The 72,089-nt window shown below is 36.9% G+C and overlaps 2 protein-coding genes and 2 long non-coding RNA genes across 6 annotated transcripts in view; 3 read left to right on the forward strand and 1 right to left on the reverse strand.

The window, feature by feature from the left end:
* Positions 1 to 2,323: 2,323 nt before the first annotated feature.
* LOC131641228 (TMV resistance protein N-like) lies at positions 2,324 to 14,805 on the reverse strand. Its single transcript, XM_058911531.1, has 6 exons — positions 14,747 to 14,805; positions 12,898 to 13,702; positions 11,716 to 12,814; positions 4,282 to 4,563; positions 3,184 to 4,077; positions 2,324 to 3,083 (listed from the first exon to the last, which is right to left on the reverse strand). The coding sequence occupies exons 1-6, from the start codon at positions 14,775 to 14,777 to the stop codon at positions 2,415 to 2,417; spliced, it is 3,780 nt and encodes a 1,259-aa protein (XP_058767514.1). The 5' UTR covers positions 14,778 to 14,805; the 3' UTR covers positions 2,324 to 2,414.
* A 38,241-nt stretch (positions 14,806 to 53,046) lies between these two features.
* Positions 53,047 to 53,683, forward strand: LOC131641230 (uncharacterized). Of its 2 annotated transcripts, none has more exons than XR_009295461.1 (3): positions 53,047 to 53,122; positions 53,195 to 53,276; positions 53,380 to 53,683. It is a non-coding gene; the product is annotated as an uncharacterized LOC131641230 (long non-coding RNA). The 2 variants fall into 2 exon arrangements; XR_009295460.1 differs by having other exon boundaries at positions 53,047 to 53,117.
* Positions 53,684 to 63,398: 9,715 nt separating this feature from the next.
* Positions 63,399 to 64,035, forward strand: LOC131641229 (uncharacterized). 2 transcript variants are annotated; one of them, XR_009295459.1, is made up of 3 exons: positions 63,399 to 63,474; positions 63,547 to 63,628; positions 63,732 to 64,035. It is a non-coding gene; the product is annotated as an uncharacterized LOC131641229 (long non-coding RNA). The 2 variants fall into 2 exon arrangements; XR_009295458.1 differs by having other exon boundaries at positions 63,399 to 63,469.
* Positions 64,036 to 71,675: 7,640 nt separating this feature from the next.
* The window catches only part of LOC131641232 (AMP deaminase-like), a 10,899-nt gene continuing 10,485 nt past the window's right edge, over positions 71,676 to 72,089 (forward strand). The window contains exons 1-2 of the mRNA XM_058911532.1: positions 71,676 to 71,776; positions 71,889 to 72,089. The exon at positions 71,889 to 72,089 is cut by the window's right edge and continues 154 nt beyond it. Of these exons, the coding sequence (XP_058767515.1) occupies positions 71,895 to 72,089 (195 nt within the window). The 5' untranslated portion in view covers positions 71,676 to 71,776; positions 71,889 to 71,894. The remainder of the gene's footprint in view (positions 71,777 to 71,888) is intronic.

The raw sequence follows: 72,089 nt of genomic DNA on the forward strand, positions 1-72,089 counted from the left end.
GTCCTGTCCAGACGCCTTTCAATATGCATCGAACCGGATCTCCCATTTTTCCAAGTGGAGAGAGCTCCAGAAGTGGAAGATGCACAAGGGAGTTATGGTTGGTCCAATTGTTGATGTCTTCAATTGGAGGTCTGGCCGGTGTCCTAGAACCATAGTGTTCATGGGCTCCCATAATACAGTTAAAGTCCCCTATGAAGGCCCAAGGAAGATTGAACTGATTATGAAGCTGGGAAAGATTGTTCCAGAGAGATCTACGGGACACAATATTTGTAGAAGCATAAATAACTGATACCCCACTAGTTTCATCATTGTTTTAAGAAGAAAAGAGACTTGCTGGGCATCAGAAGCTATAACCTGAGGATCAAGATTAATACTACAGCAGCACCAAAGATTAGGATCTAAGCCATCCCTTTCATTAACAGCAAACAGCTTAAGACCTAATCTATGAAGCCACCTAAAAGGAAATTTTTTTCACATCCATCCACGGTTCAGAAATGAAAACAAATTCAGGTTTATTTACATTGATGAGGCGTTTTAGAGCTAGTTTTGTAGGAGAGTTAGCAATACCTCTCACATTCCAAAAGAGGCACTTCATGGTAAAGAGAGGATAGGCCCTGCTTGAGACCTCGTGTCACGCGTAGCTTTGTTCCTTGCAGCCTTTTTCTTTTTAAGGATTGAGACTACATTTGTAAACGCCCCATCCTTATCCACCTGTTCTTCTTCCAGATCAGCTAGTTCCGCCCAGGAATTATTGAGAAAATTATTCATTGGAGTCTCCTTGACTTGAGTAGCTTCCACAAAATCTGTAGGTTGGGTTTAAGAGTCATCCGGAGGCTGAGAGATGAAGTTTAGAGGATTAGGAATAATAGGATCTTCAGGTACCAGATTCTCAATAGTCGTTTGAATCTCTTTTTCCAAAGACACGCTTGTTTATGTCACAGGTTCAACTTGCTTATTGTTTTGTTTCTGTATATAAACTGATTTGGTTCTAGGAGCTGAAGGAGCTGACTGTTTCTGAAGCAATTTACACTTTTGTCTAACATGCTCCAACTTCTTGCAATGATCACAGAATTGAGGTAAGTTTTCATATTCTATGTCAGCAAAAAACGCAAATCCTGTTCTCTCTACAAGCACATTGTGATTCAGGGGTTTGGTTAAATCCATATCTACCAGAACCCTTACATATTGCCCAAAGGTGCGATCTATTCTTGACTTGGAGGACGCAGCATCAATGCAAATAGGTGTACCTACACAACAGGCTATAGCAAACACTATTCGAGGTCTCCAATATTCCTGCGATAACCCGAACAATCGAACCCAAACCTGTGCAGATGTATTACTTTGGAGAGCAGGATTAAAATCTTTGGTCCACGCGAAAAGCTTCAATGAACCCGGGTTAAGACTTATGGCACCTCTTGCTCTAACCCTACGCATATCTTCTGTGTTGGCAAAAGTGAACTCATAGTATCCCTTTCCCAAAGATAGCATTCCCCAGTTCTTGACCTCAGACCAAGATATAGATAGTTTTTTCTTAAGAGTAGCTACCGTTAGCGGAGAAGAACCCTTTGACCACAGAACTCTGCCATGGAGGTTATTTTTACATTCAGCAATTCCTACTTCATATTCTTCTTCTAGAATTGTGATTGAGGGTCTGTCCCTTGATGACTGGATTCGGTAGTTGAGAGAGGGGAATATCACAAACCCATTTTAACGCCTGGGCAAATGATTTTCCGTTTTGATGGTTTGATTCTGTTCTAGGTGGGAGAGTAAGAATGGTTTGCTTTGGATTGTTTGGGATTTCTGTAGCTTCATTGCTTGTTTCTGGAAATAGAAAGTGAACTTCCATGACAGCGGCAGCGTAAGAATGGAGATGGAAAATTAGGTCTTGCGGCGTAGCTTATCCATTTTCCAATTTAGGAATTACTTGAATAATTTTACTTCCTCTGATTCCGGAATGATTACTTGCTTTAGTTTTTGAATGTCATATAACATTTGAAACTCATACCAGTAAACAAATTTTAATCTGTACTACAAATACAGAAAAATAAGATGACAATGGATCTATGAGAAGATGAAATAATGATTCTATTGTACTCTCTCAAGTTCTTTTTATGTTATAGACAATTCACTTTTCTAGATTTATTGAATAATTAATTAGATATATTTATTAGTTAATAAATTTAAAAATGTGAAATATCTTTTATAAAAAAGACTGGACGTAGTATCCTTTTTCCAATTTCAATTCACATAAATAAACTTATAAATGAACTTGTTGAAAAATGAGATCAAGCAAAATTTAATTAATAATCATTAGAATCACTCTTACAATATTAACACTCACCAAATTACATGCTAAAAACTATAAGTATAGTAGCCAAAACACACAAAAATGCAGAAGATGCAAACTAGAAAATCTAAAGGTAAAGGCCAAGATTAAAGAGATCAGTTTCCTTCCCCTTTGCTTGAACCGTCTCAGCTTCATCTTCGTCTGAAACTAGCCAATTGTAAGGAAGTTGAATTTTAGGCTCAAACTCATTACCACTGCTGCTTTCTTTTATTTCCAGAACCTGTAAATCAAGATCAGTTCTTGGTCTCCATTCCGAGCCCTCTACATCTTCCTTGGTTATGACACATAACCCCCATTCCTTAATAACCAAACCTTTGCATGCTTTAAATGTGATTTGTGCTCCAGTTTCTACAAAATGGCAGTGTTCTCTAGAGATAAAGATCATCCAAATATAATTCCTGCCTTGAACCTGATTATGTTCCAAATTTATTCGCATATCAAATCGTTCTTCAGTGTGCTCACTCTCAAAAGAAAGATAAAAAGGACATGGCAATGACGATGAAGAAGAAGATAACGATTGATGATTATGGTTATTTGACTCAAATGTTACATAAAAGAGAAAACCAGCCCAATCAACCGCCATAGTTGAACAATCCATTCGTACTACTGTATTCCCGTTAAACTGATGATGGAAGTGGAACAACAAATCTGAGAAAACACTATCTTTATACAAACCATTGGTTTCCACATGCCAAGGAAAAATGATGTCAAAGCCACACCGATAATGAAGAGGTTCCTTGTAACAAGAACATATAATAAAAAGACATGTTAGTCTAATATATTTTTATTTACTAATATACTCTTATTTATGGTATTTTAGAAGATAGAGTACGCACCTTAACGAGTCTTATTATCCATGTAGTGAAGAGCCAATATATATGTTGGTTTGCGATCAAGGACTCGCCTATGTAACAATTGGGAGAGTCAAAAATATATAGACCCGATCTATGATTACGAGATTCAGATGTTGTTTTAAAATATTTTCCCGCCAAATCTGATCGACCACTCTCTATCGGTAGCTCAGGTAAACTTTGAAGCCTATGGCAATGAGATAGGTTTAAATATGATAGATTGTGAAGACAACTCAATGTGGAATGAAGTGTAGTAAACTTATTTCCTTGAAGATTTAGTCTTTCTAAACACCTTAATTCTCCAATAACATCAGGCATTATAGTAATATTGCAAAAACTTAAGTCTAGATAAACCAAAGATTGGAGAGGAGAAGTAGTAATTTCTCCTAGGGGAAGTCTAGTAAATTTAGAACACCCATAAAGATCTAGGGTTGTAAGAGATCTCATTATATAAAAGTTGTCCGGTAATCTAAATAGATTTTTGCACTCTCTCAAACTTAAGAATTTAAGGTTTTCAAGAGCTCCGATAGATTTATGAATGGTGAATAAACTTGCACATCGATCCATATCAAGATACTGAAGGAGTAACATTTCACTGAAATCTGGAGTGTGTTTAAGTTTTGTACAATCGGAGAGACGAAGAACTCTCAGAGAAGTCAATCTTGGTGCATTGCTGAAATCAAGACTCTCTAGATTGATACACTGTTGCAAACTTAAGAATACAAGTTTTGTAAGAACTCCTATCGAGGGATGCACCATCAATAGATTTATGCATCCGGTAAGATCAAGCCGCTCAAGATTTTTCATACCTTCAAAGCATGGAGTTGTCATGAGATTTTTGGATTTGCTCAAATCCATCCTTTTCAAATACGGAAGATTCTGCACAACAACAATTATTCAATATATCTAAAAAATGAAATTTTCTTATAATAAAAATAACGAAATTACTTTTTACATCTTACAATATAGATTATCTTTCTACAATTTTATACAAATTAAAAGAATATTCTTAACTTTATTTAAGAAAAAAATTAATTAAAATTAAAATTAAAAAGTTGAAAATTGTAATGATTAGAGAAATACCAAAGTTTGTGTCCATAGTTGTTGAATGCTGCTATCAGGCATATTGAATTCTACAAGCTTATATGGATTAAAATTTGGCAAAGAATTGAAAGCGTAACCATTCCACAAAATATAGCGTAGGGAATTAGAAAGAGATATGGGTCTTTCTGAAAAAGTCGAGTGATATAATATTAACACTTTCAAACTTCCCATTTTTGATAAATATGCACCGCGCAACTCATTGAATTTGGAGACTTCTTCCTCCTTTTGATTTATAATTATGGCTTCAGCTTTAATTGCTACCTGAAAATTTTAGAATAAGTGTGATAATATTATACATTTATATGAATTAATAACTATTCTAAGTAAAATTAACTCTAATATCTTTTAGATTAATTTTTCTCATGTGAAGGCTTTTTAGTAGGGGTGGCAAACAAGCATGTCCGCTCCGTTTAGGTATGTCTCACAAAAGCCCGTTAAGAAATAGGGCGGGACGGGCATACTTGAGGATGCAAGACTAAAAATCTATCCTGCCTCGCACCAAAAGTGAGGGCGGGGAGGGTCTGCGGGCACTGCACCTTTTAAACAAAATAGAAAAATTCATGTAAATGCACATGCCCGTAAAAAAAATTATGCAGGGTAGGCACATCAGAGAGTGCGGGCTAAAATCTTTGGTCCGTCCACTCTAAAATGTGGGCAAAACGGGTTTGTCCAATGAGTTGGGCCCGTTTTTCCACCTCTACTTTTTAGTCATACATAATATTTTGATGTCATGTCAATGTTTAATTCAATATGGAACCTTCAGAGCTACAAAAGTAAAATGCATGCAGACCATCGGATCTGACGATCACAAGATGTCGATGATGTTAGATTGATGATTTCACCTTTTTATAATAGTTATCCACATAAAGGATCAGACATTATGAAACTTTAAATTGACCTTCCTTGGAAGGACGCTTGGTAAGATCAATCAGTGAGAGCAATATCATCAGATAACACACTTACAAGATCTTCTAGTATATGCTCATTTTGATATTTTTCCAAAACAAAGTGTTATACGTTCCTAAAACCCTAGAACATTGGTATAATGCCTAATGAAGGCCTCATAACTCAAAAATCAAGTACAATTATTCTAACCCTAAATATCTCTCACTTTCGATCATCACTAGCTAAAGTGTCAAAGTGTTTGCAGATATTCCCTCCATCAAATTGTAACATTGAGGCATAAACAATAGAGGTGGAAAACGGGGAAGACCGTCCCGTTTAAGCCCACTCTAAAAAATACCGCAAAAGATGTGGCGAAGCGGTGCATGCATAGTTTGGGTGTGGGCCTAAAACTTTAGTCTTCCTTGCAAAAAAATAGGGCAAGGCGATCATAGTTGAGGATGTGGGCCTAAAACCTTGGCCTTTCATGCTCGTGCCCCCTAAAGCCCGTAAAAAACGGGTCGGAGAAGATACATTAGAGGGTGCAGACCTAAAAACTTAACATGTCCTGCAAAAAAGTGCGTGTGAAATGGGCATGCCCGACAGGCCATACCCGTTTTACCACCCATAACAAACAATACACTAAAGTTCATCATCAGATTTAAGTTCACCATATCTTTTATGAACATTCATTATCTCCAACATCATTGGTGTCATCTATGTGGAACAACTTTCAACGTATCCATACTAATCAATATCTAGAATGATGAACAAAAAAACATGTTGCATCCCCCACCACCATTATCGATGATAAAAAAATTTCCATTATCTTCATTGCAGTTCAAAGGCGTCCCACCAACGACAACTTATTTATCTATGGAGTGCATTATGTAAGAATGAATCAACATAGATTTCCATGAAGAGGAATTCGAAATCCCAGGGAAAATTTGGGACTGTCTCGGCCTTTAAAAGTTATAGTACTTCTGTTTTCACAAGAGTAACAACCACAAAATAGAGAATCGTGTCTAATTAAAGAACACGATAAAGGACTTGATCTGAAGACGGAAATCATCAATGCTTCTATTACACTGGGATTTTTCAGCTAGTGGAAAGTCAACGAAAAAGGTTATAATGGAGGAACATTAAGTTGTAAGAGCATTAATGCTAAGTTTTTTAGGGCATTAATGATCCAGCATTGATGGAGCGTCGACCAGAGAGCGAGCTAATGTGACATTTATAGTTCAGAAAAATCACAAGAGCAGATCCAGAAGATTATGATTAGTTGGAAACATGTCCAAAATCTTGAAAAGGGCGTTCTTGGAAGAATCACAAGAGTAGATCCATAAGATTCGTTACCTCTCTACTGTAGTCAAGGTTAAATGCATTCTGCATCCAATGTGAAACATGTTATTTGTAGTAGTGTGAAACCTTCAAAGAAAAATGGCCACCTTCCCAAAAGATAAAGGGTTGAAAGCCCTAAACAAGCCACCTAAGATAGTATGAGATCTCTTCTCTCAATTTTCCATCGATAATACGTTGGGGGTCTCTTTTGTGGAGTCTTTTTAGTTCAACATTTTCAACATTAAGGGACGAAATTTTTCACTATGCTTCTTCAAGTCGACCCTTGTCATAAGGCTTTCTCAAGTTTACAATTATAACAATTAGATGAGTAACCTTCAGTTTAGAGGTTACCAACTGAACCTCTTCCACTTTCCATTGATCAAAATACAATGCGGTTAAAGCCTCGACCTTTTTCTTTTCTTCATTAATAGAACATATATGATCCATTGAATCCCTTTCAGAAGCTTCATATTTTCCCACGACCGCAACCAGATTCTTCGGACATCACTTCAATTTTGTTTCACAAAGTTGATAAAGCAAGACAAAATAATCATAAGACATACCAAACATAGAAAGAAATTCCACTTTTGTAGTAAAACTCAAGGAAATTGTATCTCTCTCTCTCTATAACCACAGGTAAAACATAGTGCAAAGACATAAGCTCGTAGTTTCAACTTTAGAAAAACACATAGATTTTAATCCCCTAACATGAGCCCATGAAGGAGGGAGTAAATTTGGGAATGAGGCATTAACAGACTGACAATCAAATAGTGTTTACACATGATAAAAGGAATTTGAAACCGTATTTTCGAAAGGTGACCCCATACATTGGGAATTGGAAACTAGGTTAGCGCCCATATTAGAGCATCTCCAATGGTAGTATTTTCCTTTGAGTTCTCCAGCTGGACATCAATATAATAATTAAATATTAAAACAATTTACCATATCATAGTACAGTTGCATTGCAATGTAACTAGTAAAAAATTGTGGTACCTAGGGGTGAGAATAGGCTAGGCTAGGCTTTATAAGGCATGGGTCTGGCCTACGATAAACTTACAAGGCATGAGCCTGACCTATGGCCTACTATAGGCTCGTTTTTTCAGCCTGGCCTGGCCTTTTTAAAGCCTGGCCTGGCCTGAAAGCCTATTTAAAAGCATCTTTCTTATTAATGTTTTCAATTAATTCATATTACTTAAGAAACTTTATAGGTCGCATATATATGAACATTTAGACCGACCTATTTAGCATTTTTTTCTAATATATATGCATATATAGACCAATCTATTTAACACTTTTTCTAATAAATATGCATATATAGGTCAACCTATTTAGACTAATTTTAATATATATGAAAATATAGGCTGGCCTACAAGGCTTTATAGGCTCTTTTAATAGCCTAGGTGTTACCCTAAGAATTTCGACTTATTAATAATGGCAATTGGCCTTTAAAAATAGGCAGAAGTATTAATTATTCTCTCAGTCGAGACAGTTCGACTAAGAAGTGTTTTTAGTCGAGACTGTTCGACTGAAAGTGTGTAGTTGCCAGGGTCGTTCGACTAAGATATGCAATTGACTTACACGTTTTGCCAAGTTTGTATTCAAGGTCGAAAGAGATCAGAAGTTGGAGGTGACGGTTTGCAGCAGTTTTCTAAGGGACACGTGGAGCATTCGCAAACGAAGATATTGCATGTAGTGGACGCGTGTTGGCTAGTAATTAGTCGACCGTTAGCATTAGTTATTTTATTTTTACTATTTAAGCAAGTTTCAGATGAATAGTTTGAGGTCCGCATTTTTTACATAACACAAGCAAACTCAATCTCGGTGCAAAATGAGTAACGAGTGCAACTTTGGAATGTATGCATGCGTACCAATTTAATTTTATACAATCATTTACGTTATACTTTACTTTCAGTGCACATTTACTGCATTTTATAGTCTTTATTTACTTTAAAGCTTTAAATTTCAGTGTGTTCTTTTACTTCAAAGTTATTACTGCAGTTAATGCAAATTAGATTCACATAAACAACAAAGAAAAGTAATTAGTCCTGGAATATTCTAGTTGATTCCGCAAAAGTAACCTCTAAAAAGGAAACTAGCGATTGTTTACCATCTTTCTAGGTAAACACTAAGTCTGGCCTATTTTATTAAATCAGCTTTTAAAAAAGCCCAAGCCTGACTTTTTTATCAAATAGGTCTGGTCTGGCCTGGCCTTAAGTAGGCTAGGCTATAGGCCCCTGTAGGCCGGCCTGGCCTATTCCCACCCCTAGTGGTACCCAATCAAATTAATTTGTGAGGTAAAGTTGTGGGACCCACTAGAATTACACCAATAAAATAAAAATTAAATAAATTATTTTGAGATGATATGACTGGTGGGACCCATAAAGAACTCAAAAATGGGTTGCACCATTGGAGATGGTCTTATATAAAGTCTTTTGTGTCAGGAAGGTCAATGACCGACTCTATCAGTTTCCCAAAGTACATTTAAAGGTTGAGTAGCTGCAATTCGTTCAAATCGGAGTAAGAGGACCACGCGCAAGGTAAACAAGGTTCATAATGCCCCATTATGTATTTCAATTCATAAGGTACAAAGGCACAATCGAAAGATATCCTGGTCTCAAGCTCCAACTGGTTGTGACACGGCCTAAAACAGAACCACTATAGAGTGGTTATCCACATGAAGGTTTTATCACTACAAAATTTAAGATGAATTTGCCCTAGAAGGACACCTGATAAGAGCAATTGATTGGAGAATGACTGATAAATGATACATCTATGAAGCACGGATACTTCAAAAACTCAATAGAATCGTATTCGATACGCCGATACGCTCCGATACGGCGTCGATACGTATCGAAGAAGTATCCGAAGTTATTTATTTTTAAAAAAAAATTCCGATACGGCGGCGATACGCCTCCAATACTCTCGGGATACGTGACTCTTTATTTTTTCAACAGATTCTTCTTTTTCATCATCATTTATTCCTTTTTTAATATTCATTTCCATTCCCCTTTTAATGACTATTCATTCCCAATAATTCTCTTTATATCCTAATTAATTCTTTCTAGGTAGATACCATTTTTCAAATTTGGTTTTAATTCACAAGTGTTTTTATAAATACTAATATTTAAAATTTAATTCATATTAATTAATAATATTTATAATGAAACGTTTTTTACTAAGAATGACACGTTGCCTGCATCATTTCTTTTATTTCAAAGTTTCTTTCTTCTTCTACATCTTGATGAATTGGAAGCTGCTTTACCTATGATGGAGAAAGTGATGACATTGATACTATTCAAATATCTTAAATTTAATATTTTTAAACAATATAGTAATGTTAAAAATTGTCTTATGAATATGATTTTGTTAAACTATGATTTAACTAAATGTTTAATTATAATTTTTATATATGTATCTTCAACGTATCGTATCATGTGTTTTCTAATTAGTGACGTATCACCGTATCGGATACGTGTCGTATCTGATACTCGTATCGTGTCCGTGCTTCATTGTGATACATAGACAAAATCTTCTAGAGTAATGCTATGCTTACACCCCATATGTACACCAATACTTACACCAAACACTGTTCACCGTATTTATACGGTGAACAGTGTTTTTTTAAATAAAATAATAATATTTATTTTTATTTTTAAAATTAAGGACGACACTATTCATGTACGGACATGCATTAACCAACTTCATTACTGCATTAACCAAGTTTTTACACTGCATTAACCAAGTTTGATGACTGCTAAAAATTATTTTTAATACTTGGATATTGCATTAACCAACTTCATTACTGCATTAACCAAGTTTTTACATTGTATTAACCAAATTTGATGACTACTGTAAAGTACTGTTCATGAGTGTAAGAATAACATTACTCAAATTTGGTTAATGCAGTGTAAAAACTTGGTTAATGCAGTAATAAAGTTGGTTAATGCACTTCCGTACATGAACAGTGTCGTCCTTAATTTTAAAAATAAAAATAAATATTATTATTTTATTTAAAAAACACTGTTCACCGTATAAATACGATGAACAGTGTTTGGTGTAAGTATTAGTGTACATATGGGGTGTAAGCGTAGCATTACTCAATCTTCGAACATCTGTCATCATTGTGATACATAGACAAAATCTTCTAACATCTGTCATTTCTTATAGTTGTCCAAAACAAAAGATAGGTCCTTGAAATCCTAAAACCCAACTATAAAGCCTAAAAAGATTCTAAACTTTAGGTACATACTATTCTAACGTGAAACCCCTCTTACTTTCTACTGTCATTTACTTAGGTGTTATAGTGTTCGCATGTAGGGGTGGAAATAGGTCAGACCGATAACAGGGGCTTACAGGCTAGCCTATAAAGTCTCAGGCCAGACCACACATTTTTTTTAAATAGAGAAGGCTTGTGTTTTTTTATAAGCCTATATAGTTAAAAAGGCTAGGCTTCAGACCCTAAACAAAGTCTTTTAAGCCTATCAGACCGGCCTATTTAATTAAATATGAATAATTTTTATTATCATTATGTTATGTTTTGTACTTTTAATTAAAATACATTAATAAAACTTGATTATCTTGAAGACCTTGTGAAAATAAGATGAAAACACGTGATGAACATTGTTTTCATAAGTTCTCTTAAACCAATAGTCTCACATAATTAATGTTAATAGGTAAGTTAAAATAAGTCAATGCAAACAAATTTTTAGTCTTTTGTTTTTTTAGTTAGTTAGTCTATTTAAACATTATTTTAAATTCTTATTTACATATGTCTAAAACAAATAGGCTTTTATGTAGGCTAACCAGACCTTCGAAAAGGCTAGGCTCAGGCCTAAAAATAAGCCTACGACAGGCTACAGGCCAGACTTAGGCTTCAGTTTTTTTTAACAGGTCAGGCTCAGGCTTGGCAAAGCCTAGCTCGGTCCAGCCTATTTCCACCCCTATTTACAGGTACACTCTTTTAGACCAGAGCTTTAGGATTCAAAATCATTTAACGGAGTTTGCGATCTGATTTAGGTTCTCTGTCTCATTCGGGAACTTCATTAGTCTTTTCGACATTACATGATATTCTTTTATTTTTATTTATACATTAAAACTTGGGGTTAATTAAAAGAAAAATAATGGAAATGTAAAATATATGAAGAAATGTATTACCATTTTATCATGAGAGAAGAGGGAGAGAGATATTACCGGTTGTGTAGTCATGGCATCATAGAAATCACTGTAAAGCCACAATCTACTCCATAAGCTTGGTTGATCAGGATGTTGTTCTCGAACAATTTTCTTCCCCAACACTTGTAACATTTTATGCATATGAATTTCCTGGTTTCTAATGGTTATGAACGATTTTTCAGCAATAACTGGAATTCCAATATCAGGCTGCAATCCACAAGCATGTAGAATTCTCTTTACATAATCCTCCCTCTCCCCATCAAAGAAGCAAGCAATGTGCAAGAATATCTCTTTCTCTCTTAGCTCGAGTCCCTCGAAACTTGATTGAAGAACTTTCATGATTCCACTATCTGGATTATTCTCCAATCCTTCCAAAGTAGCTCTCCATTGGGTAGTATTTCTCTTGTACAAAAATGAACCCATCACTCTAATTGCTAAAGGAAGACCTTGAGCATATTTTAGTATCATAGGAATAAGTTCGGCATAATCACTACTAGAATGATCACTTTTGAAGGCTTTTCTACATAGAAGCTCCCGAGCATCATTGTCGTTCATCAATCCAATCTCGTGAATTATATCCGCTTCATATAGTTCAAGAATATGCACGTCTCTTGTGGTTATGATTATTCTACTCCCCGGACGAAGCATCTTAACATTTACATTCAACTCAAGCAGTTGATCAACGTCGTCAAGAACTATAAGGACCTTCATGTTGTACAGCCTTGTTATAACTCCGGATATTTGAGAAGGACTGTATCCTTCTAAAACAAACTCTTTTACAGTTTGATGAATTATTTGTTTCTGCACAGCAATAGCACCACCATCTTCATAACTTTTGCTAACGTTTTCAATGAAACAAGAAGCATCAAATTGATATGAGATTCTATCATACAAAACTTTCGCAAGAGTTGTCTTTCCAATTCCATCCATACCCCATAGTCCTAAAACTTGACAACCACCATGATCATCATCTGATTCTGACCTTAGTTTCAAAAGACTCTCTAATTCTTCTATATGAGGTTGCATTCCTATAAGGTCATCGAGACTCGGTAAGAATCTATGATCCAACTTCTTTGTTATTGACTGAACAATATTTTTAATCTCTTGAAATTCCGGCATGTTAAAAAGATGCAAAATCATTAAATTATCACCAAAAAAAGTTAGGTAAATACAGGATGAAGCCTATATATGATGACTTACTTGTTCCTGATATCGTAACCGGCGATTTCAGCCAAATATGTCATATCTCTCTTCCATTCAACAACCTTATGTGGATTAGATTTGAAGTGTAAATCAAAGGCAAACTCATAGACTCCATTTTGTCGTCGAACATGAGACGGATCAACGTCATAGAAAACCGGTAAAGCAATTTGCTTTGCGTTTCTACAACAATTAACAATGGTACTCATTTCATCCAAACACCAGGTTGAGGTGGGATAATCTTCAGAGAAAACAACTACAGAAACACGCGAGTTTTTTATTGCGTGTCGAAGTTGGGTTGAAATGGATCCACCTTTGTGAAGCTGCGTGTCATCTTTGAAAGTAAAAATACCTTTTCCAGTGAGATGAGCGTAGAGATGGTCGACAAAGGTGTTGCGCGTGTCGGAGCCTCTGAAACTGATAAACACGTCGTATCTGTTGTTTTGAATGTTATCAGAAACCAAAGATGAACTAGAGGCTTCACCGTTGTTCAAGAGGTTGAAATCAGATGAGGTAACAGCAGTTGCGCCATTATTCAAGATGTTGAAATCAGATGAGGTAGCAGTAGTTGCACTTGCACCTTGATTCATGATGTTGAAATCAAATGAACTGGTAGTAGTTGTAGCGTGAGTCAAGATGTTCGAATCAGATGAACTAGAAGGAGATGCACCTTGGCTCAAGATGATCAAGTCAGATGAAGTAGCAGCAGATGCATCCTGATTTGAGATGTGCGAATTGGAATTTGACTTACGACCACACATGGCATGAAACGGTTGCAACAGACATTTTTTCAAAGTTGAATGACCTGTTAAAACAAAAACTAACGATAAACGTAGTATGTAGAAAAGATAAAAAAAATTATTATAATTGGTTTAAGGTTTGTTTCCACAAAAACTATAGTCTTTTTATAATATATATTAGAAAGTTGAATATTTGTGCTACACCTTTTTTAAACTATAGTACTATAGCCTTTTTAAATATATATTAGAAAGAGAAGTAAAATGATCAAATTTTAGTGATCGAGACACAATATATGGGTCCCACACCTTTTTTGTTTTTGCCAAAACAGTGAAGAAATAATTATTCTACTTTTTTTTGGTATAGTAATAGTAATGTAACAATAATTATTAAAATAAAACTAAATCAAATGAGTTGTAATAATTTATATATAGTCTCAAATATTAAATAAATTTTAGAATAAATTTATAGTTTAAAAATATCATATATATATATATATATATATATATATATATATATATATATATATATATATATATATATATATATATATATATATATATTAATCATGTAAGACTATACTAACTAAATTAAAAGTATAAAAATATTTATTTTAATAAAATAACATAAAAAATATTTTGGTCAATTTACAAATCAAACAATTTTCTTTTTTCTCTATTTCTCACTTTTTTTTCTTTTCTATTAATTAATACATGCTCTTTTTTTTCTCATACTTTTTTTTTCTTTTCACTTTTTCTTGTTTTTTTCTCTCTTCTTACTTTTGTTCTCATTTTTAAACATGCTCTTAAAAGAGTTTGAGAAAGTTTCCTAATCGGATGACCTTCCGAATTAAAAAATAAAAAGTTAACTTGATTTATTTCCAATTGAAAAGAATTATAATGAGTAACAAAACTTTAACTTAAAACTTATTTATTTAAAAAAATTGAATAATTAGTAAATACTAAGAAAAACAAAAATAATTCAATACTTCAAACTTTTGTTAAATATAGATAAAATTAAAATTAATTCAATGATGAAATATAAACAAATGAATAAAAGTGGAGTTAATTAACCTACTCTAGTATGATGAACTATCATGAAGGATATTTACCAGATTTTTGTGAGGTCGAGCTTGCATCCATCGATCTTCTTCGCAACAAGTCACTGAATGGTGATATGATTCATTATTATCATATGATATCCGTATCATCAGATTTATATTAGTTGGAAGCAATTAATTTAATTCTATAAAATAATTGAGATTACTTATGGCTGGGAGTAATAAATTAAAAACTATAAAATACTTTTTCAACCTATATTTTTTATATGCCACTAACATAAGACCAAATCTACAATAGATATTAGAGATAAAGACTTTCTTTCTAGAAGCGGATGCCACCATCCCATGCTTCAAAGAATGCAAAATATTATAATTTTATTATTTTTTTAGGAGTACTCCAACGCAATTACAACCAAAACAAATCCAGGATAAAAAACCAGATTCATAAACAAATATTTACAAAGTTACACCAATCAATCCAATGAATTTCATTATAGTTTTTTTTCAAATGAAGCAAATCATTCCCAAAAATTAAGTTTCACCGTATACACCAATTCAGCAATATCCGCAAGAGTCTCTTTAAAGAGGATTTTATTCCTGTCGGATTAGATACTCCATATGTAGACTAAACAACCTAACACATTTGACGAAGGTCGCCACAACTCAAAACAGCCCAGAAATAATGAAGTGCTCAACAGGAGAGGAGACTATATTGACCTCAGAACAACGCAACCATAAAGTAATTTGAAACCACACTTTACAACTAACCTCGCAATTGAAGAAGAGATGTTTTATGTTTTATTCGTCTTTAAGCAAAGTGGATACACCAAATTCCTTTTCTTCAATCTTCAATTCATCTTTTGTCTGTAACTTATAAATGAGTAAAAGCCAAATAAAAACTTGCATTTTACTCGACAATTCTGACTCACATGAAACTTATAAAACCAATGTCGTTTCTACCTCAACCACCGCTACCAGATTTTCCAATTCCACCAACATATTGTAATTATTCTTAACCACTACTAAAAATATGACATTTGCTTAACGAATTTTACATCAGGTATTAAAATATATGATGTAAAAAATATTTGTCAAAAGATTTTACATCAGACATTTATTTCCAATGATATAAAAAATATATGAAAAAATGTATAACATAGTGGTAGTATTGTAAATAAAATGAAAAATAAACATGCGGTGGCAAAATTGTAAATAAAATGAAGATCTTGTTATAAGATATTTTGCATCGGGCCTAGATAATACCCGATGTGAGAAATGTTACACACAGTGGGCCTTTACATCGGTTCAATTAAAATCCGATGGAAAATGTTATGCACAGTGGGCCTTCACATCAGGCCATTCAAAAACCGACGGGAAATGTTACAGCCATTTTTTTCTAAAACCCTAAACATTCATTAGAGACACAAATCTTTTCTCTCTTTCTTCTTTACTTCTTTACACACAGCCGCCACCACGAGTCACAAACTCAATCTCTCCATCTCTTTAAGACCGAACTCCATCATACTCAGACGCGAAGAAAACTCCCTCTGATAGTTCTTCATTTGTGCCCCTCTTCCCTTCCACAGCTGCGGATTGCAATTTTCTTCCGTTTCATAATCATGGCAACTCAAATGAGCAAAAAGCGAAAAAGTTAGTGCCGAGATTCTTTAATCGTCTTCGAATAATTCATCTCTGTTAGTAATTCTTAATTTGATTTGATTTGTGTTGCAGTTCGTCGCAAACGGAGTTTTTTTTCCGCTGAACTGAATGAAGTTTTGACCAGACAGTTGGCCAAGGATGGTTATTCAGGTGTTGAGGTTAGGGTTACCCCGATGCGCACTGAAATCATCATCAGAGCTACTCGTACCCAAGTTGTGCTTGGTATGTGATTTCATCAATCTTTGAATTTTAGCTACTTTGGTTGAATCTGAATATTTGATACTCATTATAAATTTTTATTTTTGATTTTATGTTATATGGTACTGTTGTAAATGGATATCTGATTTCTGTTTTATGTTATATATGATATGATTTTTGTGTTATATTGGATTTTAATCTGATTAGATATGATAATGTTGTATGTTTTTGTTGTTTGATTTTGGATTTTTTATGTTCTTTAGGTGAGAAGGGAAGGAGGATTAGAGAACTAAACTTAGTGGTACATAAGAGGTATAAGTTTCCTGAGAACAGTGTGGAACTAACCTCATGTATTAGATTTTTATAAGATACTATTGAGGTAATAAGTAATAACCTTTTGTATTTGCATGAGATAATGATGAACTGAAACTTGATTGTTCCATTAGGTTCTTGGAAATAAGTTCCAAAGTAAATTACTTGAGATTATCGATGCGAGGTAACTTCAAATTTAATTTTTTTCATCGGCATTATTTCTCAGTCTATTTGAAAATTCTGACCTGATATAAGTTCTCAGTGAGCTGCCAAAATTCTTAGGCGATAGTTGCACTTGTGAAGATCATGGTGGTTGTATGAGATCTGATAAAGGGACGTGGCAAGACCCGAACATATTAAAGGTTTCCTGCTTATTATATAATCATAGGACTCTGTTACTAAATTTGAATCTGGTTATCGGTTCTACTTTGCATTTTACAGTGACTCAACTAGAATAGTTATGTGCATGCAGATGGTTCTTAGTGGTAAAGTGCAATGTTGTAAACAAATAGTTGCGCTTCCCAACAACGAGGGGAGGGTGATTGAATGTGATAAAACATCTTATCCAATGGTAAAGTGTATCGGTGCTATGTTAAATATTGTAAGATGATGATATGTAATAATGATCACAAATCATCATTTGAGATTTTGTTTTGAGAGCACAGATAAGTGGCTACACATCTACCAGAGAATCAAGATCTGAAGTTGATGATATAACCTCTCCTAAAGCATATGGTAATTCTATGAACCCTACATTGGCTCCTGTCAAAGATGACGCAAGTGTTCATACATATAAATCATAAGGCTACAACAAAACAAAAATGTTGCACCAAATAATAACGAATGAATATGACAGTTTTTATGTGTATCTAGGCAAGATTTGCTGATAAGGTTGTTCGTAGCGGCGGTTTTCCTAGGTATGATGAGTGTGTTCCTATGGTTGACAAGACTATAGATGTTGTATCAAAGGAGAAGCAGGCGGCAGTACCATAAAACTCATTTGGCTCAAAAGGTTAGAATAAGTTTATTTTTCAAATTGGATGTCAAACATCTTGTCGATACTTGGTAGCAATCCTCATGAACTCTTTATGGTATGGATGCAGAAAATCTATTAATGGTAATTATGACTATTATAGTGGGCTTTGTGTTTGCCTTTTTGGCTTTTGCTCGTTCGATAGCATTTCGTGTGACAAAGGGAGTAAAAAAGGAGGAACTTGCTACCAGATTGACAGAGGCAGACCTTTCCTCATCTACCATAAAACGAATCAGTGAGCTTGAAGAAAAAGTTGAGAAGTTATAGTCAAAACTCAATGTGATGCCTCCTGAGAAAGAGGAGCTGTTGAATGTTGTGGTTTGTCGTATGGATGTCGTGGAAGCAGAGCTCATTGCAGCAAAGAAGGTAACTATGTTTCATTTCAAATCAAATTATATATCATGTATAATCATTTTCCTACGGTGTTAACGAATTGTTTAACTTAAGGTGTGTGCATTATGGTATTAGTGTATGCTAGATTCATCAGCAATTTGTTCTGTATGTAAAGCAGTGTGTTCAACTTTCTAAACAGGCTTTGTACGAGGCTTTAATAAGACAAGAACTTTTGGCTTGAAAAAAGCAAACTCAAGGCAAGTCAAAGGTTAATGCATTTTTTTCTAGTTTATCAATATAAAGTAGTCAAATTATTGTTATCCTTCTTGGGAATTCTTTAAAAATGTGTTCGTTTTGTTTGTAAAGCAGTGTTGGTAAAGTTACACTGTACATGACAGTTGGTGGGTGTCTCTCACTTTGTGTGTGCACGCGAGTGTACGAGGAGATTAGATTGACATGTACAATAATATTGATTCGGTATGATCGTTTTCAATACTTCATTTGAATGCTTGGGTATTGAATAATATTACATCCACACATGTTTTTTTTTAACTTAGCAATGGATACATGAAACAATTAGAATAAATAAATCAAAATACTATCACAGAGCATATACACTAGTTTGTTTGATTGACAGAAGAAAAATATTTTATTAAACTATCATAACATGTTCGTTGCTTACTGTCTGACCTCTGACTTGTGTATTATGTGTCTACTGAAAGCATGTTTCTCTTTTTATTCCTATATTGTTGACTAATTTTATTGCATTGAAGCATGTCTCTACTAAGGTTAGTAGGAGTTATATTTGAGTTTTTTTTTTTTGCATAACATTTTTATTATGTTTAGTGATAACTTTTTGAGTTTATAATTAATAGGAAAAAAGTCAAAAGGGTAAGGAAAATGTGGCTAGGAATGTATACCCACACGTATTATCTCGTGGAGGGTATCGCTTGCTTATGGAGACAATTAAAAATGAAGGGATATCAACGAGAGATGATTCTACATTAGATGATAATGATAGTCCATCTCTACCGTCACGCCATGAGTTATGGAAGAGAGCACGACAAAAGAAAGGAGGAGAATACACATCAAAATCTACACAAGCTGTTGCTGAGAAAATTGTAAGTAAAATTTGGAAATTACTTCAAGTATCATTATATTTGTGATTGATAAAAACTATTGAAGTTAGTTGAGGTTTATCTGGTAAGTTATATAGAATTGTCTATATCTGATTTATATGGAATTGTCTATGTGAGATATTGGATCGAACTCTAGTATGGTCGAAGGGTAACTTCTTGGTTCGACAGGATTAAGCATGAAGTCGAAGGCTGTTCACATGCTTGTGTCGAAGATGCTAGGGTTGTTAGCATGTTAAATTAGGTTTTAGTGTTTGAACCTTAATTTGTTAAGTTAGCTTGTTTATTAAGTTGACTTGTGTAATGGGCCTTGTGGAAAAAGCCCATTAGTTAGTGTGTTAGGTTATATTATAAATAGCATACTAGTCTCTCATCATTGAATACATCAAATCCTAATTTAGGGTGAGAGAGGTTATTCGTTATTCTTGTAAACTTGTAATCTTGTTTTCTAAGAGAAAGTAAAAGAATAGCAGTTATAACCAATTCTTGTGTTCTTCTTCTTCCTTGTCCTTTATTCTTCCCTTGTTTTATACTTTGTTCTTGGTATTGAATTCACAATAGTCTATATATTTGATTTGAGTTTCTTGACTTTGGTGTTGTCTGCTGATGTTAATTAGTGTTATTGTTTATTGTCAGCAAATGTAATTTTGGTGTTGTCTTCAGAAGCTACAACTCATCTTCTCGTGGATGGATGTTGGTATTTCAAGTGTGCGAAAGGACTTATAAATGGTTGGATATTTGTTGTTTTGTTATTTTATAGTAGTCCATCGTGTGTAAACTTTCCTATGATTTTGTACACTTGTGTATCCTAGATTAATAATTTTGTAAATCAACTGTTCATTTTGAAGATATATATATATATATATATATATATATATATATATATATATATATATATATATATATATATATATATATATATATATATATATATATATACATCCTAGCTATTTGGTGCAATGAAATTATCCTTCACTGGTTAGAAAAATATGAAAATAGTAACCTAAATGTGGTCTGTGTGATGTGGGAAAGATATGAAAAATAGCGACCTATCTGTGGTCTGTGTGGTATTGGAAACATATGAAAAATTAGGTACAAAAAAAATTACAGCAAAAATTGAAAAAACACGTTGAATTTGCTTAAAAGTAGAAAACATATTACATCGGGCCATTGAGGAAACAGATGCAAAAACATATATATTACATCGGGCAACTGGTGAAACCGATGTAAAAACAATATATTACATCGGTCCTTCGAAGTCACCGATGTAAAATATGGCATATAATTTTTTATAAAAAAAATTGGATTATATTTCACATCAGACATATGAATTCAACCGATGTGGTATGTTAATTTTTCATATCGGGCAGTGACCCAATGTAAAATGTATCTAATTTACTACATCGCTTGGATTTACATCGGACCTAGGCCCGATGTAAAAAGTACTTTTTGCACTAGTGAACGAAAAACGGAGCCGTATTTCCACCAAACAAATGCATCATGGAAACATTATGCCTGATTTCCTGCAACAGAACAAACAACAATACATATTCCTGTCCACTGTCCAGCTTCCTGAGAAAGACTGGCAACATCTAGCTGCAAGTTCCAAGACCAAACTTCCCCTTGCCACGACCTTGCTTCATTAATCCGTAAATTTGAATTCACAACAGAACAATATAAATGAGTGAATTGCATAACTAAAGTATTGTTGTTGAACCACACGTGCTTCCAGAATATAATGTTATTCCCGATCCCAAGTTTACATGAGATAGCGTTGGTGATCATATTTCATCTCACACTCTGTGTTAAAGTCAGACATACTAAATCTCTCCACTAAAGAGAATGATTCTTACCCCGAGCCATACTCGGACAGTCCGACATTTGAGATTGCACATCTTCATATCTGCAGTTTAACAAATTAAACCATAAGGACTTCTGTCCGGACATAACTTTCCACTTCCATTCACTGAACAAAGCCAGCTTAAATTTATCACAATCCTTGACCTCTAATCCTCTAAGCTTCTTCAATTTACAAATTTCATCTCAACTTATCCAATTAATTTTCTTCTTTAATTCTCTTCCACCCCATAAAAAAGCTCGTTTCAATTTGATAATATCTAATTATATCAAGTTTTTGTGCAATAAGCTTTTTAGATTTTTTCATTGAATTAAACTACTGAATTTATAATTTTGTATACCGGTTTCTATAATTATATCTTTTTAATAATTATATAAAATTTTGTAATGTGTATAAATTTTTTATTATTTATAGTCTTAATATTTATCACTTGAAATTTTAAAGGGTGCTATTATTGATGATAAATAGATAATAACCACAGTATTCAAGAGAGAAAAAAGAAAATATAAAAAAAATTAAAGATAAATGAAGTATATTTTGAGATGGAAGAAACCATAAATTAGCTAGGAAATCAACGAAAGTCAGTGGCAGAGGATCTAGTCTCCGAAGAGCAATGGTGGTCAGCAAGTCGGTAGCATCAGCTATCAGGTGATTCATGTCCACCAGATATCATATCTGATCCAGGTAGTTTTTTTCTATTGAGCTTGGTTATTTCGGTTTGTAGATCGAGTTGTTAATGGATTGTGCTATGGGTCGTTAAGGATTCATTGAGTTTCAAGAGTTATAAATATTTATCTTCATCATTCTTGTCTTCACAACCCTTAGAGAAACAAGGATAAATTGTTAAGAGTGTGTTCTTAGAATTTGGAAAACTGTTGGAGATATCTAAGGGGATTGAAAAACACTTCTAAACATCTTGGACTTGTGTGATTTATATAGATAGTTTGAGAGATTGAGAAATACTTGGGTATATAATAATGTTTATTCTTGGAAACTTAGGTCACTATTTTATTGTAACTAATTTGTAATCTTTTGTAATAATTTTTGGAAGTACAGTGAACTAGAGAGCTACTCTCTATCATAATAGATCATTTAATTAAACTAGGTATACAATTTATTGAGTTATCGTCTTTTTAATTATCTTCTTCTGTCAACTTAAGTTGTTGTATTATTGCACAATGAGTTACTTTGCACGTTAAATTTCTTAGTGTGATTGGACCTTTCAATTTCACAACAAGTGGCACCCACCGTAGGGCAAAGGAATTTTATTTACAAGTGAGCACCATGGGTTTTAAATGGAAAATTGAGAAGTCTTTCATAGAATGATTTTGGATTGTGAAAAATGAAGATGCAAGCAACTTTAACTAAAAAATTGTTTTGAAACATTGAAGGATGAGGTAACGATGCCTACATGCCTAACACAAGCAAAGAAAACTGAGATGGTGGATAAGGCCAAAAGTTCCATTATGTTGTGCCTCGGGGATAAAGTTTTCAGGAAAGTTGCCAGTAAGCAAATTGCGGCTTCTATGTGGGCAAAATTTGAATTATTGTATATGACTAAGTCTTTGCCTTAGAGATTGTGTCTGAAAACCAGATTTACTCATTATAAAGAGTAAAAACAAATTTACAGTGAAGCAACTAACAGAATTTGACAAGATCATTGATGATTTGAATAATATTGAGTTGAAGATTAAAGATGAAGACAAGACTCTACTCTTGTTGAACTAATTACCTAAATTACTGAGAGCACTTCAAGGAAGTCGGGTGAAGTCCATATGAATTTGAGATCCAAAGAATTTTTAAAGAAAAAAGATTTAAAGATTGAAGATAGTGGTGAACGCTTGAGTGTCTTGTTATGAGAAGACAATGAAGATTTTGTTCATATTGTTATTGTCTTGTTATGAGAGCAACGTTGCATAGTGGTGTTGAATTTGGAGACTAAGAAAGTCGAATCATGGAGTAGTGCACCTTGGTGATGATAAGCAGGCCCGACCCTGTGCCTGTGCAACCTGTGCCACAGCGCAGGGTCTCAAATGTTCAGGGAGCCCATAAAAAGATGTATAGTATGTGATTCCTATACTATGATTAGCTTTTATGCAGTATCACATTGGATGAATAAAACAATACAGTAGATTAATGACTATTATTTTAAATCAAGCTCATCATTTTGAGACAGTGCTAATCATTATTTATTTCAATTGTTTTATTCTTGTTTTTACAAACGCTATTCATTATTTTAAAACAATTTCAATTAACCACCGCACTATTTCTTCAATTAATAAATATTTAATTTACTTAATTTTGTAAATCATTTTTTAATTAAATACCATACATTTTTATTTTATAAACTGTATCAATTTATTTTATTTTATTTTAGGGTGATTTAATATTTTTTAATATGTTCTATAAATTGATTATTTTATAATAATATATTAAAAAGTTAGTAAATTTAAAATTATTTTAATTAAATCATTACGATTAAATAAATAATAAATTAAATTGTTAAATTTAAAATATATTTGATTAATTTGGCTTAATTTAGTCTAATATATGGTGAGAAATGTGACTCGATTGATTTAATTAATTGAGTTAATGATTAAAAGGAGTTCAATGTACATAGTTCAATCCATAACACTAAGAGACTAATGTACTGATTATATAAGTATAATTTTTTTATCAAGTTCTCTAGTAGTTGAGAATTCCATCTTTAAAGATAAATAAGTGGAATATCGCAGATTTGAACTCACGTTCCTGCATCTTATATCTTTGTACAACTATCAACTGAGCTGGCATAAATTTCTATTAAATCAACTATAAATAAAAAATTTATGTAATTTTTAAAGAGAAATTTTAGTATATATATTATACTTTATTTTAGTATATATATATATATATATATATATTATATTTTATTACATTCTATTATAAAAATCAGAACAGGGCCTCTAATTCGTTTGGGTCGGCCCTGATAATGAGGCTTGAATGGTTCATAGTATTGGTACAAACATACTTTAAATGTTCGATGATTATGAGTTTCTTGTTCATAACGTGGAGTATGTTTCGTTATCTATAAGAATGTTTAATGATCTAGGTTATTGCACTAGAGTTGAAAGCGGGGGTGTTGAAGAATTCACATGGTGAAGTGATCATAGCTTCTTTATTTTACTCAAGTGATCATAGTTAAAGGGTCTAAAATATGTCACTTATATATTTTTTAAGGTTAAAATATTATTGTTCATTCATCAATTAATGAAGGCATGGCGGGTGTCTAGAGGTTGTGTCAGAACACTTTAATGAATTATGTATAAAACAGTGGATAAAATGCATTTGACTAGTGAGTTGTCATGAAGTTTCTAGGATAAGGCTAAGGCTAATGTCAAAGAAAAATATTATCATTGAGTTATTAATTTTTAAAAAAATGTTTTTTATATTATTTTACGTTTATTGACTATTAATGAAACTGCTATTTTACCAAACATTTTAATGAACTTATCAATTACTAAAACCACTATATTTTTTCAAACACTTTGATTAATTGATGAGATATCGATCATCATCTAACAATCCTCATCTATAAACTATTAGCTATCAATCATCTACTATAAATTACTGGCTAGCTTATCAACTATTTTTTCCGTTCTAAATTATAAGACGTTTTAATTGTTTTATACAAATTAAAAAATTATAAGACGTTTTAATTGTTTTATACAAATTAAAAAATATAATTAATGTTGAATAGAAAAGAAAATTATGTTTACCTTTACAAATTTGTGTTTCATTAATTATAAGAAAAGGGAAATTGAGAAAAAACAATAGTAGAAAAATCATTAATATTGTATTAAAATAATACAGTAGTAACTTATAATTTGTGGCTAGGGAGTATATTTAGTAAACAGAGCCATAATTAATTTTGTTTTTCTAGTCCAAGTGACATGTCGTTGTTGACTGAACCAGTCTTGCACTTCAATTAATATTTTATAAGAGTACCATACATAATTACGGGTCAAGATCCTCTCCATTTTTCTCTCTCTCCATTTTCTCCATTATTATAGTTTTGTATATAAATAACACGCATTTTCATGACATGTGACATTTATTTCACATTTATTTAATTTTATATACTCAAAACTATAGTAATGGAATCTTCCATTTCTTTTAAGAAATGGAGAGAATCAGTACCCCATAATTACATATGCATGGATAGACACAAGACAGCTTCCTGTGTTCAGACTTCCTCACTTTTATAATAAATGTTTTACTTTAAAATTGTGGGCAATTATTAAAGAAATGACTAGGTAGATTGATTATAATAGTAAAAAAATATTTATTATATTAGTTTTATTAGTTGTAGTTAATAAAACAGTTGAGTAAAATAAAATTAATAAATAAGAGTGTAAAGCAACAATTATTGTAAGATAAAAAATTTAAATACGACACTTTTTAGGAAGGTGGGTTCGGTTTTCGCTCTCTCGTAAAGTTGAACGAAGCTTTCAATTTGGAGAGGGCGTGGGATCTCTTCAATTCTGTAGAATCCTGGGCAGTGTTACTTAGAAGTAGAACCTATAGAAAAGAAAAGTTCATAAAGCACCACATTTTCTCTTCTATTTGGTCTAGCATCAAATCTGAGATGCATACTATTTTGGATAATTTTGCGTGGTGTTTGGGTAATGGGGATTTCATTAGTCTTTGGTTTGACAATTGGTGCAGTGACCCTGTTTCCTTGATGCAGACGATCTGAATGGTTTGGTTAATCAGAAGGTGAGCAGTCTCATTGTTAATGGTGATTGGGACTTCTCTAAAGTTGTCTCGTCTCTTCCCCAGTCACTTCTGATTCGTATTCGCTCTTCCCACACCCCGCATGTTCTTCGGGCATATTCTAGAGGCCTAAAGGTACTTCTTTAGATTGGTGGCGTTGGCTATGGGCTAAAACAATTCCTCCCTCAAAATCCTGTATGGTTTGGAAGCTGTTTCATAGTAAGATTTCCACTGATGATCAATGAAAACGTAGGAATTTTGCGTTTCCATCCCCATGTGATATTTGCAACGGGGAGGAAGAATATTCTCATCACTTGTTCTTCCTTTGCAAGTTTGCCTCTCAACTTTGGGTTTGGGTTGGTCAGATGCTCCAATTCCATAGCCCGATCACGGATTGGGAAGATGTGAATATTTTGTTGAGTAAGAGGAGCTCTGGGAAGTGTAAGACTTTGCACTGTGTTGCAGTGATTTTTGTAGTTAATGTTATTTGGCTAGCTCGAAACACGGTTAGATTCCAAAACTTGGGTGTTAATATTTCTTCTTCTATTTCTTATATTCTGGATGCGGTATCCTTTATTGGAAGCGCTTCCGATGGCTCTTTTCTGGATACGAAGGACTTTTTTATTCTTAAGAATTTCCGTGTTACCATTCGTCCTCCTCGAGCTTCAAGGATCTTTGAGGTCATATGGTGCTTCTGTTAATCCGAATGGGAATTCTGCGTGTGGGGGTATCTTTCGCAATAGTGAAGGTAGTTTTCTGGGTGCTTTTGCCATTTGTTTGGGTTCTTCCACTTCTCTCATTGTCGAACTTTATGGTGCGATGTTTACGATTGAGTTCGCCCATGAGAATCATTGGAATTATCTTTGGTTAGAAACAGACTCTACGACGGTTGTTAAGGCTTTCAAGCCTCCTTTTTTGGTTCCGTGGAATATTAGGAATCGGTGGATGAATTGTATAAATATAGTCTCTAATAGGAATTTTAAAGTTTCTCACATTTATAAGGAAGACAGCAGTTGTGCTGATGCTTTTGCTAACCTAGGCCTTAGTTTATCTAATCCAACTTACTATTCTTCCATTCCTGCTTGTATTCAGGCAGGTTTTGTAAAGAATCGTCTTGGTTTGCCATTATTTAGATTTAATTCCTCCTGATAGGGTTTTGGTGGATGTCCCCCTATCGTTTTGTAACAATTTTTATTGGTTCAATACAACTTCATTTAAAAAAAAGAATACTAGGTCGCATCAATTCTTATGTCTGCCACACATCTAAATTATGTCTAGTTAATATGGAGTATGTTTTTTCTACAAGAATGTATAGGTAATACTTGTATGAAGAATTAAAATCAATTTCTCTCTCCTTCTGTAAAAAGTATGGGCTTTTTTCTCCTTTTGTGAGAAGTGTTACAATTAGGGGTGACAATAGGTTGGACCGAGTTAGACTTTGCCAAACCTAAGTTTGGCCTGTCAAAAAAAACGAAGTTTAAGTCTGTCCTGTAACCTGTCGTAGGTTTAATTTTAGGCATGTGTTTGGCCTTTTTGAATGTCTGGTTAGCCTGTTAGCCTACATAAAAGTCTATTTGTTTTATACATATGTAAATAAATAATTAAATAATCTAACTAACTAAAATACCAAGAGACTAAAAATTTGTTTGTATTGACTTATGTTAACTTACCTATTAGCATAAGTTTTGTGAGACTATTTGCTTAAGAGAACTTGTGAAAACCATGTTTATCAGGTGTTTTCATTTTATTTTTACAAGTTCTTTAAGATAACCAAGTTTTATTTATGTATTTTAATTTAAAGTACAAAACATAACATAATGATAGTAAAAAAGTATTCATATTTATCTAAATAGATCGGCCTGATAGGCTTAAAATACTTTTTTTGGGCCTGAAACTTAACCCTTTTAATTAAATAGACTTATAAAAAAATTTAGACCTTTTCTATTTAAAAAAATATGTGGCCTGACCTGAACCTGTGTAGGCTAACCTATAGACCCCTATTATCGATTGGTCTGACCTATTTCCACCATAGTTACAATTCATTGCTCATGTGCTTTGGTAATATTGTCATGGAACACTTGTGAATTAGAGAAGATGAAGACCAGGTGGTCATAGTTTATAAATTGGTAAACACTATTGGGAGTGATATCATTGATGTGAATTTTTATCTGGAAATATTTTTTAACTCATAACTCCATTAAAGTGGAGATGATGAAGGAAATACTATAGCAACAATATGGGAACCAAAGCTTAGTGTAGAGATTAAAAAGATGAATGCCAAGACATCTTTGTTTCATTTTTACATGCTATAGACGTGTGAAAGGTGATAAATGGAGGACCACAAAACATTGTTAATCATCTATTAATCATGAAGAAAATAGAGAGAAATTTCTTAACATAGTAGAATGTATAAGCTTCATTTAGTATTGTGCATAATGAGTTAAAGTTTACAAGGCATATAACAATCTCATATTTATAGAGATTCGTGCATATAATGCATGGAGTGCTCATGTAGGAAATATTCATGTCACCATGCAACCTTCTTCTATTCATGTGCATGGTGATTTAAGCTTACACGCACTTTAATCATACAAGTGTGTGGTGTAATACATTTCATGCTAAAATATCATGTTCGCACTACTCTTGTTGTAATTAATAATAATTAATTATATGGGTGTGTTTAAAAATGACAAGAAAATATGCAGGTGAATATTGTTTTTTAAGTTCAGAAATAAGCAACATTTGTGAAGTGTTATAGTAGGCGGTTTGTTTTTGAATTCGAAAATAGGCAACGCTTTCTGAAACGTCGCAGTAGGCAGTTTGTTTTTGAATTCAAAAATAGCGGGAGCTTTGATGCCAATTGAAGGTTGAGAAAAACGCAAGAAAGGGGGGTTGAACTGTGTTTTCTAAAAACTTTGATTCTTTAAAGAAAATGTTTGAAAGGTTAGAGAGAGAGAGAGAGAGAGAGAGAGAGAGAGAGAGAGAGAGAGAGAGAGAGAGAGAGAGAGAGAGAGAGAGAGAGAGAGAGAGAGAGAGAGAGAGAGAGAGAGAGAGAGAGAGAGAGAGAGAGAGAGAGAGAGAGAGAGAGAGAGAGAGAGAGAGTTTTCAAGGAAAGATAAAATTAACACTTTCAGTTATCCTGGTTCACCTTAGAAAAGGCTAATCCAGTCCACCCGCCAAGGTGATTTCGTCTTAGAAAATGACTTAATCCATTAATCTTGAAAGATTACAAACAACCTCTAAGAGTCTTTAAAGACACCTTAACCCTCCCAAGTATACAGAATAACAACCTAGTCACATGAGGAAAACAAATCTCAAAAGATTTACAAATGAATATTTACAAGATATTGCTTCTAAAAAGTAGATTGAAACATTAAACAGTTTAGTTCATATGTTAACACAATTTATGAGCAACAACTCTTGAGTTCTTACAGATTCTTAGAAACTAGATTTCTCATAATGAAGTGTTTAGTGCAGTTTATATAAGAACTTTATTCTCTCTGTTTCTCTTTGAAGTTTATTTGCTGAGTTTGAAAATATAGCTTGAATAATATTGTAGTTCGTTCGTTGTTCGTTGTTTTTCTTCAAGAGAGAGTGTCTCATATATATATATATATATATATATATATATATATATATATATATATATATATATATATATATATATATATATATATATATATATATATATATATATATATATATATATAGTTCCATGATTATATGGTCGTTAAAGAGAACAAGTCGACGCTTTCCTAGATGCAATGGCTCCAAAAAGTTTTCGGGAACAGTGAGCACACCGATGGTGGATGTACTTTTGTAGCCATCGTTATGCAAAAGTAGAAAAGGTGATGTACTTTTGTACCATGTTGCTTCTTTTGCAAGTTTTTGGTCGTCCTTCAGTTGTAATATATTTCCTTTCTGAAGTAGAGCGCTTGTTGAGGAGATCGAGTCACGCAAACGTTCCAAGAGAGAGAATCCTTCATAAACAGAAAGAGGTCTTCAGAGTCAAGAGCAACAACCTATCTGAACGACGCATTTTGATTTCTGAACTAAAAGCAGCAAGCGTTTATGAACTGAATTCTTGTATTTAATAGTCGTTTTGCTTCATAATGTTTTTAGATCCTTTTCTGATGAGTTGTTCTACATTCTTCAGAACTGCTTATATCTCTTCAGAATTGAGATGAATAGTTCTTTTGATGTGATGATGCTGATTCTGATGATTATTTGGACAACAATCCTAATCCACCAAAATAGTGAATCTGCACACTTAAGACACTTTTAGAGTATAAATTTTTTCATATAAATATAGAGAATTTCTTTACCCACCTCCCTATGGGGGTCACCCCCAGCGAAATCCCCCATTTGCCCCTGCTTCGGAGATGCATCTCCGAAGTAATTTTTTTATAGATTTTTTGACTTCGAAAATGCATCTCTGAAAACACCACTTTTTTGGTGTTTTCGGAGATGCATTTCCGAAATGCATGAAAATTCAAAAAAGAAATATTTCGGAAGTTCATTTCCGAAAACATATCTGCATATACAATTTTCCCTCCTTCACTATTTCATCATTTTTTCTCCAAAACTTCTCCAAACCCTCTCCAAAACTCAATCAATCTCCATCCATTTTTCGTCTCAAAATCAAGTTTCAAACTGTTGATCACGTTAAAGGGAGCATAGAAAGCCACAATTTGAGGTAAACATCTTTTATTTCATCCCCTATTTCACTACATTGATTGAAGAATTTTTTGCTGAAACCTACGATGGTTTGGAAGTTCATTTCCGAAATATGTTACCTAACAAATTTCGGAAATGTACTTCCGAAATAAGCCCTGGCAGTAAAAAAAACAGTTCTGGCCAATTTTGCTAATTTTTGCATATGTTAGGTATGGTGCATCCGGACAACATTGTGCACGACGACGTAGTAGCTAAAGCGGACGTTGTCAATGTTAGTAGCGATTCGGGTATCGACGTTAAATCGATGATCGATGCGGTTGATGTTCGACAACAATTTACAAATGATCGGAGTTTCGCTAGTCGTGAACAATTGATTGATTGGGTTCATAACGAAGCTAGTAAACTCGGATTTGGAATTGTTATTTTAAGGTCCGACAATGGAAATAGTAGGCGGAAAGCTTTCGTTGTTTTGAATTGCAAGCGGGGTGGGAGTTATGTATAATCAAACCGGGTATTAAAACATGAAAACACGGGATCGAGAAAGTGCGGGTGTCCGTTTAAGTTGCGCGCGACTCGGAGGGTTGATGATTTGTGGCGTTTAAGCGTCATTTGTGGAATTCATAATCATGCCTTGGATGCCAAGTTACACGGGCATCGAATGGAGTGTCGTTTGTCCCCCGAAGAGAAGATTGTGATTTAGGATTTATCGATAGTTAAAGTGGCACCTCGCAACATACTTGCCGATTTGAAACGGAAAAAACCGGATAACGTTTCAAATATCAAGCAAGTTTACAATGAACGACACAATCTTAAATTTTTGAAAATGGGCCCTCGGTCGGAAATGCAACAACTTTTGAAACTATTAGGCGATAACTAATACGTGTCAAGCTTCCGAACGTCCGAGGACAAAGTTACAGTGCGTGATATTTTTTGGACTCATCCGGAAAGTATCAAATTGTTCAACACATTTCTAACCGTTCTTGTCATGGATTCGACGTACAAGACCAACAAATATAGGCTTCCTCTTCTAGAGATAGTCTGTGTGACCTCGACGAACAAGACTTATTCGGTCGGGTTTGCTTTTTTGGAGTGTGAAAAAGAAGAAAACTTTACATGGGCTTTGGGAATATGTAAGTCTTTGTTAGTTGATCAAAAGGTTATGCCAAACGTCGTTGTTATCGACCGGGACAATGCTTTGATGAATGCATTCGATTCCGTCTTCCCGACATCGACCGTATTACTTTGCCGGTATCACATAACTTGCAACGTGAGAAGTAAGTTGAAACCCGCGGTTGGGACAAAAGATAGTCCGGATGAAAACGGTAAAGCTATCAAAGTCGGTGTTGTTGTGGATAGGATTATGGCGGCATGGAGGGAGATTTTAAATGCACACTCCGAAGAGGTGTATACCGAGAAATTGGTACACTTTAGGTCTTTGTGCGTTTCCATTAAGAATTTTTGTCATTACGTCGAATCCACCATCCTTGACAAAGTAAAGGAAAATTTTGTGTGCGCTTGTGTTAGAACAAGATTTGTTCTGATCAATTATCTTAGTTTTGATGATAACAATAATATGAATTTTTCCTAAGATAATATGGTACTCTAATCCAATGCAATTTCCCTTTCAGGAAATATATAAAGAGTACGCATAATTCAGCGCTCAGAAGCTTTGTCTCAAGGGTTCAGCATGCAACATCAGAACATGGTCTGGCAAGACATCAGAAGATGGTCGAAGCAGAATCATAACATGGGTCTATGGAAGCATCAGAAGAACATGAGATCAGAAGCACTGAAGCTCAGAAGATGGTATCACGCAACAGAAGCACTTCACGGTCAGAAGATCAGAAGATGCTATGCACCAAGCTGTTTGACTCTGATGATATTCAAACGTTGTATTCACAAACATCAGATCAGAAGAAAGTACAAGTGGCAAGCTACGCTGACTGACAAAAGGAACGTTAAAAGCTATTAAAGGCTACGTCAGTAGACACAGCGTGAACAAGGCTCGAGGTAGTTGACAAAAGCGTATAACATTAAATGCGATGCTGTACGGAACACGCAAAGCATTAAATGCATTCAACGGTCATCTTCTCAACGCCTATAAATATGAAGTTCTGATGAGAAGCAAGTTTAACGATCCTGAACAAGATTTATTCAAAAACACTTGCTGAAACGCTGTTCAAATCAAAACTCAGAATCTTCATCTTCATCAAAGCTCACTACATTGCTGTTGTAATATATTAGTGAGATTAAGCTTAAACGATTAAGAGAAATATCACAGTTGTGATTATCGCTTTTAAGAAGCATTTGTAATACTCTTAGAATTACATTAAGTTGTAAGTAACTAGAGTGATCGTGTTGATCAGAATACTCTAGGAAGTCTTAGGAGTGAACTAAGCAGATTGTAACTAGAGTGATCGTGTTGATCAGTAGACTCTAGAAAAGTCTTAGAGGGTATCTAAGCAGTTGTTCCTGGAGTGATCAGTGTGTGATCAGAAGACTCTGGAAGACTTAGTTGCGGACTAAGTGGAAAACCATTGTAATCCGTGCGATTAGTGGATTAAATCCTCAGTTGAGGTAAATCATCTCTGCGGGGGTGGACTGGAGTAGTTTAGTTAACAACGAACCAGGATAAAAATAACTGTGCAATTTATTTTTATCTGTCAAGTTTTTTAAAGCTACACTTATTCAAACCCCCCTTTCTAAGTGTTTTTCTATCCTTCAGCTTGGACGGATCGAGTTAGACATCTTGGTTGCACCACGACTAACCGAGTTGAATCCGCACATGCGGTCTTGAAGAGGTGGTTGGGTGATAGTAAGGGAGATTTGTGTCGGGGATGAGACACCGTGAACCAAATGCTCCAAAATCAACACAATGAAATTCAAACATCATTTGGTCGGAGCACGACGGTTATGGAACATCGGTTTAAGGGCCAAATTCTATTCTCCCAATTGATTTACAACATATCCCGTTCGGGTTTGAATTTTATGTTTCATGAAGCGAAGCGGGCGGAGACCACGGGTCCGAATAGTTCTTTATGTGGGTGCACCATTAGAAAGACATACGGCCTTCCATGTGCTTGTATACTTTAAAAAAAATGAAGTTGAATTCACCGATACGCATGGATGAGGTAATCGACCATTGGAAGAAGCATCATTTTGATGATTTTGACCCGCCGAAAGAAAATGACTCCAAAATCACCATCTCCGACGAGTTGGAAGTGATAATGGAGAAGTTTGCTAATGCGGATGACACAATGAAAATGCACATAAAAGAATAATTACGAAAAATTGCATTTCCAGAGACCACCGATTTGAAACCGCCATCTCAACCGGTTAAAACGAAAGGTGCACCGAAAAAGTCCAAAAATACACAAGAAGACACATCAACAAAACGATCTCCTTCCTACTTTGAACATGTTGATGCATTGTTCCTGGATTCACCGACACCAAAGTCCAAGTGTAGTGGTAACAAAGGAGCCCGTATTTCGAAGCCACCCCGCACACCGCCAATCAAAAAATCACCCATTATCTACATTGATGAGATGCCACTTTTTATGCACAAATATATCGATAACATAATTGATGTTGGAGGCGACGAAAATTGTGGATATCGGGCTGTTGCGGGTTTACTCGGTAAAGGGGAAGAAAATCACACTTTTGTTCGGCGGGAACTTATTTCGGAGTTGACTTCGCATCGGGACATCTACGCCCGACTATATGAAAATCAAGAAAATTTTGAGAAACTACATGATTCACTTGTTCCATCACTTACCGGTATCGCTCCGGTTTCGAAGTGGATGTCATTCCCCGATATGGGCCATCTAATAGCAAGTGCATATGATCGGGTGTGTGTCGATTTGACGAGATTTGGACTATGTGAGACATTCTTTCCACTTCATAGTCGACCGCCATTGGACGCGTCGACCGCCATTGGACGCGTCGAGCCGCATCATATGCCATATCCATTAGGGACAGACGTACGAGGGGCAGGGCCCACATATGCCACAACTAACAATGCGACGTTTTCACCAAATGTTGGCTCAGTGGGTCGAAGTGCACACAACACTAGTTTTTCTACCCAGATGCCCCATTTTACCACAAATAACCAAGCAGCATTTAGGCAAGAAATGGATGCAAGCAACCATGATATGTTAGGGGTCTTGGCCAAAGAATTGGCTTCAATTTTGAACCCACTAGCGACACATATTGCTAATACAATTCGGGATAATGTGGAAACTTTCCAAAAGATATCATCCGAAATGAATCGAATGGCAGATTTCATGGGAACGCCACAACCAAGAAGGAAAGACAAACAGCCTTCGAATCAAGAAGAGAGGCCCATTTTGGAACGTATACAAGATGTGGTTCCACCATCTAAGACAACCACTAGAGATGTAGGCCCCTCACGAAGAACAGAGATGACCGAAGGAACTCCAGTAATTAACTTAGAGGCTTCAAATCAAAGAATCGTTCCCGTTCGACAGGAAACGGAAGAAGAGAGACCCAGATTAAGGATCGTGGGTAGGGACGAGCATCCAGATGAGATTGTCCAAAGAGTCAGAAAAGAAAATCTGGCTACAGAAAATAACCTAACTGCCATGATAGAAAGGGTTATGGCCAATAATGGCCTTAGTACTGGACTTCGACGTCCAAATTATACATCCCCCATATCAGATTATATCATGCAGAAAGAGTTGCCTAGGGGCACTAAGGTACCCAAATTTACAAAGTTTTCAGGCGAAACTAACAAGTCAACAGTGGAACATATTGCTAGATATTTGACAGAAGCAGGGGACTTAGCAGGAAACGAAGATCTAAGGATCAAATATTTCCCTAGTTCGCTAACAAAGAATGCTTTCATTTGGTTAAAATTACAAGATAGTATGTGGGTTGAAACCCAAATACCTTGGTTAGGATATTGTCTGGACTTGAATTATGACTTTCGACAACGAAAGCATTACTAGCGGTTTTCAGAGGAGATTCTTCAGAAGATGCCTTGTCGCTAGGAGAAGCAACTTTGGAGAAACTTACTCCTTTCTCTTTTCCTGAAGGGGTAACAGCTTTTTGTCTCTTTCTATGTCCTTGTCTGGTACGAGGAGGAGATTTATCGTCATCATCTGAGACAACTGTTGAAGAGACTTTCCGTTTCGAACCTGTTGGGGGTTTCGAGCTCTAAAGATATATATTAAGCAAAATGAGTACTGCTCACAGGTTATACAAGATTAAGAATATAAAGTGGGTATGTACCGTGGGCTTCTTGTCAGTAACAATGGAGTCACTCTCACTTGGTTTGTTGCTTTTAGATGCCCCAGAATCCTTTTGGGTAGGAGCTTCTTTAATCTTCCTCCTTCGAGCAACAACTGTAGTTGAAACTGAAATCAGTATATCAGCAAAGAAAAGAAAAGTCAGTCGAAAAATTGTCTGAATCCAAACCTTCAGGTATTGGAGTCAAGACACGAACATGTTCAAGATCTATATGAAGATGTCCTTTGAAAGTATCCAAGGTATGCTTAGTCGGAACCACTCGTTCAGCACGTTTTTTACTACTCTCTTGAAGATCTCTTAAAACGTTGCCACACACAAACCAATTTGGAAAAGGGGCTCAGGGCCACACCAAAATCCGCACTTGGCAGTGGAGGGAATTTTGGAGGATTAAGTTTGAAAGCCACTTCATAACGTAGTTCTGGTCGAACATACGAGGGCAAATTCAACTTATCCAGTTTGGCGGAAAACTTTTCGCGCAAAATGACTGCAGCCTCACGAACGGTCCGACTAAGATCATCAGGCCTGTAGATAGTTTCAAAGAATTTTTGAAAAGCTTGGATTTCTTTAATGTGAGTCGAGGTACCTTTTTTAAAATTCCCCTGCACATCAGCAAAAGCTGCAGTTAGTTCTTGAGTAAGACTATCGGCATCAAAGATTTGAGAAGTATAGTAATCAGTCCACCACTGGTGAAAGTCTGGTGTAGTATCAAAAGCAGGTTCAAAAGGAATAGGAGAAAGATTGGCGACGCCAACGTATTTGTTGATTTTGGATTCACATTCTTCTTCAGTCAGGTACAAGGTATGGAAACACATATGGTTCCTTTTCTCATATAAACACTTGGGTTTTACTTGAACCAACCCAAACTGTCTCGAAACCAGATTTGGTTGGTAGCATACAAGGACACATTGACCTTTTGATGGTCGAAGGCGATGAGAAAACAACCTTGGGGTCAGAAATGCCTCCCAAATTTCCATAGACTCAGTTTGTTGATCCTGAGATGTTGATGGGAACCTGCGAGTAAACCATTCAGGACCAATTGTTCTGTGTACGAACGGAGCCATAGAAGGATCGAACTGATTGCGCTGGGCGAACATCATTGTATATGCTAGAAAATGTTCACGAAGCTTCCCAGTTTCTTCTTTTGGAGTTAGGTAAGCCAACCTGGTTCCTTCTATAGTTCGATTCTTAATTTTGTTATCTTCTTCGTTGACATTGCCTCGAAAAGGAAGATGAGTTTCGAACGTAACATTAAGCCACAATTGCAGTAGCCAGAAAGGACCAGCAAAAAGCAGAGTGCCAGTTTTGTAGTTTTTGGTAAGGTTCGAGGCTTCGCTAAGATTTTCATAAAGAGATCCTAAAAGTAACTGGCTTAGGTTGAGCTTTTTTCCAGCATGTAGCTGATTAGCCATGCAAAGGTATCTCTTTGCGACCTGTATGGATCTTGAGCAGAAGGCACATCGTGAGAGCCATAATGCCAAGAAAGCAATATGCTCTTCATCAGAAACTTCTTCTTGCGTTTTGTCATGGTGCTTCTGAATGAATGCAGTGTAAGTAACTATTGATTCATTAAAACCAATAGTATCAGTATCCATCTCATTGGGATCGAAGGTCTCCCCAGTTGGTCGAAGTCTCGTAATAGCAGCTATATCAAAGAGAGTGGGGGTAACCATCCCACATGGGAGATGGAAAGTGTTGTGAGAAGCATCCCAAAAGTGAACCGCTGCTACTAACATGGGTTGGTTATATTCTAAGCCTGTTTTTGACAGTTGAATTAAATCATATATGCCTAACGATTTCCAGAAAGATCCTTTCGTTCTCTCTACTTTTTCTAACCAGGCATAGTACAAATCAGGATCTTTGGCTAAAGGGATTGACCTAAACACTTTTACAAAGTTGGTCATATAGTTTAACCTAATTTTCGCCAAAGCCAAAGGGGTCACAGTTGAAGTTTCTTCAGTATTAGCATATTCTCCTAAGGGGGAACGACCATCTTCATCTATCTTAATCTTACTAACTAAGGGTCTAGTTTTGTAATAAGCGGGGAAGAATTTGTTCATAGATGAATTGTTTTCATCTGGTAATGGACCCATAAAAGCAAGAGGTTTTCCAGAAAGTTCAAAGGGAATGATTACCTGGGAAGCGTAAATAGCGCGCACTTCTGCGGTATTAGGGTTTGGAATGTGTTCTTGTTCCCCAGACCGCGTTGTTGTTTGGAGCTTCAGAACAGGTTGAAGAACATTTGGGGATGAAGCCATGGAGAGGTTTTGATTGGAAAAGTAAGCTTTTTGAAAGGGTTGAGAGTGTTTTTTCCTTTTGAAGAGGATGAAGAAGTAGGAATGAAAAGTTGTATAAAAGTGCAAAACCAAGTATTTAAAGGTTTAACGGAAACCCTTTTTAAATCTTTTTGGGTAAAAACCAAGGGACACGTGGCGGCTAGTGATTTAATCCAACGGCGGTCGAATAAATTAGCTTTACTCCTAGTATGTAGGAGTAATGATCAAGAAGTAAGGTCAAAAACGTGGGAATGTAAGTTATGAGAAGACATCTTTGTAAATGACAAGACGTTTTGGAAACAGGGTCAGCAATGATTATGACGTTAGTCAGCAATCTTGGAACTTTCAAAGATCAACAAGAGACGAAATCTTATGATGGCAAGAAACGCCTATTTCTCTTGATTTTCGAAACAGGCATTTATTGGGGGCAATTTGTTAGCTGAAGATTTCGTTTTATAAAATTGGTTCTTCGAAGAAGTAAACATTCGAAGGAAAGATGGTTACTGATGACCATCCCTTAAAAATAAAAGAATGGCTCCTGATGGCCATGCTTCGAGAATGAAGACTTCTAAGTTCGTTATGAAGATAATGAATACTGAAGCTGGTAGAAGTGTATGTCTTCGAGGACTTAGACAAAATTTATGAAATATGTTCAAGTATTACTACTTAGCGTGTTTTCGTAGTGTTTTTAAATACACTGCCACGCGTCGAAGAAGGACTCAGGCGGGAAGATTTGAAATTCGAAGACGGTTTCGTAACTGTCTAAATAACAGATGGCGTCCCTGGAGTTCTTATGAGAAACGTGGCATTAGATTGGCGTAGGGCCGTTAAGGTCGAAATTAGTATAAATAGGAGTCTTAATGTTAGGATTCAGGGTGTTCATTTTGTACAAATCACTCACATATTACTCAAGTATCAAGTGTTAAGAGAAAGAGTTCGCTGAGAAAATGTACGTATGACACCACCATTTTAATACATGTGTATTCTCTTTCGTTTTCAAATATCTTTCAGTATTATTGCATTTCATTTACTTCTTGCCATTTACATTTCTGTATTTTTACTTTCATGTCATTTACTTTTGAAGTATTTAACATTCCTGCATTTTAAGATTCTTTACGCTTTAACAATACTTTCGTTTCATATGTTATTTTACTTATCCTTTCACTGAAATTATACTTACGTATAACCAAGTGATTGTCAAGATTATTCGTTTTATTCGAAACAATTCTTATTAATGAAGACGAATCATGACTATGGTTCGAATGACCATTGATAACAATCTTTTTCACTATGTGTCCTAGGATCAATCTAGTCGATCCTGCGAGTAACCAAATCATATTTATTATAGTTTGGAAGACTAGCGGTTGTTTATCGGAAATCACCGTAAACAAATTGGCACGCCCAGTGGGACCGTGTCAAGCAGATTGTTTTAATCAATTGTTTTATTTTTGTCTAGACAATATCAAGACCTTGTATGAACCTTAGGAACGGTAAGTTAACGAACAGTGCACAACCGATTCCCAAACGAAGGTACAACAAGAAAATGGTCATTACGGCCAGTGCAGGGGGTGACTAAGGTCCCCTACAAGGTTCAGGATCAGGAGCGGCAAATTCGACTTCTAGTCAGGGAACACGGGATACACTGGGTCCAAATGGATCGAGACCTGCAGATAATTCCCAGGCTATGCCTGAAAATAATACAGGACCTTCAGGGACTATTCCAGTTTCAGTATCGACAACCGCACCTTCATCCACAAGCGCAGAGGAAATACCGTTTTCCTCGACAAATGCTGCAAATAACTTGTTTGGTCAAGGCACGAATTCTACTTTCGAGTGGAGGCCAAATAATCCATACGGAATGCCATATCCATTAGGAACAGGCGTACGAGGGGCAGGGCCCACATATGCCACAACTAACAATGCGACGTTTTCACCAAATGTTGGTTCAGTGGGTCGAAGTGCACACAACACTAGTTTTTCTACCCAGATGCCCCATTTTACCACAAATAACCAAGCAGCATTTAGGCAAGAAATGGATGCAAGCAACCATGATATGTTAGGGGTCTTGGCCAAAGAGTTGGCTTCAATTTTGAACCCACTAGCGACAAATATTGCTAATACAAATCGGGATAATATGGAAACTTTCCAAAAGATATCATCCCAAATGAATCGAATGGCAGATTTCATGGGAGTGCCACAACCAAGAAGGAAAGACAAACAGCCTTCGAATCAAGAAGAGAGGCCCATTTTGGAACGTATACAAGATGTGGTTCCACCATCTAGGACAGCCACTAGAGATGTAGGCCCCTCACGAAGAACAGAGATGACCGAAGGAACTCCAGTAATTAACTTAGAGGCTTCAAATCAAAGAACCGTTCCCGTTCGACAGGAAACGGAAAAAGAGAGACCCAGATTAAGGATCGTGGGTAGGGACGAGCATCCAGATGAGATTGTCCAAAGAGTCAGAAGAGAAAATCTGGCTACAGAAAATAACCTAACTGCCATGATAGAAAGGGTTATGGCCAATAATGGCCTTAGTACTGGACTTCGACGTCCAAATTATACATCCCCCATATCAGATTATATCATGCAGAAAGAGTTGCCTAGGGGCCCTAAGGTACCCAAATTTACAAAGTTTTCAGGCGAAACTAACGAGTCAACAGTGGATCATATTGCTAGATATTTGACAGAAGCAGGGGACTTAGCAGGAAACGAAGATCTAAGGATCAAATGTTTCCCTAGTTCGCTAACAAAGAATGCTTTCATTTGGTTCACTACCCTGCCACCAAATTCAATAGATGCATGGGCACACTTAGAAAGGTTGTTCCATGAACAATTCTACATAGGCCAAACTAAGATAAGCCTGAAAGAATTGGCCAGTATTAAAAGAAAGTTCACAGAACCAATTGATGACTACTTGAATAGGTTCCGTCTGTTGAAATCAAGGTGTTTTACAACAGTCTCAGAGCATGAACTAGTCGAAATGGTTGCGGGTGGTCTAGATTATTCAATTAGAAAGAAACTAGATACCCAATACCTTAGGGATATGGCCCAGTTGGCAGATAGGGTTCGACAGGTCGAACGCTTGAAGGCAGAAAAGGTTAGAGCAAATAAAAGTTATAAAAAGGAAAGGGTAGCGTACGTCGAAGTCGAAGACGCTGATGATGAGTCTTTCAATGACTCGTATAACCCTGAAGAAGTCGAAATAGACTTAGCTGAGTTGAAAGAAGCGCCACCTTATGCCTGCAAATTATTAAACCCTGCAAATGGAAAAAAATCCAGTAGAAAACGATAAGAATGATAGGTTCCCTAAGAAAACTTATACATTCAACGTTACCAAGTGTGATGAAATATTTGATTTACTGGTAAAAGATGGCCAAATGATACTGCCTCCAAATTCCAAAATTCCTCCGTTGGAACAACGGAAGAAAAGAGGTTTTTGTAAATATCATGGTTTTTTAGGCCATAAAACTTCACAATATTTTCTTTTCAGGGATCTAATTCAAAATGCTATCAAAGATGGAAGGTTGAAGTTTGCTGACAAGGCCAAGAGTCACATGAAGGTCGATACCAATCCCCTGAACATTGCTGACGCTAGCCTCTGTGAGCTAGAAGATATCAACATGGTGGAGGCATCTGAAGTCGAAGTTGCGGAAACCAAAACAATGTTCAATGGAAAGCAGGCTACTGAGAGCCTAAATAATGATATAGTCTTCAATACTGATGTTGAAGAGTCTTCCAAGACAGAGATACCTGAAGAGTCAAAGGGAGACAACGGTGAGGCCACTGAAGACCTCAGAATGAAACTCCAGAAAATCCAAATCTCTGAAGTTCCTCCAGCAGTTGTTAACATGGTCAGCGCCAGACGTCCAGTGTCTGAATTTGGCGAATTAGAGACATGGCTGACGAGGCAAAATGGGGGCATCGAAGTTCCTCCAAAAGGTGAAAGCCTCAAAGACTACCTTTGGAATTGCCATGAGAGAAATGGTGGAAAACAATGGATGTGTCCAAGGTGTTCAATCATGCTGAATCGAAGGGTCGAAGCTAACTTCGAAAGGGCTCGACGCGAAAGATGGGAACACCCAGGGAGAGAACCAAATCCCCTACTACAAATGTACCCAAGGATGGAGGAAAGCTTAGTAGGATTTTTGGTCAGGTGCCACAAAGGGAACACTGAAGTTGCACTATGCCCCAGATGTGGGGCAGTCTATGATGAAATGCTGGCAAGATCATTCGAACGTGTGTACTGCTACATGGGTCGAGAAACTCAGGGGTTGCGTCCTAACCTATACGGTTTCGACACATGGACTCCAACGAAGAGGCCTGATAGCCCACACCCCAGAGCTCGAAGGGTAACATTCAAAGTCCCTTCAGATGCACCCAGGGATAGATGGGTGCAAGCTAATGCAAGAAACAATAAATGGCGAAGTTGGGACCAAGGAGGAAGAACTGCAATGGCATATAGGAAGCAATTTCAAAAACCAAATCGAGAGGCGTATCGACTGGAGAATTACAAAGGAAAAAATCCTATGTCCCGATCCCAGTGGAGAAGGCATCAGAGAATAAAAAAGGCTCAAAAGGAATACAGACCAAGAGAAGTTGGAGATTCTAGTAGCAACCAAGTCCCACACCAGGGGGAAAAGTCAAACAAACCTCCGGTGGAACGCAGGCTCTTCGAAGCTGAAAACATTTTAGAAGAAGAAGAAAAGATGCGCTCCAATTCCTGGAAAGAAGAGGATAGAATGACAAATGATTTCGATTCTGATGGAGTGTCGTCTATAAACCTCAATTGCAACGTTGTATCCGTACTCCCTCACGAGTTTAATCAGGAGACTGAAGTTGAAGACTGCGAAGAGGCTGATATCGAGGAAATGGCGAAGCACAGGCCTGTGTGTTATTATGTGCTGAATAATGGTGCAGTTGAAGAACAGAACATTTTCTTCGAAAGGCCTGATGAGGGTATGCGAAATCATTTGAAGCCACTCTATATCAGGGCTAAAATTGAGAATGTTGGCATTAATAAAGTCTTAGTCGATGGGGGAGCAGCGGTGAACCTAATGCCTCAATACATGCTAAAGAGAATTGGTATGTTCGATACTGATATAAGGCCACATAACATGGTCTTATCTAACTACGAAGGCAAGATAGGACAAACATTGGGAGTCGTTCAGGTCAATTTGACAGTGGGCTCAGTCACAAGTCCAACTATGTTCATGGTTATACCAGCAAAAGCAAATTACAACCTTTTGCTTGGTAGGGAATGGATTCATGGGGTGGCAGCTGTGCCCTCGACAATGCATCAAAGGGTGACAATTTGGAGGGAAGATGGTATTGTAACACCCTGGATTTCCGCTTACCCCGCAGGGATTCCGGCCTACCAAGCATGTCACCAGCTTAATCAATAATCCCCCCTAGGTCCGCTTATCGGCTGCCCAGGAAATATTGTTTTTGCCTCCCGCAGGAATCGAACCACGTACCTAGGGGTTAAGTACGTATTCATAGCAATTCCTGCTACCACTTGACCATGTATAGTGGAGAATATCGAAGGAGATCAGAGTTACTATATGGCTGAAGTTAACCAGGTGAATAAAACCAACTTCGATAGGAACCTGGCAAACATAAGTCCTTGTCATGCTGCAGAAGAGATGTATGCCCCAAATAAGAATGCATTGTACTATTTAACTTTACACCCAAATGGATTCCAGTGGAATAGAGAGATCATGGATGGTCCAGCAGATACAGCACCATTGGAGAATTATCCAGTAGTACGGCCAACAGGCTGGGACGATGACATTAATAATGTCTGAGTCTTCGTTCTTCGAAAGGATTTCGGCTTACGTGGCCGAGAACAAAAGGAAGGCGGCTCTCGAAGCCGAACTATCAAATGCAAATATGGACGCAGTTCTAACCAAAAACGGAGTAACAGAGTTAGAGATACATACGAGTTTCGAATTCTCTGAAGACCCGGTTCAAGTCGAAAAGATCGTGAGAGAAGAATCGAGTCAAAGGTTAGACGCAATTTACGACGAAGAACCTTTGGGATTTGAAAAAGACCCAATGGCGTCGAACATAAAGATGTTGGCTCAGGATCCACTTGAAGAAGTAAATCTTGGAGACAAGGATCAAAAAAGAATAACATACATTAGCGCGAAACTAGAACCAGAACTAAAAGCAACGGTCATCAAAATGTTGAAAGAAAACAGAGATTGTTTTGCTTGGGATTATGATGAGATGCCTGGTCTGGGAAGAGACTTGGTCGAATTGAAACTACCAATAAAAGAAGGGAAGAAGCTTGTAAAGCAAACTCCCAGGAGATTCGCGCCAGAGATTCATTCGAAGATTAAAGCAGAGGTCGAAAGGCTTCTACGTTGCAAGTTTATCCGAACTACAAGGTATGTTGAATGGATTGCTAATATAGTACCTGTAATTAAAAAGAATGGTTCATTAAGAGTATGCATAGACTTTCGTGATCTTAATGCAGCCACTCCTAAAGACGAATATCCCATGCCCGTAGCAGAAATGCTAGTAGACTCAGCCGCAGGCTTCGAGTATTTGAGCATGTTGGATGGATATTCTGGATACAATCAGATCTTTATTGCAGAGGATGATGTCTCCAAAACAGCATTTCGTTGCCCAGGGGCAATAGGCACTTACGAATGGGTTGTAATGCCTTTTGGTTTAAAAAATGCTGGGGCAACTTATCAAAGAGCAATGAATTCTATATTCCATGACTTTATAGAAACATTCATGCAAGTATATATAGATGACATTGTGGTAAAATCTACCTCGGGTATGAGTCATCTCGATCATTTGAGCCAATCATTCGAAAGAATGAGGAAACATGGCTTGAAGATGAACCCCCTCAAATGTGCTTTCTTTGTGCAGGCAGGTGATTTCTTGGGTTTCGTAGTCCACAAAAAAGGAATAGAAATTAACCAGAACAAGACGAAAGCCATAATGGAAACCAAGTCTCCGTCCACAAAGAAAGAACTACAATCATTATTGGGAAAGATAAATTTCTTAAGGAGATTTATCTCTAATTTGAGTGGACGCACGCAAGCTTTCTCACCTCTACTACGGCTTAAGCAAGGAAAATTTGAGTGGCGTGCTGAACATCAAGAAGCTTTCGATCAGATCAAGCAATACTTGACTTGTCCACCAATCTTATCTCCCCAAACGGGAAGAAGCACATGCGCCTATACATTTCAGCATCGGATAAAACAATAGGCAGCATGCTGGCGCAAGAAGATGAGAATGGCATCGAAAGAGCCATTTATTACTTAAGTAGAGTACTCAATGATGCAGAGACTAGATATACTGCTATAGAAAAGCTCTGCCTTTGCTTGTATTTCTCTTGTATCAAACTTAAGTATTATATAAAACCAGTTGATGTTTATGTTTCATCTCATTGTGATGTTATTAAACATATGTTATCCAAGCCAATACTACAAAGTCGAATTGGTAAGTGGGCTTTAGCCCTTACTGAATATTCATTAATGTTTCAGCCTCTCAAGGCAATGAAAGGTCAAATTGTGTCAGACTTCATTGTCGACCATGCAGTAGTTGAGAGTCATCAACAGTATGTGGGTTTAAAACCTTGGAAGTTATACTTCGATGGTTCAACGCATAGAGAAGGAACGGGAGTTGGAATGTTGATAATTTCTCCTGATGGAATTCCAACAAAGCTCAAGTATAAAATCGAAGGTTCATTATGCTCCAACAACGAAGCTGAATACGAAGCATTAATTGCTGGACTTGAAGCTTTGTTAGAATTGGGGGCAACCAGAGTCGAAATTAAAGGAGACTCCGAATTGGTCATTAAACAATTGACAAAGGAATACAAGTGCATCAAAGAAAATTTGATCATGTATTTTGTCATAGCAAATAGGCTACTCAAGAAATTCGAATATGTGGAATTAAAACACATATCAAGGGTAAATAACCAAGAAGCAAACGACTTGGCACAATTAGCTTCAGGATACAAAGTATCAAAAGAGAAGTTAGAGGAATTTATTGAAGTAAGAGGGAGAGCAATGTCTACTAAACTTTCCCCAAGTGACCTAGAGAATTCACAATTGGGTTATGCCAACAAAGAGGAATTCGAAGTATTAAACATAGACTCATTGGCAGATACAGATTGGAGGAGTCCAATAATAAACTATCTAAAAAATCCTTCGACGGATACAGACAGGAAATTCAAGTATAGAGCCCTGTCATATTTCCTGATGGGAAATGAATTGTTCAAGAAAACTCCTGAAGGGGTATTATTGAAATGCTTGGGTGAAGCAGAAGCATATCTGGCCCTGTCGAACGTACACAGTGGAGCATGTGGTGCACATCAAGCAGGGCACAAAATGAAATGGCTTTTGTTTCGTTATGGGATGTACTGGCCTTCGATGTTAAAAGATTGCATAGAGTTTGCGAAAGGGTGTCAAGAGTGCCAAGAACATGCAGGCATCCAACACGCTCCAGCAAACGAATTAAGTACAATAGTGAAACCTTGGACTTTTAGGGGATGGGCATTAGATTTGATTGGAGAAATTCACCCCAAGTCGTCTAAAGGTCAAAGGTACATATTAGTAGGAATAGACTATTTCACGAAATGGGTCGAAGCAATACCATTGGCGAATGTGGATCAAGAGGCCGTGATTGAGTTTATTCAGAAACATATTATATATAGGTTTGGAATCCCAGAAAGTATAACAACTGATCAAGGATCAGTCTTTACTGGACGGAAAATGCAAGACTTTGCCAAAGAAATAGGTTTCAAATTATTTACTTCTACACCTTACTATGCTCAAGCAAATGGACAAGTTGAAGCAGCAAACAAAATAATAATTGGCCTTATTAAAAAACATGTGGGAAAGAAACCCAAGAATTGGCATAAGACTTTGGACCAAGCACTTTGGGCTTGTCGAACATCTCCAAAAGAAGCTACAAACACAACTCCTTTCCAGTTGACGTTTGGACATGATGCAGTACTTCCAATCGAGATATATTTGCAATCAGTAAGGATACAAAGACAAGCAGATATTCCTCCCAACGTATACTGGGAGTTAATGATGAATGAGTTGGTAGATTTGGATGAAGACAGACTTCGAGCGCTGGAAATGATAAAAAGACAAAAGGAAAGAGTGTCCAGAGCATACAACAAAAAGGTGACAAGCATACAGATATTTTCATTCAAACACAGAAGTACATGCATTACAAAAAAGGATCCAAAGAACATGATCTAGAAATTTCTGAGATTACAAAAAGAAAGCATAAAAACCTAAGGCAAACACTTGCTAATTAATCCTTTGGTCTAAACCCTCCAAGGACAGCACAGGCAAGCTTTCGGCTTCGAACATGTCTATGAATCCAGAATTGCGCATCCTCCTCACTACACCTTTCTTAAGGAAAATGTAAGAGAGGAGTCTCCCATAGGGAAGACAGGTCACAGTCCCTTGACGTGTGACACCTATGGAAACAGCCTTAACAAGTCCTTTGAAAATCATCAAAGGAAAGTTAATCTTCTTCCCTCGAAGACCACAGAGAATAAACTCCAAATATTCAACCATGATGCTGTTTTCATTAAGCCTCCGAGGATGGAAGTTACCCACAAGCAGTTGATGCCAGATCCTGATAACCTTGGCACTGAAGGGGTCGTTGTCCATGAGAGTCCTCAACATGAGATGAGTAGTCATGTTGAAGCTGTTATCATCAAAAGTTTCCCCAGAATTATTGCATCTCATTAGGTTGGCGATGGTGGTGGGAGTGATGCTGATATGAGCATGTCGAACCTCAGAAACAATGGTGGTCCTACCTTTAGGATCTATGCGTAGAGACGCAAACATCCAGAAATCTGCCAACATGTTAGGGTAGACAGGACCCTCCAGGATGTCTCCAAAGTAGAAGTCCAGTTCTTGGTTGACAAAGAGGTTTTCGAGGTTGATGAAGTTGTTATCAAGTTCATCTTCAGAAAGTTTGAATTCTTTCTTGATAAGAGCTTTTATGTTGTTGAAAGAAAGAGGTGCAGCCATTTCAGAAAAAGGGTTTAGAGAAAGAAGTTGGTTTTTCTTTTCTGTTGTTAGTACGTGAGAAAGCACAGGAATGAAGAAATGAAAGTAATATTAGACCCTTTATATAGACATGGGATACTAAAGGTTGGTTTAAATGTTGATGATTGATTAGACTGCATTTGGTTTTCCAAAAAGGGAGTTAAGGCTTCCGCCGTTTCCCGCCCATGGAAGTTGAGAAGTAATCATGAAACTGATGCACGCACGTCTCAAATAGACGTTTTGAAGAGAGTGACGTCACTGTTTAATAATGATTATGGCTAGAGAAGTGGAAACGTCAAGTCTAAAGGCAAGGATGCTGCGAAGGATAGTCAGGGTCTACATGTTGCATTAAATAAAATCACTATGGAAAATCTGAAGATATATTCTGGCAGAACTTGAAAGATTTGCTAAAAGATAGTGCTTGCGAATATTAGAAACATAGACAGAATGAAAATAGAAGCCAAGCATACAGATAGATGCTTCTACAAAAGGTTCGATTACAAAACGAAAATGCAACAAAATACAGGATTGGAAACAGCTAGTTAAAATCCTCAGGGAGGCTATTTTTGATCTTCAAATATTGAGTCTCCCACGAAGACATACGAAGCTCAAGTAACGCCCGGTGTTTCTTCAATCTTTCAATCTCTGGCACTAATTTCTGCGCAGTTTCGAAATGTTTAATCCCCGATTGCACCACTTCGAGCAAATCCTGTTGGTTGGCTTTTTGTATGGCTGCCTGACAATGTTCAGCTTCCTTTATCTTTTCTTCGAGGGCCTTTATCTCCTGCTTCCAGGAGTTGATGTTCTTCTCGTAATCATGAAAAGCCTTCTGATTTTCTGAATGTTTAAGCTTGAGGGCCTCACCTTGTTTCGTTGCATCCACAGCAGAATTCCATGAAGAGTCATGAGAGGCCATTTTCTCAGATAGTTCCTTTTCGACATTTTGCTTTCGAAGAATGTTGGCCTCGAGCTGTTCAACTAGAGAACCTAGCAAAACAATTATCTCTGAAACTTCTGTTGAGACTTGAAACAAATCCACTTTCTTTAAGAGTTGATTTAAGTTGTGACTCTTAATAGGTTCCCGGCTAAGAACATCCACGAGATTGACCCCAAAGAACTTTTCTTTTATCTGTCGAAGGAGGTTGGGAATGTCTTCCTTGTCACCAGATTCTATAACGACAGCTGGAGAGACATCAAGTTCTGAAGGCGAAGAAGTATTCACATTCATAATAGCCTTTAAAAAACTAAGAGGATCAGTTTGCTTAAGCTGTTCCAGTTCCAAAGGAGCAGGCTTCGCAGGGGCAGGCTTCGAAGTTGTCCCAGGAGTGGTTTCTGTGTCTAGGGCTGAAGTTTCTTGAGGATTGTGTTTTTCTGGTTTAGAAGTTTCCTCCATAGCATCTTGTTCCGATGCAGTGTCTTCGCTGTCATGTGGTTGTGGATTCACATTGTCGCTGCCTGAGAATGGATGATCTTCTTCCAAATTTTTGTCTTGATGAGTAGGTGGGGATTCGTCAGTAGATTGGCTTTCTTCGACTGGTTCATTAGGCAATATGGTGGTGAGTGGCCTAGCATCTTCGAAGACTGGTGAGAGAACATGAGTTTTGTTTTGAGAGATATCTGTGTTAAACAAACCAGAATTAGTCGTAAGGATAAGGCTTTGAGGAGTTTTATCGACGGAAGTGAAAGAGTTACGATTACCGTGAAGTTTATCAACATTAATAGTGAGGTCATAAGCTTTAAGACCTGAAGTGGCAGTGCCAGCATCATCCTGCAATAACAAGGTAAGATGTCGGTTTTATCATTTTGTTAAAATTACAAGATAGTATGTGGGTTGAAACCCAAATTAATACCTTGGTTAGGATATTGTCTGGACTTGAATTATGACTTTCGACAACGAAAGCATTACTAGCGGTTTTCAGAGGAGATTCTTCAGAAGATGCCTTGTCGCTAGGAGAAGCAACTTTGGAGGAACTTACCCCTTTCTCTTTTCCTGAAGGGGTGTCGCACGCTCGCGAAAAATGAACAGAGTCGCCACCAATATATTTATCCCATAAGGGAAAGGAATACCAGGAAACCTAACAAAGGAAGGAACAGGGTCTTGCGACCAGAGAATCAAGGTACGGGAGTCGGTTACGCAAGGGGAAGGTATTAGCACCCCTCACGCCCATCGTACTCGATGGCATCCACCTATGTTTGTTTCTATCTAAAGGGTGTATACTATGTCTATGTCTAAATGCGAATGAATGCAGAATGTAGGGAAAATAAAGAATTGTACTCGCACGGGCCCTACCCCGCTGCCTACGTATCCTTTTCAGGAATCAGAGTTACCGTAGCTCGGCTAAAAATTTTCTGTTTGTTTTTGTGTTTTTTAGTTGGGCGGAGTTAACGTTCGCGCTCTTGCATAAGGGATCGCCTACGATGCGTACGAGCGGAAATAACGGTGCCCTTAGAAAAAAGAAAAAGAGAGATTGGTTTGTGTCTTTTAGGGTAATTCCACGATGACGAGAACCCACTACAAGGCTTCGCATCACTTCCTTACTTCGTTTTAAGTCTGACCATTCATTAGGTTTTTTGAAGTGTTTTTGGGTTGGTGTTTTTTATGGGGATTTTAATTTGTGACTTAGATCATACCAAAAAGAGTTTTGTTTTGCATATTTAGAGAAAGCACATCGGGGCCTACGCCACAATCGTTTCTCTAAATAACGGTTAAGAAATATATCAAGGCTTCACACCTCAATCATTTCTTCTCCGCTAAATAGGAATACAAAAAGAAGTTTTTTTGTGGATATTTAGAGAATGCACATCGAGGCCTACGCCACAATCGTTTCTCTAAATAACGGTTAAGAAATACATCGAGGCTTCACACCTCAATCATTTCTTATCCGCTAAGTAGGAAAGAACATACATCGAGGCCTACACCTCAATCATTTCTTTCTTACTATGAAATAAAGCAACAGTATGATCTTCATCGATTTTTATTAAGTATTTTGAAAGTTGAAAAGAAAAAGAATGCAAACGGGAACTAATCCTATTTCTAATCTAATGTTGTTTATACAAGTCTAAATCCTAATGTTAACAAAAGGAGTCTAAAATAGTACTAACGAAATAGGCCTAAAATAAGGCCAAAAATACAAGCAATAAAATCACACAAGCATCATACAAAAATAACATGGAAATAGCGCAAAAACAATTCAAGCATTAATGCGAAATTAAACAAAGACTATTTATTTTTTATGGCATTTTTAAGAAGGAGAAATGAACTTCTAAATCAAGCAAAAAGAGGCTAAAACCATAAGCCTAAAACTAATATTTTTTTATGAACATTTTTATGTCATTTTTATTACCTAAAAGAAGTAGCAAAAAAAACTAAATGGAAAAATCTAAAAACTATCATTAAACATGGGCTCAGGGAGGTGTCAAACTGAAAGCAGTGGTGTGATTAGAAATCTGGCGCTGAGCCCAAAGGAAACAGGCCCAACCATTATTTTTGTTGATCAATTTTCCACGTCCAAAAAAGGTGTGATAGAACTAGGCCTAGGGGGGTGCAGAGGCAGTTTCGTGTGAGAAGGCCCAAATGTTGCTGGTCCATTAGAATTCAGACTTACTTAGCAAAAAAAAAAGATGGTGTTACGGACCTAATGATGGGGTGCGGTCTAGCAATTATAACAGGCCCATAGTGATTCGATCCAGATTTTCTGTAATTCTATTATCAGATTTTTGACAAAATAAAATAAAATGTAAATGAATTAAAAACAAAAATTAACAATATAAAAAAAAAAGGAAAGGAAGAGGGATTAGGGATTGCGTTAGCAGCTATTGGAGTCTCACCGTGAAACGGCGCACGACTTCGCCTCCTCTCCGGCGAAATCAACACGCTCTCCACCACCGTGAAGCTGAAAGCACAACGAAACCTCGCTCTTCTCAGTTTGCTTCTACAACTGCTTGCTCCCCTCTGATCTTCATCGAAGTCGCTTCAACGTTGCTTCGAGCGAGACGGCAGCGAAAGGAATCCACAGCTATTTCACCGAACCTCAGGTACCTCTCGATGCACACTTCTTTTCGTTATCTTCTTCTTTTCTATACAGATTTCTTCTTCTTCTCTTTTTCTATTTCTGTGTTGTGATGTTTGTTCCGGCGGAGGATTGAGTGATTGTGAGGTCAAGCTCAAGCACATTGAAGCTCTGAGGATGAGCTTCAATGGCTCTGAGAGTCGAGCGTATGGTGAGGTGAGGGGTGAAGTTGCCGAGAGCGTATGGTGTGTGCGGAGACTGAGTGTGAACAAGAATGGTGGAGAGAAGGATGATGAAGATGAATGGAGTGTGTTGATTATGATGTGGTTCTGTGGTGAAGGAGAATGGTGAGAGAAGTTGAAGATGGTGGAGGAAGTGAAGAGAGTGATGAGAAGTGAGGTGAAGATGATGGATGGTAAATGGCGTCCAGAGGCTGAATTATGGAGGAGGCTCTGTTATATAGAAGTGGAGGTTGAAACGTTAGTTAGAGGGGGAAGGCTTTAGAACCCTTGGATTAGATGAATTCGGTTGTGGATTAAGGGTGGAGATTGAATGATTATGAAGGTTGGTTATTGAGTTTGAAGTTGGTTAGGATGTGAAACTGATTCTGTTAGAAGTTATGAGGTAGTTAGGGTTGGCCAGAAGTTTGTTATGAATTGGTTTTCTGTTATGAAATCAGTTAGGATGCTGCAAAGTTAGTTAGGGGACTGTTAGAGTTTGATTTAGAATTGTGATAGCAAATGTGCAGGGCGGATGTGTGTGTATTGATGTAGGTATGATTTGAGTCGTATTTGAATGCTGCAGGGAATTTGATGCTATGTTGCAACTGGTTTTATGGATCAAGTGATGACTCAGTTTACATGTTATTTGGTAAGGTAAATAGGTTAGAGAATTGAATTCTGAAGTATGAGGTTTGGGTTTTAATTCTAAGTACAAACGGTCTTGAGGGGCACTGTTTTTGAAATGTGCGAATGGACTGTTGGTGTTTAGATGTAGATGTATGTTTAGAAATTTGGATTTTTCTGAATGGTAAATGCTGTTTTGAGCTCCCCTCTTTGAATTGGTTTTTCTGGTTCTTTTTCTTCTATGAATTGCTGCAAGTTTGTGAACTGGTTCAGTGTGTTTGGTGCAGGTCTTTTGGTTACCTCTGTTATTATTGTGTGCAGCAAGGAGCTTTTTTTGGAACATGATGAAGCTTGAGATGGTGCGGTAACATGAAGAAACTGGTTCAGGAGTATCACATAAACATTAGTGTCCATGTTGTAATGTACCGTGGTTTTAAAAATGTAACGAAGCATGACTCTCTTTTTTGTAAATGGATTGTGGCTTTGACCCATGTAGTAGAATAATACTTTTCGAGCATGGTTGAAAATGACAATTCTTTCTTTGTAATATGACCTGAACATATGTATGTATTCTTAGATTTTTTTTGAAAATGTGATCATCCAGGTGAAATTGTTTTCCTTCCAACATTATAAGCTTCCAATTAACAGGTTGGATGAATCATGATGAAAGAATTCCCAAGATCTTATAAAAACCAAATCAACCTTCCTTGATTGAAAAAGTCAAAGTTTTGATGTAGGTTTTTTCAACCTTACACAGATAAGTCAATTACACCATGTATGTCCAAATCTTTGCGAAATAATCCAACAGCGATAACTTTGCACCCAATAACCAATGGGTCACACTTTGGATAATGAACAAGATGAAGAATGAATCCCTAACCCTTTGAGGTCTATGAACGCCATATACCTAGGGAAATAAACCCTAAGTTGAGGAATCCATGTAGATAGGAACCATCAGATTAAATCTAAGAGCTGAACCAATTAAAAACCTTGATCCCAAAGCCATGTTATTGATTAATGAATGCATGAGTTATGTTAATGACCTAATGGGAGGTATGTACATGAGATTATGAAATGCATAAGCCTAAGCCAGATAAAATTGGAAGGGTAGGACAAATTTGGGGTATGACAGCTGCCCCTATTTAATCGTCTTAAACCTGAAGGTGAGATTGGCGCTAGCCTTTCGAACATTCGAGGTGGAAGAAGATTAAATATCAAGACCAGAAATTTGTCCTGAAAAGGAAGTGTAAGTGTCATCCTTATTTTTTGTTTTTGTTATCTGCTGGGGAAAGAGGAATGTTTTTTTTTCTGGTGGAAAAGTTTATGGTAAGCAATGGTTGGATGGTAATAGCTTGTAACGTAGCCAAAGTGCCAATACAAGGTTCTCGATGGAAATGATTGTTGTATGAAACTGTGATTGGAAAATACGGATTTGATGGAAAGGTAGGACCTACGATCTGTGACTCGAAACTAGGGTAAGGTCAACGGACCTACGACCCACAAGAATTGAAAAAGATGAGGATAAGGTTGACAGACCTACGATCCACAAGAAATGAAAAAGACGAGGATAAGGTTGACAGACCTACGATCCACAAGAATTGAAAAAGACGAGGATAAGGTTGACAGACCTCCGATCCACAAGAAGTGAAAAAGACGAGGATAAGGTTGACAGACCTACGATCCACAAGAATTGAAAAAGACGAGGATAAGGTTGACAGACCTACGATCCACAAGAATTGAAAGAAGGGATGAACATCAACACTGGGGTTGGAGGACATCAACGCTGAAGTTGGAGTGTATCAACACTGAGGTTGGGGGACATCAACACTGAGGTTGTGAAAGGAAAGGCGTCGGCACTGAGGTCGAGGACATCAACACTGAGGTTGGACAAGAAAAGATAAACATCAACACTGAGGTTGTGAATGACGATTGGCATCGACACAGAGGTCGGTGAAGGGATGATAGGCATGAACACTGAGGTTGGACAAGAAAAGGATAGACATCAACACTGGGGTTGGGAAAGAAAGGTATCGACACTGAGGTCAAGGGAAGAAAAAATTAATATCAACACTGAGGTTGGGGATTGGTTTTTGAAATGGTTTGCCGGGACGGAAGGTAAAGGATACACAACACGGGGGTTGGATCTAAAAGTTTTTCCGTACGAGGGGAAGGGACCACGGAGACTAGTGACGACTAGACTCGATCAAAAGACATAATCACGAAGATGTTGATGCTTGCGAAGCATAAGAATTACATTAATCCCTCAGGCCAAAGGCGGGGTGTAACTCATCAAGAGTGGCAATCGTTCGAATTGCCACACACCAAGTATGGTTATTCAAACGGTTGAAAAGTGAGATGGGTTGAATGCCCACCCTCATTCGCACTCTAATCTTCACGCAGCACACGGGAAATAACCTCGGAGACAACGATTCTGACAAAGAAGGCCAGGAGAGAGAAGATAAGATTTCTTTTGGAGATTGAGAATACCAGGTATTGGCACCACGGTTTGAGGAGATTTGTGATGTAGTAGCAGATATCAATCGGAGTTCGTAAGGACAACTTTTTCTGTGGGGAAGTATTGTTATCTTGATTGGGTGTTGATCTGTATTATCTGGCTTATACTTTGATGCATGTTTGAATTTTTCTATGGCGTAATGATCCGCTTTGACAGATATGCTACGCTTTTGAGGATGCAATGCTATATGTAATGGGTTCTATATGCAAAAGTGCCAAATAAAGGCGTTAGTGAGATAGGGAAGCATGATCATTGGGGTCCGTTGCTTGTTGTCTTGAGATGCCAATATGAATCGGTGTTGGAAACCCTACAGTACCAAATACTATTGGCAGCTGCCTTGAGGGTTGGAATGTAGCTTTGTTGGGGAGGAAGTGACTTCATTTGACTTTCCCTACACCTTGAATTGCTTGGGGATGGTGAGCTTGAGGAGATTCCCTCAATTCACCATGTTGAGGATGAGAAATTCATACAAGGAGACCAGGTTGGGGGAGTGGAACAAACTCCTAGGAGAAATAAACTCCTATGCTTGAGAAATGGAACAAACTCTCAGGAGAAATAAACTCCATGCTTGGGGAGAGACCAAGGTTCTAGGAGAAATAAACTCCTATGATCGGGGAGAGCAATACAACTCAGAAGATTATGCCCCAAGATTCGTGGACTACGAAGGAATTTGCCCGAAAGGATCCTTGGAGAGATTTGTCAAATCTCGACGTAATTGCCCCAGATTAATTGACCTCAAGAGAGATTCCTCGACTTGATTGCCCCAGATTGATGGAAACTTGAATGGATGCCTTAGTTGACAGAGTCTTCACACAACTTACCCTTTGGAGTAATCAGCCTTTGAAGTGAATGGCTCATGGAATCGATCAACTTTTTCTGCAGTTGTTCATTGTTTGGTCTTCCTTGATGTCAAGTATTTATTCACAAGTAAAAGATATTTGTTTTGAAGATGATAATCCTAATGCAATGCTTATGCTAGCTTCGAAATCAGGATTAAAACAAAGTTGTGACATTCAGTGTTTGAATTATTTGTCATACCGATATCAACATAAGTGGTAAGCACACATCTAGGAGTCAGTTTTACGCAACTTGGTATAATGCGCTTTTGAAATAAACCCAGCTTCAATTAGGTCTTTTATGGGTTGTAACGCGGTTTGGTTCACGGTTTTAGAAAAAAGATTTAAGGCTCAAAGTCTAACCTAACCCACCCATTCTTCGTGATGTTCTCCAGTCCTAAGTTCAACTTAACCTGATATGAGCGTTCGTCCTCCAAGAGGAGTTTGAGGTGATTGAGGAACCGATGAAGCTCTTGGACATGGCAGTCACTTTACCTTTCGATTTGGTGTCTGATCACACGACCTTGTTCTTTTGATAAGGATCTTTATTTTGTAATCCTCGTTTTTCGCTTATGCCTTTTTGTTTCCCTAACTTTTGCCTGGACAAATTTTATTTTGGAGTCCAGCGGGATGCCCTAATTTTTGCCTAAGTCACTTGTTTTCAAGTTGTTGACTTAGCGGGCTCTCTTTTTTTTTATTCTTATTCACTTCTTTTTTTGAATAAGTCGTGTGATCTTGAATCTCTGATTTGCGGGAGGTGATTGTGACCGCCTCATTCTTTGATTGATGGGGATTACCATTGTGGTATTGTCTTTCCTCAACCTTTTTAAAGACAACCATTGTTGTATCTTTAGATGTACACTCCTGATGAATTTTGATTGCTCGATCAGGTTAATTGAACGCTACCCTGCCCCTGGGTTAAATGTGAGGTTTTTTTTTTTTTTTTTTTTATAGAAAAGAAACTCCTACTTCAAGGCTCAAAGGGGTTAGCGAGGGTTGCACTCCCTTATATCTCCAGTGTTTGGGGATTAGAAACAATGCCTGTACATCCTCAGCGGGGTTCTATTCAAAAGCACACAATTTAGAGATTTTGCGTTTTTATTTTTTCATCATTCTCCTTTTGATATTTTTTGCTTAATCAAGAGTTTGATATCGACAGACAGAAAGAACACGAATGGATTGATTCGAAACTAGCATATGCAGTGCATTTTTATTTTTATTAAAAACAAACAAGTTTTACATGGAAGAAACATTTAACAAAACAAGGAAAATTACAAATGAAAATGCAGAAATGAATTGATGATTGCCATAGTTGAGGAGGCTTGACTCCGTCTGGACTTGTTGATCTTGAATACTTTTTGTAGTTCCTTCCAATCACTTCATATTACTCCCAAAGAAAACTCCAACGAAGTCACCCAAGAGTTGTAAACTTTTGCCTTGCTTTAGGGATTCGAGCAATGCGAGTGATGCAATGCTCAAGATAAGAGTACGTCTTGCTTATCCCTCGTGCGGGAGCCCCAAACATAGTTACTAGAATAGTAATCGCCATCATAAATGGAAAGAATCTTGTATGATCATCAAACTCAAGAGAGCTACTTGTGGTGAAGAAGACCCAATACTAGAATCCTAACCAATTGGAGTTCCAACAAACAGGGAAGCAACTTGAGAATGAGGAGCATTGTGTGGAACACTCTTGATTACCACATGGGAAAAGAATCTGACAAGTCACCCCAGAATTTGTAATGCTATAAGGGATTCGAGCAATGCAAATGGCGCAATGCTCAAGATAGACCAGGTCTTGCTTATCCCTCGATCGGGAGCCCCATGAACCCTTCAATTTATGTGAAGACCATTTGGAGTGAATGATATCGCTTTGGAGTCAATAAGATCTTGGACCTTGTGTTTCAAAATATTACAATCCTCAGTTGAATGTCCAGATGTCCCAGAATGGTACTCACACTTGGCATTTAAGTCATATCCTTGTGGAATCGGTGTTGGAGGGGGCTTAAACTCCCTTAGTTCGACCAAGGATTCATTGAGTAAATGAGAGAGCAGTTGACTATAAGTCATAGGAATCGGGTCAATCTTTCTTGGTGGTCTTCTCGGCCTTCGTGGACCTTGTTGTTGTTGGTAGTTAAGAACATGAACCTGAGGATAAGCAGGGAGTTCTTCTTCTCTATTCTCTGAAATAGCATTTGTTTCACTTTTCTCTTCTTCAGTGAATTCAGGAATATTGGCCATATCTTGGATTTTACCCATCTTTAAAGCATTTTCAATTCGTTCTCCTACGACAACCAAACTTGAGAATTCGGAGGAAGCGCATCCAATCATCATGTTCAGATAAGGATCCTTCAAAGTATTCATGAACATGTCTACAAGCTCTCGTTCCAAAAGAGGAGGTTGAACTCTAGAAGCTAATTCTCTCCATCTTTGTGCATACTCTTTAAAAGACTCACCAACCTTCTGAGTTAAACTTTGGAGTTGTAGTCTAGTAGGAGCCATGTCACTGTTGTACTTGTAATGCTTGAGAAAAGCCTCTGCTAGTTCATCCCATGTGCGGACATGAGTTCGTTCAAGTCGTGTATACCACTCAAGGGATGCCCCACTTAGGCTATCCTGAAAGAAGTGCATTAGAAGCTTATCATTTTCTGCATACGGTGCCATCTTGTTGCAGAATGCCTTGATGTGACTCATCGGACAGGTAGTACCCTTGTATTTCTCAAAACTGGGGACTTTGAATTTAGCAGGAATCTTGATATCAGGCACTAGGCACAAATCAATAGCATTCAAACCAGAGGAGCTTCGACCTTCTAAAGCATTCAATCTTTCTTCCAAGAGATGGAATTTTCTCTCATTTTCCTCGATCGGGAACTTGAAAGTTTCAAGCTCAGAATCGTTCTCATGGTGTGAATCCTCCTTGTTATGAACTTCCACGGGCACAGGTTTTGATCCCCCATTAGCAACAGTGGTTGGAGTACCATTAGTCAACTTAACAACACTTTGTCTAAGCTCTTCTTGTCCTTGAACAACAGCATGGAGAGTCTCAAAGAGTTGGGTCATCCTCTCCCCCATAGTATCCAAGTCTTTACGAAGTTCAACCTGATTCTGTTCGAGATGGTCCATGATTCTCTTCTGATTAATCCTTGTATGCTACGGATGTAGGGAAGTCAAAGGCGTTGATGAAGCAGAAATCTGGATTGAAAGGGACCCCAATTAGCTTCTGATACGGAACCATGACATGCAACATGATATGAATGCAATGTTTCGTTTCCGAGGAATCCTAAAGTCTTTCCATACACTTTTGTCCTTCTTTTTTTCTTTTTTTCTTTTGGAATCAAAGCCTTTTTTTTTTTGTATAGAGTCTCTTTTCTTTTATTTTTTTTTCTTTTTCTTTTTTCTCTCTTTTTTTTTGAAATAGACTTTAGAATCCCCCATAAATGAAGTGGATAAAGCGATGATGTTATGCAATGCAGAGGCATGGGATCAAGGTCCATATAATCTTAGTAACCACCATACAAACTTCTGAATAACTGATATAGATCAGATGTCATGAGATCAAAGGTTCGGCCTTGTATCATGGAACCATAGGAACAATAGTCACCATCATAACAGAATAGTCACCAACGGTACCTGTCATGTATATCCCTCCCCACTCACAGGTGTAGTCTAGGTCAAGGTAGGTCAAAATGGCAACCAGCGTTATCAGTCCTCCTGAGGCACCAATGTTGTTGCATCTACATGCCAACAATGATACCCCATTTGGACCTCGACTGGGCGTGGGTCTCATGATCGCACTAGACAAGACCTGACATCTCATCGGCGTCATGACTATCCACTCTATCCTAGGTATCCTATGTGTCACTCTGGCCTGGGTATTGGGCCTTTTACCTCATAGAACATCCCACCCAACCTGCAAAACAGAACAGAAGACCCCAAGGAACACAGAATATAATCCATATGCACGATGTGCAAACAGAAATAAACATGATATGCAAGCAGAAAAATAAACATGCAAACATATATACAAGGTATAGACATAAAAACAAATAAACACCCAGTAAATAAACAAACAACGCAGGCTAGGATCGACTCGCCAAGGATGGACCAGCAACAGGTCTAGCAACATCCCCAGCAGAGTCGCCAGCTGTCGCACGCTCGCGAAAAATGAACAGAGTCGCCACCAATATATTTATCCCATAAGGGAAAGGAATACCAGGAAACCTAACAAAGGAAGGAACAGGGTCTTGCGACCAGAGAATCAAGGTACGGGAGTCGGTTACGCAAGGGGAAGGTATTAGCACCCCTCACGCCCATCGTACTCGATGGCATCCACCTATGTTTGTTTCTATCTAAAGGGTGTATACTATGTCTATGTCTAAATGCGAATGAATGCAGAATGTAGGGAAAATAAAGAATTGTACTCGCACGGGCCCTACCCCGCTGCCTACGTATCCTTTTCAGGAATCAGAGTTACCGTAGCTCGGCTAAAAATTTTCTGTTTGTTTTTGTGTTTTTTAGTTGGGCGGAGTTAACGTTCGCGCTCTTGCATAAGGGATCGCCTACGATGCGTACGAGCGGAAATAACGGTGCCCTTAGAAAAAAGAAAAAGAGAGATTGGTTTGTGTCTTTTAGGGTAATTCCACGATGACGAGAACCCACTACAAGGCTTCGCATCACTTCCTTACTTCGTTTTAAGTCTGACCATTCATTAGGTTTTTTGAAGTGTTTTTGGGTTGGTGTTTTTTATGGGGATTTTAATTTGTGACTTAGATCATACCAAAAAGAGTTTTGTTTTGCATATTTAGAGAAAGCACATCGGGGCCTACGCCACAATCGTTTCTCTAAATAACGGTTAAGAAATATATCAAGGCTTCACACCTCAATCATTTCTTCTCCGCTAAATAGGAATACAAAAAGAAGTTTTTTTGTGGATATTTAGAGAATGCACATCGAGGCCTACGCCACAATCGTTTCTCTAAATAACGGTTAAGAAATACATCGAGGCTTCACACCTCAATCATTTCTTATCCGCTAAGTAGGAAAGAACATACATCGAGGCCTACACCTCAATCATTTCTTTCTTACTATGAAATAAAGCAACAGTATGATCTTCATCGATTTTTATTAAGTATTTTGAAAGTTGAAAAGAAAAAGAATGCAAACGGGAACTAATCCTATTTCTAATCTAATGTTGTTTATACAAGTCTAAATCCTAATGTTAACAAAAGGAGTCTAAAATAGTACTAACGAAATAGGCCTAAAATAAGGCCAAAAATACAAGCAATAAAATCACACAAGCATCATACAAAAATAACATGGAAATAGCGCAAAAACAATTCAAGCATTAATGCGAAATTAAACAAAGACTATTTATTTTTTATGGCATTTTTAAGAAGGAGAAATGAACTTCTAAATCAAGCAAAAAGAGGCTAAAACCATAAGCCTAAAACTAATATTTTTTTATGAACATTTTTATGTCATTTTTATTACCTAAAAGAAGTAGCAAAAAAAACTAAATGGAAAAATCTAAAAACTATCATTAAACATGGGCTCAGGGAGGTGTCAAACTGAAAGCAGTGGTGTGATTAGAAATCTGGCGCTGAGCCCAAAGGAAACAGGCCCAACCATTATTTTTGTTGATCAATTTTCCACGTCCAAAAAAGGTGTGATAGAACTAGGCCTAGGGGGGTGCAGAGGCAGTTTCGTGTGAGAAGGCCCAAATGTTGCTGGTCCATTAGAATTCAGACTTACTTAGCAAAAAAAAAAGATGGTGTTACGGACCTAATGATGGGGTGCGGTCTAGCAATTATAACAGGCCCATAGTGATTCGATCCAGATTTTCTGTAATTCTATTATCAGATTTTTGACAAAATAAAATAAAATGTAAATGAATTAAAAACAAAAATTAACAATATAAAAAAAAAAGGAAAGGAAGAGGGATTAGGGATTGCGTTAGCAGCTATTGGAGTCTCACCGTGAAACGGCGCACGACTTCGCCTCCTCTCCGGCGAAATCAACACGCTCTCCACCACCGTGAAGCTGAAAGCACAACGAAACCTCGCTCTTCTCAGTTTGCTTCTACAACTGCTTGCTCCCCTCTGATCTTCATCGAAGTCGCTTCAACGTTGCTTCGAGCGAGACGGCAGCGAAAGGAATCCACAGCTATTTCACCGAACCTCAGGTACCTCTCGATGCACACTTCTTTTCGTTATCTTCTTCTTTTCTATACAGATTTCTTCTTCTTCTCTTTTTCTATTTCTGTGTTGTGATGTTTGTTCCGGCGGAGGATTGAGTGATTGTGAGGTCAAGCTCAAGCACATTGAAGCTCTGAGGATGAGCTTCAATGGCTCTGAGAGTCGAGCGTATGGTGAGGTGAGGGGTGAAGTTGCCGAGAGCGTATGGTGTGTGCGGAGACTGAGTGTGAACAAGAATGGTGGAGAGAAGGATGATGAAGATGAATGGAGTGTGTTGATTATGATGTGGTTCTGTGGTGAAGGAGAATGGTGAGAGAAGTTGAAGATGGTGGAGGAAGTGAAGAGAGTGATGAGAAGTGAGGTGAAGATGATGGATGGTAAATGGCGTCCAGAGGCTGAATTATGGAGGAGGCTCTGTTATATAGAAGTGGAGGTTGAAACGTTAGTTAGAGGGGGAAGGCTTTAGAACCCTTGGATTAGATGAATTCGGTTGTGGATTAAGGGTGGAGATTGAATGATTATGAAGGTTGGTTATTGAGTTTGAAGTTGGTTAGGATGTGAAACTGATTCTGTTAGAAGTTATGAGGTAGTTAGGGTTGGCCAGAAGTTTGTTATGAATTGGTTTTCTGTTATGAAATCAGTTAGGATGCTGCAAAGTTAGTTAGGGGACTGTTAGAGTTTGATTTAGAATTGTGATAGCAAATGTGCAGGGCGGATGTGTGTGTATTGATGTAGGTATGATTTGAGTCGTATTTGAATGCTGCAGGGAATTTGATGCTATGTTGCAACTGGTTTTATGGATCAAGTGATGACTCAGTTTACATGTTATTTGGTAAGGTAAATAGGTTAGAGAATTGAATTCTGAAGTATGAGGTTTGGGTTTTAATTCTAAGTACAAACGGTCTTGAGGGGCACTGTTTTTGAAATGTGCGAATGGACTGTTGGTGTTTAGATGTAGATGTATGTTTAGAAATTTGGATTTTTCTGAATGGTAAATGCTGTTTTGAGCTCCCCTCTTTGAATTGGTTTTTCTGGTTCTTTTTCTTCTATGAATTGCTGCAAGTTTGTGAACTGGTTCAGTGTGTTTGGTGCAGGTCTTTTGGTTACCTCTGTTATTATTGTGTGCAGCAAGGAGCTTTTTTTGGAACATGATGAAGCTTGAGATGGTGCGGTAACATGAAGAAACTGGTTCAGGAGTATCACATAAACATTAGTGTCCATGTTGTAATGTACCGTGGTTTTAAAAATGTAACGAAGCATGACTCTCTTTTTTGTAAATGGATTGTGGCTTTGACCCATGTAGTAGAATAATACTTTTCGAGCATGGTTGAAAATGACAATTCTTTCTTTGTAATATGACCTGAACATATGTATGTATTCTTAGATTTTTTTTGAAAATGTGATCATCCAGGTGAAATTGTTTTCCTTCCAACATTATAAGCTTCCAATTAACAGGTTGGATGAATCATGATGAAAGAATTCCCAAGATCTTATAAAAACCAAATCAACCTTCCTTGATTGAAAAAGTCAAAGTTTTGATGTAGGTTTTTTCAACCTTACACAGATAAGTCAATTACACCATGTATGTCCAAATCTTTGCGAAATAATCCAACAGCGATAACTTTGCACCCAATAACCAATGGGTCACACTTTGGATAATGAACAAGATGAAGAATGAATCCCTAACCCTTTGAGGTCTATGAACGCCATATACCTAGGGAAATAAACCCTAAGTTGAGGAATCCATGTAGATAGGAACCATCAGATTAAATCTAAGAGCTGAACCAATTAAAAACCTTGATCCCAAAGCCATGTTATTGATTAATGAATGCATGAGTTATGTTAATGACCTAATGGGAGGTATGTACATGAGATTATGAAATGCATAAGCCTAAGCCAGATAAAATTGGAAGGGTAGGACAAATTTGGGGTATGACAAGGGGTAATAGCTTTTTGTCTCTTTCTATGTCCTTGTCTGGTACGAGGAGGAGATTTATCGTCATCATCTGAGACAACTGTTGAAGAGACTTTCCGTTTCGAACCTGTTGGGGGTTTCGAGCTCTGGAAAAGATATATATTAAGCAAAATGAGTACTGCTCACAGGTTATACAAGATTAAGAATATAAAGTGGGTATGTACCGTGGGCTTCTTGTCAGTAACAATGGAGTCACTCTCACTTGGTTTGTTGCTTTTAGATGCCCCAGAATCCTTTTGGGTAGGAGCTTCTTTAATCTTCCTCCTTCGAGCAACAACTGTAGTTGAAACTGAAATCAGTATATCAGCAAAGAAAAGAAAAGTCAGTCGAAAAATTGTCTGAATCCAAACCTTCAGGTATTGGAGTCAAGACACGAACATGTTCAAGATCTATATGAAGATGTCCTTTGAAAGTATCCAAGGTATGCTTAGTCGGAACCACTCGTTCAGCACGTTTTTTACTACTCTCTTGAAGATCTCTTAAAACGTTGCCACACACAAACCAATTTGGAAAAGGGGGGCTCAGGGCCACACCAAAATCCGCACTTGGCAGTGGAGGGAATTTTGGAGGATTAAGTTTGAAAGCCACTTCATAACGTAGTTCTGGTCGAACATACGAGGGCAAATTCAACTTATCCAGTTTGGCGGAAAACTTTTCGCGCAAAATGACTGCAGCCTCACGAACGGTCCGACTAAGATCATCAGGCCTGTAGATAGTTTCAAAGAATTTTTGAAAAGCTTGGATTTCTTTAATGTGAGTCGAGGTACCTTTTTGAAAATTCTCCTGCACATCAGCAAAAGCTGCAGTTAGTTCTTGAGTAAGACTATCGGCATCAAAGATTTGAGAAGTATAGTAATCCGTCCACCACTGGTGAAAGTCTGGTGTAGTATAAAAAGCAGGTTCAAAAGGAATAGGAGAAAGATTGGCGACGCCAACGTATTTGTTGATTTTGGATTCACATTCTTCTTCAGTCAGGTACAAGGTATGGAAACACATATGGTTCCTTTTCTCATATAAACACTTGGGTTTTACTTGAACCAACCCAAACTGTCTCGAAACCAGATTTGGTTGGTAGCATACAAGGACACATTGACCTTTTGATGGTCGAAGGCGATGAGAAAACAACCTTGGGGTCAGAAATGCCTCCCAAATTTCCATAGACTCAGTTTGTTGATCCTGAGATGTTGATGGGAACCTGCGAGTAAACCATTCAGGACCAATTGTTCTGTGTACGAACGGAGCCATAGAAGGATCGAACTGATTGCGCTGGGCGAACATCATTGTATATGCTAGAAAATGTTCACGAAGCTTCCCAGTTTCTTCTTTTGGAGTTAGGTAAGCCAACCTGGTTCCTTCTATAGTTCGATTCTTAATTTTGTTATCTTCTTCGTTGACATTGCCTCGAAAAGGAAGATGAGTTTCGAACGTAACATTAAGCCACAATTGCAGTAGCCAGAAAGGACCAGCAAAAAGCAGAGTGCCAGTTTTGTAGTTTTTGGTAAGGTTCGAGGCTTCGCTAAGATTTTCATAAAGAGATCCTAAAAGTAACTGGCTTAGGTTGAGCTTTTTTCCAGCATGTAGCTGATTAGCCATGCAAAGGTATCTCTTTGCGACCTGTATGGATCTTGAGCAGAAGGCACATCGTGAGAGCCATAATGCCAAGAAAGCAATATGCTCTTCATCAGAAACTTCTTCTTGCGTTTTGTCATGGTGCTTCTGAATGAATGCAGTGTAAGTAACTATTGATTCATTAAAACCAATAGTATCAGTATCCATCTCATTGGGATCGAAGGTCTCCCCAGTTGGTCGAAGTCTCGTAATAGCAGCTATATCAAAGAGAGTGGGGGTAACCATCCCACATGGGAGATGGAAAGTGTTGTGAGAAGCATCCCAAAAGTGAACCGCCGCTACTAACATGGGTTGGTTATATTCTAAGCCTGTTTTTGACAGTTGAATTAAATCATATATGCCTAACGATTTCCAGAAAGATCCTTTCGTTCTCTCTACTTTTTCTAAACAGGCATAGTACAAATCAGGATCTTTGGCTAAAGGGATTGACCTAAACACTTTTACAAAGTTGGTCATATAGTTTAACCTAATTTTCGCCAAAGCCAAAGGGGTCACAGTTGAAGTTTCTTCAGTATTAGCAGATTCTCCTAAGGGGGAACGACCATCTTCATCTATCTTAATCTTACTAACTAAGAGTCTAGTTTTGTAATAAGCGGGGAAGAATTTGTTCATAGATGAATTGTTTTCATCTGGTAATGGACCCATAAAAGCAAGAGGTTTTCCAGAAAGTTCAAAGGGAATGATTACCTGGGAAGCGTAAATAGCGCGCACTTCTGCGGTATTAGGGTTTGGAATGTGTTCTTGTTCCCCATACCGCGTTGTTGTTTGGAGCTTCAGAACAGGTTGAAGAACATTTGGGGATGAAGCCATGGAGAGGTTTTGATTGGAAAAGTAAGCTTTTTGAAAGGGTTGAGAGTGTTTTTTCCTTTTGAAGAGGATGAAGAAGTAGGAATGAAAAGTTGTATAAAAGTGCAAAACCAAGTATTTAAAGGTTTAACGGAAACCCTTTTTAAATCTTTTTGGGTAAAAACCAAGGGACACGTGGCGGCTAGTGATTTAATCCAACGGCGGTCGAATAAATTAGCTTTACTCCTAGTATGTAGGAGTAATGATCAAGAAGTAAGGTCAAAAACGTGGGAATGTAAGTTATGAGAAGACATCTTTGAAAATGACAAGACGTTTTGGAAACAGGGTCAGCAATGATTATGACGTTAGTCAGCAATCTTGGAACTTTCAAAGATCAACAAGAGACGAAATCTTATGATGGCAAGAAACGCCTATTTCTCTTGATTTTCGAAACAGGCATTTATTGGGGGCAATTTGTTAGCTGAAGATTTCGTTTTATAAAATTGGTTCTTCGAAGAAGTAAACATTCGAAGGAAAGATGGTTACTGATGACCATCCCTTAAAAATAAAAGAATGGCTCCTGATGGCCATGCTTCGAGAATGAAGACTTCTAAGTTCGTTATGAAGATAATGAATACTGAAGCTGGTAGAAGTGTATGTCTTCGAGGACTTAGACAAAATTTATGAAATATGTTCAAGTATTACTACTTAGCGTGTTTTCGTAGTGTTTTTAAATACACTGCCACGCGTCGAAGAAGGACTCAGGCGGGAAGATTTGAAATTCGAAGACGGTTTCGTAACTGTCTAAATAACAGATGGCGTCCCTGGAGTTCTTATGAGAAACGTGGCATTAGATTGGCGTAGGGCCGTTAAGGTCGAAATTAGTATAAATAGGAGTCTTAATGTTAGGATTCAGGGTGTTCATTTTGTACAAATCACTCACATATTACTCAAGTATCAAGTGTTAAGAGAAAGAGTTCGCTGAGAAAATGTACGTATGACACCACCATTTTAATACATGTGTATTCTCTTTCGTTTTCAAATATCTTTCAGTATTATTGCATTTCATTTACTTCTTGCCATTTACATTTCTGTATTTTTACTTTCATGTCATTTACTTTTGAAGTATTTAACATTCCTGCATTTTAAGATTCTTTACGCTTTAACAATACTTTCGTTTCATATGTTATTTTACTTATCCTTTCACTGAAATTATACTTATGTATAACCAAGTGATTGTCAAGATTACTCGTTTTATTCGAAACAATTCTTATTAATGAAGACGAATCATGACTATGGTTCGAATGACCATTGATAACAATCTTTTTGACTATGTGTCCTAGGATCAATCTAGTCGATCCTGCGAGTAACCAAATCATATTTATTATAGTTTGGAAGACTAGAGGTTGTTTACCGGAAATCATCGTAAACAATATCATTATTTTTCTTTGTCGATTAATGAATGTGAGAACAGTCTCACGAATATCGCATTTCCTTCAGTTTTTAGAGCTCCGAGAACCCCAAAAAGTAGCATATAACAATAACTTTATTTGTTCTTATAATCCATTTTTGAAGATGTGTATCTGGGTGAGATCATCGAAATTATGGTTGGGCATCTCCTTAACATGAATTTGTATCTCTCTCACGCTTCCATGGAGTATTAGTCATTTATTGGGAGAATACAACAGTTATTGTTTTTATCTTCCATGAACTTGTTATGAGGAAGGAACCTTTCTAAAAACTTTTCCTTCAGTGTGTTATTGTTTGTCACCATTTGCGTTGGTTGATCAATGTACCATTATTTTGCTTTGTCGATCAATAAATGTGAGAACAGTTTCATGAATATCGCATTTCCTTCAGTTCTTAGAGCTCTGAGAGTATTACACAACTAGTAAAATTTATGAGATGTGTATAGAAATCTTGATAATCTAATCCTGCTAAAGGATTAACATAAATATTTTGTAATAAACTTGTTTTGATCTCGGTTTGGTGGGTATTCTTTTGCGATATAACTATGTGAGCTAGTCGTCTGTGACAGCATGCCACCACCATTGTTGTTGTTTCCATTATTATTATAGTTATTGTTTTTTATGGCATTTTACTCGTTGTTGTTGTTGTTGTTATTACCAATGTTTGCCATGATTTTTGGTTTTAAAACAAAAGACTCTTTTAGACCATGTTTCTTGGATAGCAATTTTTTTTTAGTCATGTTGTTATTTTTTCGTGCGACTCATTCTATTTTAGGGTCAAACAAAAGTTGTTTTTCAAGAACCTTACCTCGTATAAACAAATATCAACATACTAGCATATATTTGTTAGTAAGTTAATGACTATAAGCAAAATATTCTTAGATATAAACAAATATAAATTGTTATAAACAAAATACTAAAAATGATAAAACTATCGCAATGTCTTTAAAAAATAACACCAATCTCTGATAGGGATGTCAATTGTACCCATACCCAATGGGTACTCGCAAAAAATACCTACAACGAATAGGATAAAAACTCACGAAAATGGGTATGAGCACAGACACACATAATTACTCATTAAAATAAGCGGATATGACTGCATGTATGAGTACCTTAATACCCACCCCGCCCCATATTTTCATAATGTATACTTATATATTTTAATTTATATCATCATATAAAAAATGCATGTCTATCTCTTTAAAAAAATACATCACGATTTTAATTTATATTTAAACTATTACACATTTTAATATAAGTGTTGATTTATTTCATACTTAAATAGTGAAATCTTTGAAATATTTTTGTTAATTTTGTTATATATTTTAAAATGATATGATATTTTTTAATTAATAGACTTACTTTTACTAGAATTTCGGATAACAGGTACGAGTAAGGGTACTTAGGTACGCATATGGTATGAGTATATAGGTTGGTGCCTATGCGGGCATAGGCTCAGATACATGGATTTTTTCAAACTGCAGGTATGAGAACGAGTACTATAGTACCCTACCGAAACCCTACACATTGCCATCCATAGTCTCTGACAGCAATGCCATTTTGTTATAGGAACAAAAGTAAGTATATTGTGATCATCTCCATGGGGAATGGTTGTATTTTACCGATTGTTTTATAATTTATATGGTTTTAAGATTGATTTATCAACTACTTAATTAATTAAGAATATAAAAAATAAATTACGAGAAAGTAAAATGAACTTTGATGTTTAACAGTTGAAAAAACTCGTTGGGGCTAGATTTTATCGACCTATTCTCATGTAATATTCTTGATCAATAATATGCAATTCTCATAAGTTATTAATATTATTGTCTGATGCTCTCATTGCAACTTATGTATGAGTCAACGACATGAGATCAACCGTATTACCTAATAGACAATCTCTCAGCCTATTACCAAATATGATAACATTAAGCTTCAACAAATCATACAACTACTAAACCTAAATCTATGTCTAGACTTTAGCAATTCCAATAGATGAAAATATTAGATATAATAATGACTAGTACCTTTCATATATCAAGTCATACCGTGAAAACATGTTTTAGGTAACTAATCCAAAACAAGCATTAAGAACAATAATTCATTAATATTAAAGCTTAGGAAGAGTTATATAGATCGCTATGATCAGGATCAATACGAGATCATTAATAAAACTAGATCTAACCCCAACAAAAGATAAATTAACTACCGATTTAAGTGCTTTTCAAGGACTCAATGTGTTCTAGACAAATGGGCTGATGTCTCACTCTCATGATGCTAATTGAGTTCGAATATTTATAAACATTGGGTTGATGTCTCATGTTACTAACTATGTTCGAATCTTTATAAGTATACCGATTGATAATCTCTCAATCACAAGATTTATGAGTGAAGTGATTTAAGACTTATCGATTCAAAACAACTATGTACTTCTAGAAGCCTGGAGGCGACTTAAGAAAAAAGCGCTTCGCCTCTCCTCGCACTTGGGGGGCTATTTACTTCCAGAAAAATAACCCGGACCGAGCCAAGAAGGATAACCCGCGTCAAGGTGAACCCGCCACGACCCTTGTTAAAACGGGGACCTCAACTAGGTCGCCTAGCCAAGACGCCTAAAGGGGTCTTTACGAGGCCGTCCCCATCTGAGTCGAATTCCAGTATGCCAATACTTTATTATAACATATAAACGCCCTTGAAGACCGTTATTCACTTATTTAACAGTCATAAATTGATTACATGAGCAAGATGAAACAAGATAATAAACTGCAATCATGTCATTAAATGCATGAAGAAATTCCTTAATTAACGAGTAGTATATATATAACACCTCCCTTTCTAGGAGGAAGGCAAGCAATCCACAAACGAGAAACATCCAACTTCTCTGCAACCAGCATCGGAGTGGTTATCAATATTGTTTTGTAGGAACAAATTATGATTAGTTTTTTATGTTAAATATTTTAAAAAATAATGGTAAATAATATATATATATATATATATATATATATAATTTTAATAATAAGTTATAATTATTTTATTTTTATATAGAAGAATAAAAAGGTATGTTAAGAATTTAAAAGATTCATGTTAAAAAAATAAAAAAGTTTGGAGTAGTGGAACAATTAAAATAAAACTAATATGATAAATTTGCTAGTGATTTATTTTCTTAAATTTAGGTTAGACTTTTTACATCGAAGTAGCAATTTTGTACAAATGACCCAATATACGAAGAAAGAAGCCTCAACTGTTTCCACTTTACACTGAGCTCACTCTTCCTTCTTCGGTAGGGTTTATCTCTTTCTCTTAATTTTACATTTTATTGAAAAATATAATTTAATAAATCGGTATTAAAAGGTTACACTCGTTTTCACTTTTTCACATTATTCCCAAAACAGAAAAAAATGGATACCTATGTTTTGCAATTAGCCATGGCGGCTCTCGTCGGAGCTTCTACCGTGGCCATCTCCGCTTATTTTTTGCACCGTAAGACACTCCTACAGCTTCTCGAGTTTGCTCGCGACGGTGATGATCGTGATGAAGATGCCGACCTTGTCGCCGCTGCCGATGATTTGCCTAACCGTATCCCTGGCGGCGGA

Source organism: Vicia villosa, unplaced genomic scaffold, assembly GCF_029867415.1.
Source record: "Vicia villosa cultivar HV-30 ecotype Madison, WI unplaced genomic scaffold, Vvil1.0 ctg.003588F_1_1, whole genome shotgun sequence".
Taxonomy (NCBI): Eukaryota; Viridiplantae; Streptophyta; class Magnoliopsida; order Fabales; family Fabaceae; genus Vicia; species Vicia villosa.

Bases quoted from the DNA above. Each gene is read 5' to 3' on its own strand.
- LOC131641228 (XM_058911531.1), bottom strand. From the start codon at position 14,777: ATGGATGCAAGCTCGACCTCACAAAAATCTG. The intron at 12,815-12,897 runs GTAAGTCATCAT...TCTTTTTAACAT, and splicing joins GGTTACGATATCAGGAACAA to GCCGGAATTTCAAGAGATTA. The intron at 4,564-11,715 runs GTAATATCTCTC...TAAAATTTTCAG, and splicing joins ATGCCATGACTACACAACCG to GTAGCAATTAAAGCTGAAGC.